Consider the following 72,089-nt stretch of genomic DNA (forward strand, 5'->3'; position numbering starts at 1 on the left):
GGAGTAAGGTAGTTCCGTATGAGTGGGACCAGTGGACTCAATAGGCTGACTGAATGAGGTGAAAATGTCATCAACCTTCTTTTCAAAGTGGTTGACAAAGTTGTCGGCGGAGTGGGAGTGGGTGGAGGATTAAGGAGGGAGAAGGTGGAGGAAAATAATTTCCTAGGGTGAGAGACAGAAGCTTGACATTTAGAGTGATAGAAAGTGGCTTAAGCAGCAGATGCAGAGAAAAGGTAGAGAGGAGGTAGTGAAAGGATGATAGGTCCCCTGGAAGTTTATATTTTCAAAAAAGTTCTCGGCTACCCGCAGCCCTGTTGTGTAAATTTGCAATGAGTCCGTCAGCCACGGAGCAGGAGGGGAGGCCCGACCGGGACGAAAGGGGACCATGTGAGTCATAGGATGAGGAAAGGGAGGAGAGTAGGGTCAAATAAGCAGAATCAGGAGACCGGAGGGAGAAGAATTTAGCAGAAGGGAAAGATGATAGGATAGAAGAGGAGAGAGTAGTGGGAGCGAGAAGATTAAGTTTGCGATGGCACATGACTATCTGGGTAGGGCATGAGTGGATAGGGTTGGAGGAAAGGGAGACAGAAAAGGAAACAAAGTAGTGATCAGAGACCTGGAGGGGGGATGCTATTAGAATAGTAGGCGAACAGCCTCTAGTAAAGATGAGGTCAATGTATTGCCTTCCTTGTGAGTGGGAGGGGATTGAGAAAAGGTGAGGTCAAAAGAGCCAAGGAGGGGAAAGAGAGAGTTGGAAAGTAATTAACTGAAGGCAGACGTCAAGAGGTTGAAGTTACCTAGTATGAAGAGCGGTGAGCCATCGTCAGGAAATAAGCTTATTAAGGTGTCAAGCTCATTGAGGAACTCTCCAAGGGGGCATGGTGGGCAATAGATGACGACAATGTTAAGCTTGAGTGGACATCTGACAGAATGGAATTCAAATGAGCAGATGGACAGGTGAGAGAGGTAGAAAAGAGAGAATCTCCAGTTAGGAGAAATGAGTAGCCCTGTGTCACAACCGCAACGACCAGATGCTCTTGGACTATGAGAGAAAACATAGTCAGATGAAGAGAGAAGCTTGAGTAGAAGTTCTCTGGGGTGATCAATGTATCCATCAGGGCTAAAAAGTCAAGGGCAGCATGGGCTGAGATGAACTTACCGTTCTTGACCGAGGATCTGCAATTCCAAACACTGCCAGAGACCCGGCATTCCACATGGGTTGAACACCATGGGTACACTAAAATGGAAGGGTTGTAGCAAAGAAGTGGAGAGTGTCTGTAAAGCCTTCAAGGAGAGGAGTGAACAGGTATACATGGTGAAGCCCCAAAATTGCCCTCGCTAGAAGCCTGTGTTTCAGACACAAGGAAGTGGATGGCTGCAAACTTTCTACTTTTGAACTCAGACAAAACGGAGGTGCTTGTTCTAGGTCCCAAGAAACAAAGAGATCTTCTTTTGAATCTGACAATTAATCTTGATGGTTGTACAGTCGTCTCAAATAAAACTGTGAAGGAGCTCGGCATTACTCTGGACCCTGATCTCTCTTTTGACAAACATATCAAGACTGTTTCAAGGACAGTTTTTTTCCATCTACGTAACATTGCAAAAATCAGAAACTTTATGTCCAAAAATGATGCAGAAAAATTAATCCATGCTTTTGTTACTTCTAGGTTAGTCTACTGCAATGCTCTACTTTCCGGCTACCCGGATAAGCACTAAATACACTTCAGTTAGTGCTAAATACGGCTGCTAGAATCCTGACTAGAACCCAAAAATGTGATCATATTACTCCAGTGCTAGCCTCCCTACACTGGCTTCCTGTTAAGGCATGGGCTGATTTCAAGGTTTTACTGCTAACCTACAAAACATTACATGGGCTTGCTCCTACCTATCTTTCCGATTTGGTCCTGCCGTACATACCTACACGTACGCTACAGTCACAAGACTCAGGCCTCCTAATTGTCCCTAGAATTTCTAAGCAAACAGCTGGAGGCAGGGCTTTCTCCTATAGAGCTCCATTTTTATGGAATGGTCTGCCTACCCATGTGAAAGACGCATACTCGGTCTCAACCTTTAAGTATTTACTGAAGACTCATCTCTTCAGTAGGTCATATGATTGAGTGTAGTCTGGCCCAGGAGTGTGAAGGTGAACGGAAAGGCTCTGGAGCAATGAACCGCCCTTGCTGTCTCTGCCTGGCCGGTTCCCCTCTCTCCACTGGGATTCTCTGCCTCTAACCCTATTACAGGGGCAGAGTCACTGGCTTAATGACTCAGGGGTGTGAATACCTATGTAAATGGGATCTGTATTTAATTTTGAATACATTCTATAAATACCTTTTTCACTTTGTCATCATGGGATATTGTGTGTAGATTGGTGAGAAAAAAATTGAATTTAATATTTGGAATTCAGGCTGTAACACAAAATTTGGAATAGGTCAAGAGGTATGAATACTTTGAAGGCACAGTGAGTAAACAACAGTATATAAACAGAATATGAGGTGACCAGCGTTCATGGGACAGTAGTCTCAAGGTGTGGGGCTGATGGCCAGGCGATAGAAGCTGTTTCTCAGTCTCTCGGGCCCGGCTCTGATGCTTCATAGCTAGAGGAGTCCAGGAGTGATAAGTACAGTATAATTTCTGTCTATATCTGTTGTTGTCTGGTACTGTCTTTTTGCTAGAGTCAATACTTTGTAGAAGCACCTTTGGCGGTGATTACAGCTGTGAGTCTTTCTGGGTAAGTCTAAGTGCTTTCCATGCCTGAATTGTGCGACATTTCCCCATTATTCTTTTTAAATTCTTCAAGTTCTGTCAAATTGGTTGTTGATCATTGCTTGAAAACCATTTTCAGGTCTTGCCATAGATTTTCAAGTAGATTTACGTCAAAACTATAACTCGGCCACTCAGGAACATTCACTGTATTATTGGTAAGCAACTCCAGTATAGATTTGGCCTTGTGTTTTAGGTTATTGTCCTGCTGAAAGGTGAATGACTCTCCCAGTGTCTTATGGAATGCAGATTGAACCAGGTTTTCATCTATGATTTTGCCTGTGCTTAGCTCCATTCTGTTTATTTTTTATCCTGAAAAACTCCCCAGTCCTTAAAACCTCTTAAGGATTGGCCCCTTTTTTCAATTTTCACCTAAAATGACATACCCAAATCTAACTGCCTGTAGCTCAGGCCCTGAAGCAAGGACATGCATATTCTTGGTATCATTTGAAAGGAAACACTCAGCAGTGTGTGGAAATGTGAAAGGAATGTAGGAGAATATAACACATTAGATCTGGTAAAAGACAATACAAAGAAAAAAACAACGCTTTTTTTGTATTTGTTTTTTGTACCATCTTTGAAATGCAAGAGAAAGGCCATGATGTATTATTCCAACCCATTTGAGATTTCGATTCTGTCCACTAGATGGCAGCAGTGTATGTGCAAAATTTGACTGATCCAACTAACCATTGTATTTCTGTTGAAAATGTTGTATCAAGACTGCCGAAATGTGCCTAATTTGTTTATTAATAACTTTTCATGTTCAAAACTGTGCACTCTCTTCAAACAATAGAATGCCATTCTTTCAATGTAATAGCTACTGTAAATTGGACAGTGCAGTTAGATTAACAAGAATTTAAGCTTTCTGCCAATATCCGATAGGGAAATGATCTTGTTACTTACAGCACATTGCATTAGCCTAGTTAACGATTACAAGCATACCCATAACATGATGCAGCCACCACTATGCTTTAAAATATGGAGATTGGTACTCAGTAATGTGTTGTATTGGATTTTCCCCAAACATACAGTATCACTTTGTATTCAGGAAAAAAATGGAATTGTTGTGTCACATTTTTAACATTATTACTTTAGTGCCTTGTTGCAAACATGTTTAGGAATATGTTTTATTCTGTACAGGTTTCCTTCTTTTCAGTCTCTTTATTCGGTTTGTATTGTAGACTAACTACAATGTTGTTGATCTATCCTCAGTTTTTTCCCATCACAGCAATTAAACCAAGTAGTCATTTAAAAAACGTGTTAAACACTGTGGCACACACAGTGAGTCCATGCAACTTATTACATGACTTAAGCACATTTTTACTCCTGAACTTATTTAGGCTTGCCATAACAAAGGGGTTGAATTCTTATTGACACAATCCATTTCAGCTTTACATTTTTTAGCTTTGAACATTTCAGCTTTTAAAGGGTTAAATAAAGATGGCGCATCAGTTGAACCGTGACTAGAATAGGTGAAAGGAGCCTGCTGCTAGAAAGTTGCCTTGTGATAGTTTTCAACCATATTCTATTGTTTCATTTGAGCATTTATACTTTTGGATTTACCTTTTTGATTTCAAGCTATTCATCAACTTTACCTTACATTTTTTGTTTTGTTTTGTTTTTGCCATTAATATCAATTACAATCTGTCTACCAGAATACGTAGCTGGCAATCATGTTTGCTTTACCATTCATCGTCAAATGGAACTATGTGACCACTCTGGACATTTTTGTGAGTAATAAATGTGATTTTTGTTGTGACAAGAAACATTATCTCTCTTGAAATGCATTGGAACCGTCTTAGTAAACATGTCTGAAAGGAAGTGCCTGAATGTTGGGACATTATTTGAAGCCACTACAGGTATTAAAAGCTTTGAATTGTTACCTTATTTATTATTTTACGCCTGATGCCGTTTTACAGTTGAAATCACAGATGGATCTTTGTGGTTTGTTCTGATTATGCCGTGGCGGAGATCTTTGTGGGCTATACTCAGCCTTGTCTCAGGATGGTAAGTTGGTGGTTGAAGATATCCCTCTAGTGGTGTGGGGGCTGTGCTTTGGCAAAGTGGGTGGGGTTATATCCTTCCTGTTTGGCCCTGTCCGGGGGTGACCTCGGATGGGGCCACAGTGTCTCCTGACCCCTCCTGTCTCAGCCTCCAGTATTTATGCTGCAGTAGTTTATGTGTTGGGGGCTGGGGTCAGTTTGTTATATCTGGAGTACTTCTCCTGTCCTATTCGGTGTCCTGTGTGAATCTAAGTGTGCGTTCTCTAATTCTCTCCTTCTCTCTTTCTTTCTCTCTCTCGGAGGACCTGAGCCCTAGGACCTGAGCTCCAGGACTACCTGACATGATGACTCCTTGCTGTCCCCAGTCCACCTGGCCATGCTGCTGTTCCAGTTTCAACTGACCTGAGCCCTAGGACCATGCCCCAGGACTACCTGACATGATGACTCCTTGCTGTCCCCAGTCCACCTGGCCATGCTGCTGCTCCAGTTTCAACTTCCACCTGACTGTGCTGCTGCTCCAGTTTCAACTGTTCTGCCTTATTATTATTCGACCATGCTGGTCATTTATGAACATTTGAACATCTTGGCCATGTTCTGTTATAATCTCCACCCGGCACAGCCAGAAGAGGACTGGCCACCCCACATAGCCTGGTTCCTCTCTAGGTTTCTTCCTAGGTTTTGGCCTTTCTAGGGAGTTTTTCCTAGCCACCGTGCTTCTACACCTGCATTGCTTGCTGTTTGGGGTTTTAGGCTGGGTTTCTGTACAGCACTTTGAGATATCAGCTGATGTACGAAGGGCTATATAAATAAATTTGATTTGATTTGATTTGATTTGATTATAATGATGTAAAATAAAATGCCATATTTAAGCAATAAGCCCCGAGGAGGTGTGGTATATGGCCAAAATACCATGGCTAATGGCTGTTCTTACGCACGGTGCAACGCGGAGTGTCTGGATACAGCCCTTAATTGTGGTATATTGGCCATATAACACAAACTCCCGAAGTGCCTTATTGCTATTATAAACTGTTTACAAATGTAATTAGAATATTACAAATAAATGTTGTCATACCCGTGGTATATGTTCTCATATACTACGGCTTTCAGCCCATCAGCATTCAGAGCTCGAATGACCCAGTTTAGAGTGTTAAAGTCTTGAATCCTGTCATATACACTACATTCCAACATCACACTCTAAAGCCTAGTTCACACTACAGACCTTAATGCTCAGTTTTGTTTTTCACATCCGTTTTGGAATACTGACTGTCCAAACAGCAAGTTACAAGTGACCAAATTGGATTTGTGTGTGTTCAGACAGCAGTCATTTGCTGACATGGCTAGTTTTCATAGTAACAGGTGTGTTCACAGTGGTGTAGGCTGATTGATGGTGCTCGTGCTTCCAATCACACAGAAGTTATGTAGCAAGCTAAGGTGGCAACAAGATGGCAGACGTTTTATGTGCCCCCAACCGATTGTGTTTTTTGTATGTTTTTCTGCGTTTAACTTATTTTTGAAAACATATTTTGTACATATTGTTGCCGATACCGTCACTTATGACCGAAAATAACTTCTAGACATCAGGACTGCGATTACTCACCACAGACTAGCAGAATCATTTTTCTTCTTTCACGACTTTGACGAGCCTGAGGCGAAGGATATACGTCTCCCTCGGGAACAGGCCCCGACCCCCGTGATCTGCGTGAAGAGGAGGCGGAGAAACAGGGGCCAAAGAGCGGGCTGCCTTCTGTGAATTCTAAGGCGATCGAATAACCCCCCACTTCCTTTAATTCTGCTAGCAAACGTGCAATCTTTGGACAATAAAATCGACGAGTTACACAGAAGTTGAAACTACCAACGGGACATTAAAAACTGTAACATCTTATGCTTCACGGAGTTGTGGCTGAAAGACGACAATATCAACATACAGCTGGCTGGTTAAACAATGTACCTGCAGGATAGAACAGCAGCGTCTGGTAAGACAAGGAGTGGCAGACTATGTATTTTTGTAAAAAAACAGCTGGTGCACTATATCTAAGGAAGTCTCGAGCTATTGCTCGCCTGAGGTAATATCATGATAAGCTGTGGACCACACTACCTACCGAGAGAGTTCTCATCTGTATTCTTCATAGCTGTTTACATACCACCTCAGTCAGAGGTTGGCAGTAAGATTGCATTGAATGTGTTATATTCTGCCATAAGCAAACAAGAAAACGCTCACCAAGAGGCGGCGCTCCTTGTAGCCGGGGACTTTAAAGCAGGGAAACTTAAAAATGTCTTGCCAAATTTCCATCAGGATGTTAAATGTGCAACCAGAGGAAAAAGAACTCTGGACCACCTATACTCAACACACAGAGATGCATACAAAGCTCTCCCTTGTCAGCCATTTGGCAAATCTGACCATAATTCTATCCTCCTGATTCCTGCTTAAAAGCAAAAATTAAAGCAGGTAGGACCAGTGACTAGATCAATAAAAAAGTGGTCAGATGAAGCAGATGCTAAGTTACAGGACTGTTTTTGCTAGCACAGACTGGAATAAGTTCCGGGATTCCTCCGATGGCATTGAGGAGTACACCACATCAGTCATTGGCCTCATCAATGAGTGCATCGATGATGTCATCCCCATAGTGACCATACGTACAGTACATACTCCAACCAGAAGCCATGGGTTACAGGCAGCATCTGCACTGAGCTAAAGGCTAGAGCTGCAGCTTTTAAGGGGCGGGACTCTAACCCGGAAGCTTATAAGAAATCCTGCTATGCCGTCCGACGAACCATCAAACAGGCAAAGCGTCAATACGAAGATTGAGTTGACCTACACCGGCTCTGACGCTCGTTGGATGTGGCAGGGCTTGCAAACCATTACAGACTACAAAGGGAAGCACAGCCGAGAGCTGCCCAGTGACACAAGCCTACCAGATGAGCTAAACTACTTCTATGCTCGATTCGAGGTAAATAACACTGAAACATGCATTAGAGCACCAGCTGTACCGGTAGATTGTGATCACGCTCTCCACAGCCGATGTGAGTAAGACCTTTAGACAAGTTAGCATTCACAAGGCCGCAGGGCCAGACGGATTACCAGGACGTCTACTGCAAGCATGACTGACCAACTAGCAAGTGTCTTCACTGACATTTTCAACCTCTCCCTGTCCGAGTCTAATACCAACATGTTTTAAGCAGACCACCATAGTGCCTGTGCCGAAGAACACGAAGGTAACCTGCCTAAATGACTGCCGACCCGTAGCACTCACGTCTGTAGCCATGAAGTGCTTTGAAAGGCTGGTCATGGCTCACATCAACACCATCATCCCAGAAACCCTAGACCCACTCCAATTTGCATAATGCCACAACAAATCCACAGATGATGCAATCTCTATTGCACTCCACACTGCCCTTTCCCACCTGGACTAAAGGAACACCTATGTGAGAATGCTATTCATTGACTACAGCTCAGTGTTCAACACCATAGTGCCCTCAAAGTTCATCAATAAGCTAAGGACCCTGGGACTAAACACCTCCCTTTGCAACTGGATCATGGACTTCCTGACAGGCCGCACCTAGGTGGTAAAGATAGGTAACAACCCATCCACCACGCTGATCCTCAACACAGGGGCCCCTCAGGGGTGCGTGCTCAGCCGCCACCTGTACTCCCTGTTCACTCATGACTGCACGGCCAGGCACGACTCCACAATCGAGAGCATCCTGGCTGCATCACTGCCTGGTATGGCAAATGCTCGTCCTCCGACCGCAAGGCACTACAGACTGTAATGCGAACGGCCCAGTACTTCACTGGGGCCAAGCTTCCTGCCATCCAGGACCTCTATACCAGGCGGTGTCAGAGGAAGGCCCTAAAACACCCTAGTCATAGAGTGTTCTCTCTGCTACCGCACGGCAAGCGGTACCAGAGAGCCAAGTCTGGGTCCAAGGGGCTTCTAAACCGCTTCTACCCCCAAGAAATGAACATCAATTCAAATGACTACCCAGACTATTTGCGTTGCTCCCCCCTCCTCCACACCACTGCCACTCTCTGTCATCTATGCATAGTCACTTTAATAACTCTACCTACATGTACATACTACCTCAACTAACTGGTGCCCCCACACATTGACTCTGTACCGGCACCCCCCCCAGTGTATGTTATTTTTTTATGTTGCTCTTTAATTACTTGCTACTAATCTCTAATTCTTATCTGTATTTTTTTTAAACTGCGCTGTTGGTTAGGGGCTCGTAAGTAAGCATTTCACTAAGGTCTACTACACCTGTTGTATTCGGCGCATGTGACTAATAAAATTTGATTTGATTTGTCTGCCATGGACGTTTCCCAGTTGCTTTGAATGTTCAAAATCACATTGCAAGAACACTTTTAAGGCCTCAAGGGATAAGATGATCCAACTTTCAAAACAAGACCTTTTTGACAAGCCAATGCATTCAACTAGCTAGCTAGGTTGTTTCACTAATTTGACACATTTGTTTAACAAGCCAATTAGAAATAACATTTTCTTGTCAAACTGTTAACAGAATAGCTAGCAAGCAACAAGATAACAAGTAACAGTCTAAAATTCCCTTGAGGGTAGATTTGTCCATTCAGGCACAAGTCACATGGCTAGGAATCAGATTTGTAGCTGACTTCAAACCACATACGAAGGTGGTTTAAAATGTAGCTTGAAATATCCGATTCCATGTAGTTTTTGGTTGTTCAGACGGCAGGAAAAAGAACAGATTCAAATCAGAAATGCAAAAAAATAGGATTTGACTCTTCAAACTGCCAGTGTGAACACAGCTTAACACAGTGTTTCCCAACTCCAGTCTTCGAGTACCGCCAACAGTTCAATTTGTTGCCCTGGACACCTGATTCAACTTGTCAACTAATCATCATGCGCTAAATGAGCTGAATCAGGTGAATACAACAATAATGTGGACTGTTGGGGGTACTCAAGGACTGGAGTCTGGAAACAGTATGTTAGAATGTTATGTTGGAATGCAGTGTACAGTTGAAGTCGGAAGTTTATATACACTTATGTTAGTCATTAATACTAGTTTTTCAACCATTTCACAAATTCCTTGTTAACAAACTATAGTTTTGGCAAGTCAGTTAGGACATCTACTTTGTGCATGACACAAGTAATTTTTCCAACAATTGTTTACAGACAGATTATTTCACTTATATTTCACTGTTTCAAAATTCCAGTGGGTCAGAAGTTTACATACACTAAGTTGACTGTGCCTTTAAACAGCTTGGTAAATTCCAGAAAATGATGTCATGACTTTAGAAGCTTCTGATAGGCTAATTGACATCATTTGAGTCAATTGAAGGTGTACATGTGGATGTATTTCAAGGCCTACCTTCAAACGCAGTGCCTCATTGCTTGACATCATGGGAAAATCAAAAGAAATCAGCCAAGACGCAAGTGGGTCAGAAGTTTACATTCACTCAATTGGTATTTGGTAGCATTGCCTATGAAATTGTTTAACTTGGATCAAACGAGCTGGTGTAACTGAGTCAGGTTTGTAGGCCTCCTTGCAAGCACACACTTTTTCAGTTCTGCCCACAAATGTTCTATAGGATTGAGGTCAGGGCTTTGTGATGGCCACTCCAATACCTTGACTTTGTTGTCCTTAAGCCATTATACCACAACTTTGGAAGTTTGCTTGGGGTTATTGTTCATTTGGAAGACCCATTTGCGACCAAGCTTTAACTTCCTGACTGATGTCTTGATGTTGCTTCAATCTATCCACATAATTTTCTCCTCCTGATGCCATCTATTTTGTGAAGTGCAAAGCACCCCCACAACATGATGCTGACACTCCAGTGCTTCACAGTCGGGATGGTGTTCTTCGGCTTGCAAGCCTCCCCCTGTTTCCTCCGAACATAATGATTGTTATTATGGCCAAACAGTTCTGTTTTTGTTTCATCAAACCAGAGGACATTTCTCCAAAAAGTACGATCTTTGTCCCCATGTGCATTTGCAAACTGTAGTCTGGCTTTTTTTATGGCGGTTTTAGAGCAGTGTTTTCCTTGCTGAGCGGCCTTTAAGCTTATGTTGATCTAGGACTTGTTTTCCTGTGGATATAGATACGTTTGTACCTGTTTCTTCCAGCATCTTCACAAGGTCCTTTGCTGTTGTTCTGGGATTGATTTGCCATTTTCACACCAAAGTACGTTCATCTCTAGGAGACCGAACGCATCTCCTTACTGAGCGGTATGACAGCTGCGTGGTCCCATGGTGTTTATACTTGTGTATTATTGTTTGTACAGGTGAACGTGGAACCTTTAGGTATTTGGAAATTGCTCCCAAGGATGAAACAGACTTGAAACAATTTTTTCTGAGGTCTTTGCTGATTTCTCATGATGTCAAGCAAAGAGGCACTGGGTTTGAAGGTAAGCCTTGAAATGCATCCACAGGTACACCACCAATTAACTCAAATGATGTCAATTAGCCTATCAGAAGCTTCTAAAGCCATGACATTTTCTGGAATTTTCGAAGTTGTTTAAAGGCACAGTCAACTTAGTGTATGTAAACTTCTGACCCACTGGCATTGTGATACAGTGAAATAATCTGTCTGTAAAGCAATTGTTGGAAAAATGACTTGTGTCATGCACAAAGCATATGTCCTAACCGACTTGCCAAAACTATAGTTTGTTAACAAGAAATTTGTGGATTGGTTGAAAAACGAGTTTTAATGACTCCAACCTAAGTGTATGTAAACTTCCGACTTCAACTGTATATTTTATATTCATCAATATAACGTATATGACTTGACGCCACTACTTCACGGCCTTTATAGATGGTGTCTAGTTACACTGTTAATGTAAAATATGTATTGGTTAGTGGCTGCTGAGGGTTGTCGAGGGCATCAGCAATGGCCCAATTGCTAAAAGGCTGGATTTTTTCCTAATAATAAATTGCATAGATTCTATAAAATGTGTCAACCAGCCACTTAACTAATGTCTATGAAATTATTAGGGAACATATTTCATTAAATAACTTGTAAGGTTAGAGAGCATAACTTTCATCTTGATGGTCAGGGATTGAATAGATTAAAATCACCAATCTTCCTTTTAGAGATCATTTGACCTGTTTCTCACAGCAAGAAAATAATCCTGCAACAGAAAATGTCAATTATTGTGTGGATTATAATTAATTGATATTTTTGTTGGAGTTGATGCATTTTTAGTAAGGCCAAATCTTTTTAAACCTTGAATACACTACAAGTTTGCATTTACTCCTGTGCAGAAAACTTCCTTCAACAATAAGGTATTCAAATTAATATCCTTCATCTGTATGTCTTTGTGTTAACTTGCTCAACAAATGACAGAGCACACCTTTCATTTTAGCATGCTGAGCACCACTATACAACAGACTATTACAGGTGGCAAATAAATCAATATGCTACCAGATTTGGATTTCTTGGACTTGTATTATTTCCAGTATGACCAATTTCCGCAAAACAAATATGTAGTTATGTTATTTGTAACATTAACTAAAACCCATCCAATAGAATGTTCCATTGTTGTTTGATACAGTCATTTTCAATGAGCATGTGAACATTCCAACTTGTCTCAACATTCCTTTATCAGCCTGTAAACATTATATTGCATAGACTTCCATATAAGATATTTCGCTAAAGGTGTGAAAAACAGCCTCACCAAATATAAATTTGGTCAGGGGCTTTTGGGGAACAATTTAATTCCATTAAATCAACCCCAAAGTGGACCAATTTATCCACTGGCCAATGGCCTGCAAAGTGCTGGTATTCAGTCAACCAATATTCTCGTTGGTGGGCTTGCTTGAGTCAGGATCAGTTCGCCACTGGAAACCAAAGTAGACTCGCTTCTGGTGGTCTTCTGAACTGCATTGGCAATGTGTCTCCCTGGAAAGGAAATTGTATGTGGTCAGATGCAGAGAGGGACGAGACTTAAAATGTAGGGAAGGGTAGAGGGGAAGGAAACCATTTTCTCTAATGGAATGCAGCCTAACCGAGAAAACGTAACTCACTCGTTCTGAGGCATCTTGGTACACAGTACCAATTTTCCTGGTATGGCTGGCACAAATCTGTATTACAATGGATGAACATCTGCAAGAGATATTACATTAAAATGTTTTTTTAAGGAGGTAATACTTATGTATTTAGATTATTATTACCCAAGAACAATGTATAATAGTTTTATATTTATACAAACTATATTGCTAGAAAGTACCAATTGTGACCAAGAAGCAAGCCAAAATAATTTTGTTAAATCATTGAGTAATTACCAGAAAGTAGCAGTAATTTCACAAATACCAAATGTAATAGGACAGCTAAAAAAAGCGGAACTGAAAAATGTTTGCATAAATTACTTTTTCTATTTTGTGCATTTTAATTGAATGCATTTTTAATAAACCGTGTTAGCATGGTAATCAAGAACATCAATGGAGTTGTTCCAACTATCTTATTCAGCAGAATTAAAACAGTCATACCCACAGAATCAACCATTTACACTTGTGGAAATTGCCCTAAGAAATATTAGAAGAATATGCATAACAATGGTAGCAATTGAAGTGGATCACTTATGGGGATTAGGGGGAAATGATCCAACAAAGTTGAGGACACAACAGTTCACCTGACACAAGACAAGCCTCAATCCAAACATTACACTGTTGATCTCATTTGCATTTTACATTAACTGTACTTTTCGCAGCATATGTTGATAACGAAATCTGGAAATACTCTGTATACATTCAATAACAGACCAATTTTTTCCAAGAAAATTCTTAAGTGCAACATAAGACAAAAAAATGGAAGCGTTTTAGTGAGGGGTCTAACTGGTACCAGTCATTTCAATGCACTTTTATGAAGGAAAGAGCTTTTAACTATTTGGAGCTTTTTTTGCTCTCCAAGTGCTGCCATTGAGGAACTGAAGCAAGCACAGTTGTAGTTCTGTTTGGAAAACCGCCCTGCATCCCAACCATAAAACAACTACTCTGTTGTTTATGCAATTAAAAAATGGTCCATTATAAATCTCATTCAGGGTCGGGAGTACATAATTTAAAAGCTTATTCTGTTGTCAAAATAACTAGCTAAGTAATAAAATATGATTTTACAGTGTTAGTTTTTCACAAAAAACTTAAAAGAAACAAAGTCATTTGGGGGAGGGGGGGGGGCGGAAATGTTTTTGACATTTTAAAACGTATTACCTGCAATTCTACACAGTTTGACATTATTATGCCTCTGTTGTGGGTTATAGGGAGAGATCATTTGAAAACACGGCTTAAGTGGAAGGATAAATGGAAGTCCCCCCCCAAACATGTTTTCTTTAGGAAAACCGCTAGATTCCTGCATTTCAACACATTTTGCAATGGGGCGGAGAGAAAATGTTGAGTTTATAATGCTATTCTAGACTTTGTCATGAGTCTGAGAGAAAATGATGCAGTTTAAAGCTAATTTCCTACAATTCTACACATTTTGCCATGGGGCAGAGAGAAGAAATGTGCTGTTTTATAGCTCCTCTCATGCAGGGTATTCTTCCAAATTTTGCCATTAGGATGAGAGGAAGGGGCTCGACTTTAAGTTGGACCCAAACGTCCCTAAATGTAAATAGAAATGAGCGGATGAATCAACCTGTTCATGTCCCCCTTTCCCACGTGGCAATTTTGCTGATGGATTAAAGCAGGATTTATTATAATGCTCAATATCTCATCTTTCAGAACACATCGAGTAATTTTGATTTACAGCATCCCCCCCACATAAACAACACAAAATGTGCAAAAGAAGCCCAATTAGTGGGGGGAATGGGGGCATCATCTTCTGCGTGTGGTGGTCACATTTAGAGTGTCTGGTGAATCCCATATCGAATAATGTATTCACCCCAAAAATGTTAAACAAATCCAAATATAATTAAGATTCTTCAAAGTAGACACCCTTTGCCTTGACACCTTTGCACACACTTGGCATTCTCTCATCCAGCTTCATGAGGTATGTGTGGAATACATTTCAATTAACAGGTGTGCCTTGTTAAAAGTTCAAATTCAAGAGTTCAAATGTTAGATTTTTGGTTTCAACTGCAGTGTCTTGAGACACAGAGTAGGTGAACGGATGATCTCCGCATGTGGGGTTCCCACCATGAAGCATGGAGGAGGAGGTGTGATGGTGTGGGGGTGCTTTGCTGGTGACACTGTCCGTGATTTATTTAGAATTTAAGGCACACTTAACCAGCATGATTACCACAGCATTCTGCAGTGATAAGCCATCCTATCTGGTTTGAGCTTAGTCAGACTACCATTTGTTTTTCAACACAACTCCAGGCTGTGTAAGGGAAATTTGACCAAGAAGGAGAGTGATGGAGTGCTGCATCAGATGACCTGGCCTCCACAATCACCCAACCTCAACCCAATTGAGATGGTTTGGGATTAGTTGGACCGCGGAGTGAAGGAAAAGCAGCCAACAGGTGCTCAACATATGTGGGAACTCATTCAAGACTGTTGGAAAAGCATTCCAGGTGAAGCTGGTTAAGAGAATGCCAAGAGTGTGCAAAGCTGTCATCAAGGCAAAGGGTGGCTACTTTGAAGAATCTAAACACTTTTTTGGTTACTACATGATTCCATATGTGTTATTCCATAGTTTTGATGTCTTCACTATTCTACAATGTAGAAAATAGTAAAGAATTAAGAAAAACCCTTGAATGAGTAGGTGTGTCAACTTTTGACTGGTACTATATATGTATTTCTATGGTCATACCCTCTCCCTCAGGGGAGACATAGATGTCGAATCCACAAAGGTGAACATCTTGAGGACGAAGCGCCTGTAGTGGGTTGGGAAGGACAGACCAGAGGAGGCTTCCACAGGGATGGGCATGGTCAGGTAACGGTCATCCTTGTACGGACATCTAAAGATACAAACGAAGAAAGAGAGACAGACACAGAGAGAGCGAGCGAGAGAGACATACAGTAGACGGACAGACAACGCCATGGTCATTCAAGTGTCTGTCTGCGTTGAAGTGAAGTTCTCCTAGAGCTGCTGAACATTTTCCTCATCTTTACAAGAAATGGTATAAAAGAAATTGGACGTACAGTTAAAATATTTTTACAACTTCTACTTATTCAGATATTTACCCAGAAATGATAAGGTTCCACTGGGGTAGGCTGAGAGGGTCGGGGTTTGTGGTGGCCCAGCAGCGACCCAGGGTCAGCACAACGTTGGGATCTGTCCTCTCCAGGATGCGAACCTCAGCGTACACGGGATCCCTGAGGAACTTGGTGACAGGGTAGTCTGCCTCCGTGTAGTAAGAGGTGTAGGCCGCCTCCTCTGTTTTAAAAGAGGAAAGATTAATTCATTCGCCCATTTATTAATCCAACAAACTAATCAATGAATATAGTGCCACTTGCCTTCCTTACATCCCTTGGTGAGGCATATTCCATTGGCCAGTCTGAGCTCAACTCTGAGGGGTCCAGGAGCTGGAAGAAGAATTGGGGGAGGCACCTGCTTCACCTCAATCACAAGAGCCTCAATCACAGTGCCCTTATATCTGCACTGGAATATTAGACTGGGAAGAAAGGGAGTGTGGTCAGACATCTTGACATCTCAACTTCAAATCTGGCCATATAAGGAAACTAGCTCTCACAGTCTCACGTCAGAAATAGACATTAATCCATGTTTCTCAAACATCACATTTCAAAGTTGTTGCAAACATCACATTTTGAAGTGTTTAATGTAAAGTTTAGGCATTAACATCGAAATCTCTCTCATCGTGATCTCTAACATTAAGGAAGTTGCGAGGTTATGCTCACCTGAGTTAGAATACCTCATGATAAGCATGAGACCATACTATTTAATAAGAGAGTTTTCATCTGTATTTTTCGTTGCTGTCTATTTACCACAACAAACCGATGCTGGCACTAAGACGGCACTCAACGAGCTGTATAAGGCCATAAGTAAACAAGAAAATGCTAATCCAGAGGCGGTGCTCTTAGTGGCCGGTGATTGTAGTCCTTTCCTGCAGTCAAGTGATCTAGTGGCCTCATGGGTGGAATGTTATAAATATTTTTCATAATTTCATATTGGATAAACATTTCAAAAACATGCAAAAAATCTGGTGTTTCTATGTCAAACAGTTTTATTATATTTCAGTCTTCTGTGATGTATAGAAAGTGTAATATTGGGATGCAAACTTAATTGAATACATTTCAACTCTACATTTGACATGGTACAGGTGTCTTCTTTTTTAAAGCCCATAACCATGTGTGTGAGAGGTATACTTTAGTTTTAAAAACAATTTGTTTAAAACTACCAAGGAACGCTCTGTGTGACCCTGTCACGACTTCTACCGAAGGTAACTCCCTTTTCCTTTTCTGGTTGTTTTGTCTGTGTTCCTTTTCACACCTGGTTTCATTTGCGTGTATATAGGGCACCTGTGCCTGCTTTAGTTCGTGCGGGATTAAGTTTGTGTGTATTTGCGCTCGATTATCTTTGATGTTTATTGTTTTCACTATTACGCACGTGTTGTTAAGTTTCGGAACTGAGTTTGTTCCTCCATGCGTTTTGCACCAGTTTCTATATTGTTTTCACTATTTAGGCACATGTATGTAAGTGTCAGAACTGTGGTTGTTCCTCCTTGAGTTGGCACGAGTTTCTGATCCTTCGAGAGCTAGTTTTGGATTTTTGTCTGTGCCATTTTTGTATTGGTGGACCATATATATATATATGGTCCACCAATACAAAAATGGCACAGACAAAAATCCAAAACTAGCTATATATATATATATATATAACACGCTTCTCAGAAATCCCTGCTCTCCTGGCCTGACTCCTACACCTCTCACTGAGACGCACCTTATCACAGAATCCCGCACACCTTATGGAGTCAGCAGGAGCAGACACACTCCCAGGGTCCGTGGAGGAGCGAGTGGCTAGGGACCGCCATGGATCAGGTGATGGCGAAGATGGAGAGATGGGAGAGAGGTGGCCTTCCCACACCTTTATCAGCCACACCCCAACCAGTACCACTACCCTCTCCTTCATTGCCTGGGCACAGTGGGATTCGACTCGCCCTCCCGGCGGCCGGGTGCCAGGGGTTCTTACACCAGATGGACCTATACCTGGCGACCGTTCGTCCGGCTCCTTCGGGACGTGAGAGCGTAAACGCCCTCGTCTCCTGCCTCTCAGGTAAAGCCCTGGAGTGGGCCAACGCGGTATGGAACGATCCTGACTCTGCGAGGGACCACTACCCGGGCCATGTTCGATCACCCACCTGAGGGTCGAGCGGCGGGTGAACGGCTGTTCCATCTGAGGTAGGAGAAGAGGAGTGCTCAGGATTTGCTCTAGAGTTCGGGACCTTGGCCGCTGGCGCGGGATGGAACGACAGGGCCTTGATCGATCACTATAGGTGTGGTTTGCATGAGGACGTCCGTAGGGAGCTGGCCTGTAGAGACACCACCCTCTCCTTGGACCAGTTGATCGACATGTCCATTCGGTTGGACAACTTGCTGGCGACCCGCGAACGTCCAGATCGGGCTCTGTCAGTTCCATCCCCCAGCTCCACCACTCCAACACCCATGGAGCTAGGAGGTGCTGCAGCGAGGGCGACCAGAGGAAGGGGCCTTTCCTGTGCCAGCTGTGGTCGCAGAGGGCACACTGCTGACCGGTGCTGGGGGGGTCTTGCAGGAAGTCGAGACGCCAGGCCGAGCACTGCTCGGACACCTCAGGTGAGTCGGCACCAGGCTCACCCAGAGCCCCCGTTGGTCACATGTATGTATGGATTGTTTTTCCTGAATTTTCCCCTCTTTCCCGGCATAAGGCGCTAGTAGATTCAGGCACAGCGGGGAATTTTATTGACCGCGGTTTAGCGCACAGGTTGGGGGTCCCCCTTGTTCAGCTTGACAAACCCTTCCCAGTGCATGCCTTAGATAGCCGACCATTAGGGTCAGGTCTAGTCAGGGAGGCCACGGCTCCACTGGGTATGGTCACGCAGGAGGGTCATGAGGAGAGAATTAGTCTCTTCCACATTGATTCTCCTGCGTTTCCGGCGGTGTTGGGGATCCCCTGAATGGCCCGTCACAACCCCAGGATTTCGCAGCAACAGAGGGCTCTACAGGGGTGGTTGGAGGAGTGCTCAGGCATGTGTGTAGGAGTGTCCATCGGTGCTACAACAGTGGAGAGTCCAGACCAAGTCTCCACCGTGCTCATTCCCTCAGAATATGCCGATTTGGCTATCGCCTTCTGTAAAAAGAAGGCGACCCAATTACCACCTCATCGACGAGGGGATTGTGCGATAAATCTCCTGGTAGGCGCTGCACTTCCCAGGAGTCATGTGTATCCCCTGTCACAGGAGGAAACGGTGGCTATGGAGACATACATATCTGAATCTCTGGGGCAGGGGTACATTCGGCCCTCCATCTCACCTGCCTCCTCGAGTTTCTTTTTTGTGAAGAAGGAGAAGGGAGGTCTGCGTCCATGCATTGTCTATAGAGGTCTAAATTCCATCACGTTGGGGTATAGTTACCTGCTACCTCTCATTGCCACGGTGATTGAGTCATTTCACGGAGCACGGTTTTTCACAAAACTGGATCTCAGGAGTGCATATAACTTGGTGCGTATCCAGAAAGAAGATGAGTGGAAGATAGCGTTTAGTACCACATCCGGCCGTTATGAGTACCTCGTCATGCCGTACGGGTTGAAGAATGCTCCAGCAGTCTTCCAATCTTTTGTAGACGAGATTCTCAGGGGCCTGAACGGGCAGGGTGTGGTGGTTTACATCGATGATATTCTGGTCTATTCCGCTACACGTGCCACGCATGTGTCTCTGGTGCGCAAGGTACTTGGGCGACTGTTGGAGCATGACCTGTACGTCAAGGCTGAGAAATGCTTGTTCTTCCAACAGGCCGTCTCCTTCCTTGGGTATCCAATTTCCACATCGGGGTTGGTGATGGAGTGTGACCGCATTACAGCGGTGCGTAATTGGCTGACTCCAACCACAGTAAAGGAGGTGCAGCGGTTCTTAGGGTTTGCCAATTACCTACCGGAGGTTTATCCGGGGTTTTTGGCAGGTGGCTGCTCCCATTACGTCACTGCTGAAGGGGGGTCCGGTGCATCTGGGATGGTCGGCTGAGGCGGACAGGGCTTTTGGTCGCCTGAAGGCTCTTTTTACCACGGCTCCCGTGCTGGTGCATCCGGACCCCTCTTTCGCATTCATAGTGGAGGTGGACGCATCCGAGGCTGGGGTTGGAGCCGTGCCCTCCCAGCGCTCGGGTACGCCACCGAAGCTCCGACCCTGTGCTTTCTTTTCTCAGAAGCTCAGCATGGCGGAGCGAAACTATGACATGGGGGATCGGGAGCTGCTGGCTGTTGTCAGAGCCCTGAAGGTGTGAAGACATTGGCTTGAGGGGGCCCAACACCCTTTTCTCATCTGGATTGACCACCGTAATCTAGAGTACATTCGGGCAGCGAGGAGACTGAACCCTCGTCAGGCAAGGTGGGCCATGTTTTTCACCCGATTTAGGTTTACCATCTCCTGTAGACCAGGCTCCCAGAACACTAAGGCAGACGCACTGTCCCGACTATATGATATGGAGGAGCGGGCCATCGATCCTGCGCCCATCCTCCCGGCTTCTTGTCTGGTGGCACCTGTGAGGTGGTAGGTGGACGCAGACATTGAGCGAGCATCACGTGTTGAGCCTACTCCACCACAGTGTCCAGCGGGACGGGTGTACGTTCCGCTGGAGGTTAGAGACAGGCTAATTTGGTGGGCTCACACATCCCCCTCTGGTCACCCGGGGATCGGTAGGACGGTGCGATGTCTTAGTGGGAAGTACTGGTGGTCCACTTTAGCCAAGGACGTGAGGGTTTATGTGTCCTCCTGCTCGGTGTGCGCTCAGTGCAAGGCTCCTAGGCACCTGCCTAGAGGGAAGTTACAACCCCTTCCCGTTCCACAGCGGCCTTGGTCACACCTGTCAGTTGACTTCTTGACCGATCTGCCACCATCACAGGGCAACACCACGATCCTGGTCGTTCTAAGTCCTGTCGTCTTCTCCCTTTGCCCGGTCTCCCTACAGACGGTAGAGGCCCTGTTTACTCACGTCTTCCGGAACTACGGGGTGCCTGAGGATATTGTTTCTGATCGGGGTCCCCAGTTCACGTCCAGGGTGTGGAAGGCGTTCATGGACCGTTTGGGGGTCTCGGTCAGCCTTGCCTCATGTTTTCGCCCCGAGAGTAATGGGCAGGTGGAAAGAGTGAACCAGGATGTGGGTAGGTTTCTGCGGTCGTATTGCCAGGACCAGCCAGGGGAGTGGGCGAAGTACATCCCCTGGGCAGAGATGGCCCAGAACTCACTCCTCTACGAACCTGTTGCCCTTCCAATGTGTGTTGGGCTATCAGCCGGTCCTGGTACCATGGCATCAGAGCCAGACCGAGGCTCCTGTGGTGGACGATTGGGTGAGACGCTCAAGGGAAACCTGGGAGGCCGCCCACGGGTACCTTAAACGGGCCGAAAGGCGGCAGAAGGCCAGTGCCGACCGCCACCGCAGCGAGGACCGGGTCTGGCTCTCGACCTGAAACCTGCCCCTCCGCCTGCCATGCCGGAAGCTGGGTCCGCGGTTTGTGGGGCCATTCAAAGTCCTGAGGAGAATAAACGAGGTGTGTTATAGGTTACAGCTCCCCCTTATTACCGTATTAACCCCTCATTTCATGTGTCTCTCCACAGGCCGGTAGTGGCTGGTCCACTTCAAGAAGATGAGGTGCGGGAGGTCCCTCCGCCACCCCCTGGACATCGGGGGGGCGCCAGCGTATGCAGTTCGGGCCATACTGGACTCGAGGCGTCAGGTGGGGGGTCTTCAGTACCTCGTGGACTGGGAGGGGTACAGTCCGGAGGAGAGATGCTGGGTGCCGGTGTAGGACATACTGGATCCACCTATGCTAAGGGAGTTTCACCGCCTCCATCCGGATCGCCCTGCGCCTCGTCCTCCGGGTCGCCCTCGAAGCCGGCGTCGTCGCGCTGCGGGAGCCAAGCGTCAGGGGGATGGGAGGGGGGGTGGTACTGTCACAACTTCTACCGAAGGTAACTCCTCTCCCTGTTCGGGCGGTGCTCGGCGTTGCCGGTTTACTAGCCGCCACCGATCCCTTTTTCCTTTTCTGGTTGTTTTGTCTGTGTTCCTTTTCACACCTGGTTCCATTTGCATTTATTTCTGTGTGTATATAGGGCACCTGTTGCCTACCTTAGTTCGTGCGGGATTAAGCTTGTGTGTATTTGCACTCGATTATCTTTGATGAGTTTTGTTCCTCCATGCATTTTGCATGAGTTTCTGTATTGTTTTCACTATTTAGGCACGTGTATGTAAGTGTCGGAACTGTGGTTGTTCCTCCGTGTGTTGGCACAAGTTTCTGATCCTTTGAGAGCTAGTTTTGGATTTTTGTCTGTGCCATTTTTGTATTGGTTCTCTCTCTCTCTCTCTCTCTCTCTCTCTCTCTCTCTCTCTCTCTCTCTCTCTCTCTCTCTCTCTCTCTCTCTCTCTCTCTCTCTCTCTCTCTCTCTCTCTCTCTCTCTCTCTCTCTCTCTCTCTCTCTCTCTCTCTCTCTCTCTCTCTCTCTCTCTCTCTCTCTCTCTCTCTCTCTCTCTCTCTCTCTCTCTCTCTCAGAAATCCCTGCTCTCTCTCAGAAATCCCTGCTCTCCTGTGCCTGACTCCTACACCTCTCACCGAGACGCACCTTATCACAAACCCTGATTTAGCCCACTGCAGTAAAAGGTTAATAAAGGAAAACTTAAATTTGTTTTACCTAATTTATACCAGCATGTCACCTGTGCAACTAGAGGGATAAATCAGCTTCACTCCACACACTGAGATGCATACAAAGCTCTCCCCCGCCCTCCATTTAGCAAATTGGACCATATCGATATCCTCCTGATTCCTGCTTACAAGCAAAAACTCAAACATGAAGTACAAGGTAGCCTACGGCTGGGTGGTAGACCGTACACCGGTATTTATGCACGGACCAGTTTGGATTTGTACTTTACCTTCTATAACAGTATTTTAATGTTTGGTTTGTTAAATGTGATACGCCATGTCTACCATCCATTTTAGACAGACAGAGACACTCACTCACTCACCAACCTTGAATCAGGGGTAGACGTAACATAGTAAACAAATATCCGGGACACTCAAATTAGTATATGTTTTGTGTTTGGTATTAGTTTCTGGATGTCCATCATCCATTTCGTAAGATATGCTCTGAATTATAATTTGTATGATTTGCTACAAATTCCAAGATGGCGCCGACAGACATGGCAGCTCTGCTTCTAGTTCCAAAGCAACTTTGCAGTATTTCGTTTTTGTGTGTGTTATTCCTTACATTATCAGCCGAACGTTTTTTTGTGTTATTACATATAGCTGGAAGTAACTTTTTGATTTCAGAGCAGCCAGGAATACGATTTTCCCGAATTGGATCCTTTGTTCATACCCCCCAAGGCAATTGAATTTATCCCAGAGGCTGCTCCAAGACGCCGCCAGCGGAGAAGAGCTATTCGGAGTGGACTTCTAGTCCGACTCAGGAGGCGTGAACACCATCCACCGCTTACGAGTATATTACTCGCTAATGTTCAGTCTCTGGACAGTAAAGCTCAAGGCGAGGATCTCCTTCCAGAGAGACATCAGGGACTGTAACATACTCTGTTTCACATAATCATTGCTCTATTGGCATATACAGTGGGGCAAAAAAGTATTGTTTTGTTGTGCAAATTCTCTGACTGAAAAAGATGAGAGAGGCCTGTAATTTTCATCATAGGTACACTTCAACTACGACAGACAAAATGAGAAAGAAACAACAGAAAATCACTGTAGGATATTTAATGAATTTATTTGCAAATTATGGTGGAAAATAAGTATTTGGTCAATAACAAAAGTTTCTCAAAACTTTGTTATATACCCTTTGTTGGCAATGACAGAGGTCAAACGTTTTCTGTAAGTCTTCACAAGGTTTTCACACACTTGCTGGTATTTTGGCCCATTCCTCCATGCAGATCTCCTCTAGAGCAGTGATATTTTGGGGCTGTTGCTGGGCAACACGGACTTTCAACTCCCTCCAAAGATTTTCTATGGGGTTGAGATCTGGAGACTGGCTAGGCCACTCCAGGACCTTGAAATGCTTCTTACGAAGCCACTCCTTCGTTGCCCGGGCGGTGTGTTTGGGATCATTGTCATGCTGAAAGACCCAGCCACGTTTCATCTTCAATGCCCTTGCTGATGGAAGGAGGTTTTCACTCAAAATCTCACGATACATGGCCCCATTCATTCTTTCCTTTACACGGATCAGTCGTCCTGGTCCCTTTGCAGAAAAACAGCCCCAAAGCATAATGTTTCCACCCCCATGCTTCACAGTAGGTATGGTGTTCTTTGGATGCAACTCAGCATTCTTTGTCCTCCAAACACGGCGAGTTAAGTTTTTACCAAAAAGTTATATTTTGGTTTCATCTGACCATATGACATTCTCCCAATCTTCTTCTGGATCATCCAAATGCTCTCTAGCAAACTTCAGGCGGGCCTGGACATGTACTGGCTTAAGCAGGGGGACACGTCTGGCACTGCAGGATTTGAGTCCCTGGCAGCGTAGTGTGTTACTGATGGTAGGCTTTGTTACTTTAGTCCCAGCTCTCTGCAGGTCATTCACTCGGTCCCCCGTTTGGTTCTGGGATTTTTGCTCACCGTTCTTGTGATCATTTTGTCCCCACGGGGTGAGATCTTGTGTGGAGCCCCAGATCGAGGGAGATTATCAGTGGTCTTGTATGTCTTCCATTTCCTAATAATTGCTCCCACAGTTGATTTCTTCAAACCAAGCTGCTTACCTATTGCAGATTCAGTCTTCCCAACGCCATTTTACCTACTGTTTTAGCTACTGTTTTAGCTAGCTCTCCCAATTCAACACCTGTGATTACTGTATGCTTCGCTGTATGTCTCTCTCAAATGTCAACATGCCTTGTATACTGTTGTTCAGGTTAGTTATCATTGTTTTAGTTTACAATGGAGCCCCTAGTTCCACCCTTCATACCCCTGATACCTCCTTTGTCCCACCTCCCACACATGCGGTGACCTCACCCATTACAACCAGCATGACCAGTGATACAACCTCTCTCATCATCACCCAGTGCGTGGGCTTACCTCCGCTGTACCCGCACCCGACCATACCCCTGTCTGCGCATTATGCCCTGAATATATTCTACCATGCCCAGAAATCTGCTCCTTTTATTCTCTGTCCCCAACGCTCTAGGCGACCAGTTTTGATAGCCTTTAGCCGCACCCTCATTCTACTCCTCCTCTGTTCCGCGGGTGATGTGGAGGTAAACCCAGGCCCTGCATGTCCCCAGGCACCCTCATTTGTTGACTTCTGTGATCGAAAAAGCCTTGGTTTCATGCATGTCAACATCAGAAGCCTCCTCCCTAAGTTTGTTTTACTCACTGCTTTAGCACACTCTGCTAACCCTGATGTCCTTGCCGTGTCTGAATCCTGGCTCAGGAAGGCCACCAAAAATTCTGAGATTTCCATACCCAACTATAACATTTTCCATCAAGATAGAACTGCCAAAGGGGGAGGAGTGGCAGTCTACTGCAGAGAGAGCCTGCAAAGTTCTGTCATACTGTCCAGGTCTATACCCAAACAGTTCAAACTACTAATTTAAAAAATACTCTCTCCAGAAATAAGTCTCTCACTGTTGCCGCCTGCTACCGACCTCCCTCAGCTCCCAGCTGTGCCCTGGACACCATTTGTGAATTGATCGCCCCCCATCTAGCTTCAGAGTTTTTTCTGTTAGGTGACCTAAACTGGGATATGCTTAACACCCCGGCAGTCCTACAATCTAAGCTAGATGCCCTCAATCTCACACAAATCATCAAGGAACCCACCAGGTACAACCCTAAATCTGTAAACAAGGGCACCCTCATAGACGTCATCCTGACCAACTGGCCCTCCAAATACACCTCCGCTGTCTTCAACTAGGATCTCAGCGATCACTGCCTCATTGCCTGTATCCGCTTCGGAGCCACAGTCAAATGACCACCCCTCATCACTGTCAAACGCTCCCTAAAACACTTCTGTGAGCAGGCCTTTCTAATCGACCTGGCCCGGGTATCCTGGAAGGACATTGACCTCATCCCGTCTGTTGAGGATGCCTGGTCATTCTTTAAAAGTAACTTCCTCACCATTTTAGATAAGCATGCTCCGTTCAAAAAATGCAGAACTAAGAATAGATATAGCCCTTGGTTCACTCCAGACCTGACTGCCCTCGACCAGCGAAAAAAAACCTTGTGGCGGACTGCAATAGCATCGAATAGTCCCCGCGATATGCAACTGTTCAGGGAAGTCAGGAACCAATACACGCAGTCAGTCAGGAAAGCTAAGGCCAGCTTCTTCAGGCAGAAATTTGCATCCTGTAGCTCCAACTCCAAAACGTTCTGGGACACTGTGAAGTCCATGGAGAACAAGAGCACCTCCTCCCAGCTGCCCACTGCACTGAGGGTAGGTAACACGGTCACCAATGATAAATCCATGATTATCGAAAACTTCAACAAGCTTTTCTCAACTGATGGCTATGCCTCTCGCCTGGCTACTCCAACCTCGGCCAACATCTCCGCCCCCCCCGCAGCTACTCGCCCAAGCCTCTCCAGGTTCTCCTTTACCCAAATCCAGAAAGCAGATGTTCTGAAAGAGCTGCAAAACCTGGACCCGTACAAATCTGCTGGGCTTGACAATCTGGCCGCTCTATTTCTGAAACTATCCGCCGCCATTGTCGCAACCCCTATTACCAGCCTGTTCAACCTCTCTTTCATATCGTCTGAGATCCCCAAGGATTGGAAAGCTGCCGCAGTCATCCCCCTCTTCAAAGGGGGAGACACCCTGGACCCAAACTGTTACAGACCTATATCCATCCTGCCCTGCCTATCTAAGGTCTTCGAAAGCCAAGTCAACAAACAGGTCACTGACCATCTCGAATCCCACCGTACCTTCTCCGCTGTGCAATCTGGTTTCCGAGCCGGTCACGGGTGCACCTCAGCCACGCTCAAGGTACTAAACAATATCATAACCGGCATCGATAAAAGACAGTACTGTGCAGCCATCTTCATCGACCTTGCCAAGGCTTTCGACTCTGTCAATCACCATATTCTTATCGGCAGACTCAGTAGCCTCGGTTTTTCGGATGACTGCCTTGCCTGGTTCACCAATTACTCTGCCAACAGAGTTCAGTGTGTCAAATCGGAGGGCATGCTGTCCGGTCCTCTGGCAGTCTCTATGGGGGTTCAATCCTCGGGCCGACTCTTTTCTCTGTATATATCAATGATGTTGCTCTTGCTGCGGGCGATTCCCTGATCCACCTCTACGCAGACGACACCATTCTATATACTTCCGGCCCGTCCTTGGACACTGTGCTATCTAACCTCCAAACGAGCTTCAATGCCATACAACACTCCTTCCGTGGCCTCCAACTGCTCTTAAACGCTAGTAAAACCAAATGCATGCTTTTCAACCGTTCGCTGCCTGTACCCGCATGCCTGACCAGCATCACCACCCTGGATGATTCTGACCTTGAATATGTGGACCTCTATAAGTACCTAGGTGTCTGGCTAGACTGTAAACTCTCCTTCCAGACTCATATCAAACATCTCCAATCGAAAATCAAATCAAGAGTCGGCTTTCTATTCCGCAACAAAGCCTCCTTCACTCACGCCGCCAAACTTACCCTAGTAAAACTGACTATCTACAAAATTGCTTCCAACACTCTACTCAGCAAACTGGATGCAGTTTATCACAGTGCCATCCGTTTTGTCACTAAAGCACCTTATACCACCCAACACTGCGACTTGTATGCTCTAGTCGGCTAGCCCTCGCTGCTTATTTGCCGCCAGACCCACTGGCTCCAGGTCATCAACAAGTCCATGCTAGGTAAAGCTCCGCCTTATCTCAGTTCACTGGTCATGATGGCAACACCCATCCGTAGCACGCTCTCCAGCAGGTGTATCTCACTGATCATTCCTAAAGCCAACACCTCATTTGGCCGCCTTTCGTTCCAGTTCTCTGCTGCCTGTGACTGGAACGAATTGCAAAAATCGCTGAAGTTGGAGACTTTTATCTCCCTCACCAACTTCAAACATCTGCTATCTGAGCAGCTAACCGATCACTGCAGCTGTACATAGTCTATCGGTAAATAGCCCACCCATTTTTACCTACCTCATCCCCATACTGTTTTTATTTCTTTACTTTTCTGCTCTTTTGCACACCAATATCTCTACCTGTACATGACCATCTGATCATTTATCACTCCAGTGTTAATCTGCAAAATTGTAATTATTCGCCTACCTCCTCATGCCTTTTGCACACAATGTATATAGACTCCCCTTTTTTTATACTGTGTTATTGACTTGTTAATTGTTTACTCCATGTGTAACTCTGTGTTGTCTGTTCACACTGCTATGCTTGATCTTGGCCAGGTCGCAGTTGCAAATGAGAACTTGTTCTCAACTAGCCTACCTGGTTAAATAAAGGTGAAAAAAAAAAAAAAAAAAAAAAAAAGTGCAGTTCTACAATTTTGTTTCTGGTGTCCTTTGACAGCTCTTTGGTCTTGGCCATAGTGGAGTTTGGAGTGTGACTGTTTGAGGTTGTGGACAGGTGTCTTTTTTATACTGATAACAAGTTCAAACAGGTGCCATTAATACAGGTAACGAGTGGGGACAGAGGAGCCTCTTAAAGAAGAAATTACAGGTCTGTGAGAGCCAGAAATCATGCTTGTTTGTTGGTGACCAAATACTTATTTCCCACCATAATTTGCAAATAAATTCATTAAAATCCCGTCCAGGGAAAACCAACCACATCTCGGATACAGACATCTTGCTCCCAGACAAGCTAAACACTTTCATCAGCCACTTTGAGGATAACACAGTGCCACTGCCCCTGCCCGCTCCCAGGGACAGTGGGCTCTTGTTCTACGTGGTCGATATGAGTCAGACATTTAAGCGTATTAACCCCCGCAAGGCTGCCGGCCCAGACGGCATCCCGAGGCGCATCCTCAGAGCATGCGCAAACCAGCTGGCTGGAATCTTTTATGGGCATATTCAATCTCTCCCTATCCCAGTCTGCTGTCCCCACTTGCAACAAGATGTCCACCATTGTTCCTGTACCCAAGAAAGCAAAGGTAACTGAACTAAATTGCTATCGCCCTGTAGCACACACTTCTGTCATCATGCAGTGCCTTGAGAGGCGAGTTAAGGATCATATCACCTCTACTTTACCTGACACCCTAGACCCACTGCAATTTGCTTACCACCGCAATAGATCCACAGACGATGCAATCATTACTGCACTGCACACTGCCCTATCCCATCCGGGACAATTGGAATACCTACGTCAGAATGGTGTTCATTGACTATAGCTCAGCCTTCAACACCATAGTAACCTCCAAGCTCATATTAAGCTCAGTGCCCTAGATCTGAACCCTGCCCTGTGCAACTCGGTCCTGGACTTCCTGACAGGCCGCCACCAGGTGGTGAAGGTAGGAAACAACACCTCCACTTTGCTGATCTTCAACACAAGGGTGCGTGCCTATTATTGTGGGAAGCTACTATAGACCACCAAGTGTTAACAGTCATTATCTGGATAATATGTGTGAAATGCTCTCTTGGTGATTTCAATATTGACTAGCTATCATCAAGCTGGCCACTCAGGACAAACGTCAAACTGTAAGCAGTGCCTGCAACCTGGATCAGGTTGTCAGTCAACCTACCAGGGTAGTTACAAACAGCACAGGAATTAAATCATCAACATGTGATGATCACATCTTTAATAATGCTGCAGATATTTGTTTTAAAGCAGTATCCAAATCCATAGGATGTAATGATCACAATATAATAGCCATATCCAGGAAAACCAAAGTTCCAAAGGCTGGGCCTAATATAGTGTGCAAGATGTCATACAATAACTTTTGTAGTGATTCATATGTTGATGATGTAAAGAATATTTGCTGGTGTGTAATGAGGAGCAATCTGACACTGCACTTGACACATTTATGAAACTACTTATTTCAGTTACTAATAAGCACACAACCATTAAGAAAATGACTAAAACTGTTAATTTGAATTTTTAAATGTGAATTTAAAAATTGTATGGTTGAGAGGGATGAGGCAAAAGGTATGGTGTGGCAGCCACACAATTAAGTGTGGCAGCCCAACTAATTGGCAAACATACTGCAAATTAAGAAATCATGGAACTAAACTAAATATAAAAGAAACTACAATATGAAACAAATATCAATTATATTAAGAATGATAGCAAAAATCTTTGGGGCACCTTAACTTCTCAGCTCCTTCATTCATTGAATCAGATGGCTCATTCATCACAAAGCCCACTGATGTTGCCAACTACTTTAATGACTTTCATTGGCAAGATAAGCAAACTTAAGGATGACATGCCAGCAACACACGCTGACACTACACATCCAAGTACTGTATATCGGACCATATTATGAAAGACAATTTAATTCCGTAAAGTCCGTGTGGAAGAGGTGAAAAAATTGTTGTCTATCAACAACGACAAGCCACTGGGGTCTGACAGTCTGGATGGAAAATGACTGAGGATAATAGCAGATGATATTGCCACTCCTATTTGCCACATCTTCAATTTAAGCCTACTAGAGAGTGTGTGCCCTCGGGCCTGGAGGGAAGCTAAAGTCATTCCGCTACCCAAGAATAGTAAAGCCCCTTTTACTGTCTCAAATAGCCGACCAATCAGCCTGTTACCAACCCTTGGTAAACTTCTGGAAAAAATTATGTTTGACCAAGTACAATGCTATTTCACAGTAAACAAACTGACAACAGAATTTCAGCATGCTTATAGGGAAGGACACTCAACAAGCACAGCACTTACACAAATGACTGATGATTGGCTGAGAGAAATTGATTGATTAAATGATTGTGGGAGCTGTCTTATTAGACAGCTTTTGACTTTAGCGATCATAGTCTGCTGCTGGAAAAACTTGTGTTATGGCTTTACACCCCCTGCTATAATGTGGACCCCCTGCTATAACAGAACACAGAGGGTGTTCTTTAATGGAAGCCTCTCAGATATAATCCAGTTAGAATCAGGAATTCCCCAGGGTAGCTGTTTAGGCCCCATGCACTAACTTTGAGTAAAGTCAGAGTATCTATTTATGTGGATGACTCAACACTATACACGTCAGCTACTACAGCGACTGAAATGACTGCAACACTCAACAAAGAGCTGCAGTTAGTTTCAGAGTGGGTGGCAATGAATAAGTTAGCCCTAAATATTTCTAAAGCCAGAAGCATTGTATTTGGAACAAAACACTCACTAAATCCTAAACCTCAACTAAATATTGTAAAAATAATGTGTAAATTGAGCAAGTTGAGATGACTAAACTGCTTGGAGTAACCCTAGATTGTAAACTGTCATGGTCAAAACATATTTATGCAGTAGTAGCTAAGATGGGGAGAAGTCTGTCTATAATAAAGCGATGCTCCGCCTTATTAACAACACTATCAACAAGGTAGGTCCTACAGGCCCTAGTTTTGTTGCACCTTGACTACTGTCCAGTCTGCCCAACACATCACCGGGGGCACACTGCCTGCCCTCCAAGACACCAAAGCACCCGACGTCACAGGAACGCCAAAATTATCATCAAGGGCATCAACCACCCGAGTCACAGCCTGTTCACTCCACTATCACCCAGAAGGCGAGGTTAGTACAGGTGCATCAAAGCTGGGACCGAGAGACTGAAAACAGCTTTATCTCAAGGCCATCAGACTGTTAAATAGCCATCACTAGCCGGCTACCATCCGGTTACTTAACCCTGCACCTTAGAGGCAGCTGCCCTATACACATAGACATGGAATCACTGGCCACTTTAATAATGGAACACTAGTCATTTTAATAATGTTTACATACTGCGTTACTCATCTCATATGTATATACTGTATTAAATTCTACTGTATTTTAGTCAATGCCACTCCGACATTGCTCATCCTAATATTTATATATTTTTTAATTCCATTCTTTTACTTTTAGATGTGTATTGTTGTGAATTGTTAGATACCACTACACTGTTGGAGCTAAGAGCATTTTGCCACACCCGCAATAGCATCTGTATGTGACCAATAAAATTTGATTTAATTTCATGTTTTTGCTATCTAGGTGGCTAAAACTACCATTAGCTAGGTGGCCAACATTCACTAGGCTAGTGGTTAGGTGTTGGGGTTAAGAAGGTTAAGGGTTAGGTTAAAGAGTTCAGGTAATGGTTAGGAAAAGAGTTAGCTAACATATTAAGTAGTTGCAAAGTAGCTAAAAAGTAGTAAGTAGTTGCTAATTTGCTAAAATGCTAAATTTGGCCACTGATTATATTCGAACACACAACCTTTTGGTTGCTAGACGTTACTGGTATCTTCCCACCCATCCACTCCGACCATTTGACTTTATTATTGATATTTATTATTGTACTGCAATGTTGAGGGAGCTAGCACACCTGCTGTAATCTGTGTACATGACAAATACAATTGTATTTTATTTTGACTAAAAATCCCATTACACATTTAAGATAAATGGTGTTAACTCCAGTGTCTTGTCAAAATTCCCAACGTGGCCCAATATACAGAAGAAAACATGACAGTTTTTAGCTTATTTTAGACTTCCCTAGGATATTGTTGTTATTATTATCATTATTATTTTAAGTCACCTACTTAAATTGGCTATTCCTGGTGATGGTGCCGAGGGGTCCCATCTCCACTATATATGAGGAGGACATCCTGTTCTCATAGAAAATAGTACCAGGTTCCTCCTGCAATAAACACAACTCTTATACAGCTCATCTTCAAGAGGCAAAATCATCATAGGTTAGACCAAGCGCTTTTGCCACAATGCGGCAACATCTTTAAACCTGAATAAACAATCCATGATATGATCATTATTGCAACTAATATGGATGATGTGATCCAATTCTTTGAAGGAGAGAGGAACTACCTCCCTGTACTTAGACTGAAGCCAAATACAGCTGATACGTACCGTCACCACAGTTCCACATTCAGTGACTTTGAATTGGTAGATGGCAAAAGCAGAAGTGATGCCGACAGGGGTGCAGTGGGCTTCGTTCCCCCCAAGCAGGCTGATAGAATCTAGCTCCAGGTTGGGCAGAGTGGCATCCCTGGCAACCACCACCACAAACTGTCCATCCCTGGTACACTGGACAGTCACTAGTTACAGAGCATAGGAAGAATATTAAGTTAATGATAAAAACCATTAAGCTCACTGAAAAGACTAAGAATTTCCATGACTATTTGCGACATTTCAGATGTGATTTTATAATGCATCAAAATTGTGACTAACTTAACCATGTTAATGGCTCTTTAGTATCACATGCACTTATGTCAATATATAACAAGACTGCAGAACTGCAAGTGTACAAGCATAACCTTTATTACAGCTTTGGTGCAATTTTCACAAGTATGTGGTACATTTTCAAAACTCTAACAACATTTTGAATTGACTGGGTACAACAAACAAATTCAAAAATGCACTTGTTCACTGCACCAAATCATCAATTTGGATACATATCTGCTTTTAAAAATGCAATATCCACTTTACTTGTAATTTGTTAATACAGTTAACTATCACTTAATCAAACTGCTCAAACCTGATAACTACTCCACCAAAATTATGTAGTGCCGAGTAAATGTATATAGTTTGATAACTGCTGAACACTGTAAATGTATATATTTTTTCCAAATATATGTATACATTTATGTTGGAAGGTAAAACCAAATCATATACAGATGTAGAATCTTATTTTGAGGAAGTTTGCTTACAACAGGAAAATAATCCTGCAGCAATAGGAAATGTGAACTATTATGTGGATTTTTATTCATGGACATTTCTTGTAGGGGTTGATACATATCTCTTCAGGGCTAATCACGTCTGACATTTTAAAGAGTAAATTACAAACTTTCGTAGCCTTTTTAAATCTTGAATACACTACTAGTTTGCATTTCCTGCAATGAAGGAAAATACCTGCAACAACAGAATGTTCAAATTAAGATTCCGTATGGGAGTGGCTGTAAATATTATGTCATCATTCTCCATCAGCCAGTGTGCTTCAATAGGAGAGAGCGGAAGAGTCACTTTTATGTGCTACCATTTGTAATTATAGTGTCGGGTACATATATAACAATACATTCGACTCATTATCTGAATTTCATTGACACACTAAGCTGATGAATTGCAGTACGGTATCAGTTGAGATATTTGGTCACTGCTCCTCCAAAGTGTTCTTGTGGGAAAGGCTCAGAAAGTGTACTCCGAGTTCAGATTATGTACACTGTTAAAGCCGCTATCCTTCAGGCTTACGAGTTGGTCCCAGAGGCACAGAGACAACAGTTCTGTAAATGACAAAAGAATCACAAAGCCATGTTGAATTCGCAAGGCAACAAGCATGTATTTTTGATCAGTGGTGTGGTTCTCAAGAGGCCAAGGACCATGAGGATTTAAAGACTCATACTTCTAGAACAGTTCAAGAATTGCCTTCACAAAATGGTTGCAACCTACATTTAGGAGCACAAGGATCTCGCTCTTGAGAAAGCTGTAGTTCTTGCAGATGAGTTTGTTTTGACACATAACGTTACCTTAACAAATAGTTATCCCTACGCAAAAAGCAATCCAGAGAAGTCACTTCCTACTGTGAGGTTAGAGCATTTTTCTACAGTTCCCAAAGATAAATCCAGTTTTCTGCAGATCTTTTCATATCTGCCAGTTTGTGTCTGTGTCCCAAGTTGAAACAGAAAAATTAAGTTTCTTCTTGTGGGAGCACTCCAGCCCATTAAGTCTCTGGTTGCGATTGGTGTATCTCCTAAACAAGATTTAGGATCAGATGTGTATGAATCCTGTGTTTCAGACAGGTTTGTGTCTCTGCAGAGTGGCAATGCTTTTAAGCAGCTGGTGAAGATACCAGTAGACACTGAGGCGGCCCAATCCATCATTTTGGAGGGTGTTTTGCCTTTGTCTGACACTTCAGCAACTGGTTACAGAGTTTTTGGACAAGGCGTGGAAATGGGTTGCATGGAAGTTCCTTTGTATAATGTGGAACTCGAGTCTGATCTTATTTCTGATTCCATTGTCATCGGAGTGAGGCCTAGCCTAACGGTGAAGGGAGTCTCATTCATTTTGGGAAACAATTTGGCTGGAGGGAAGGTTGTGCCAAATCTTGTGGTTTGTAAGGAACCCTGAGTAGAGGAATCTGATGGGTTATCAGAGGAAGACATTTGGGGAGGATGTCTTCAATCCCACCATGGTCGATCTGTCCAAGATGTTTATGGGTGATCCTGATTTCGCTAAACATCCTGAGTTGACCTATCCATTAAACTCTAAAGGTGAGTTAGTTTGTAGGACCTCTGAAGGAAGAGAGGGTCCCTACAGTTGACACATTGATGTCTAGGAAGCAGCTGATTTCGGAACAGAGTAAAGATGTTTCTTTGGGCATTTGAGGAAGTTTGTGTGGGTTTCTTTGACAGAGATGGTGTTCTAATGAGGCAATGACATTCTTGCTCCACTTCTGGGCAAGACGATTGGACCAGTGTATCTCAAATTGTTGTTCCAGGTACGCTTTGACAATAGATACTGAGGTTGGCTCACAATTGTAGAATGGCAGGCCATCTTGTGGTCGACAAGACGTATGTCTATCTTAGGTAACTTCTTCAGGCCTGGTCTGAAACCGGATGTTGTGTCTTACTGTAAATCCTGTTATGTTTGGCAGTGGATGGGTAAACCAAACAACGTTGTACCGATTGCACTTTTGCAGACGATTCCTGTTTTTGATAAACCTGTCAGCAGGGTTCTGGTGGACTGTGTTGGTCCTTTGCCCAAAGCCAAGAGTAGTAACGAGTTTCTGTTAACCATAATGTGTGCTGCCACTCGTTTCCCTGAGGCTATTCCACTGAAGAAAATCATGGCTCCCAGTATTGTTAAGGCCCTTGTGAAATAATTTTCACCGTATGGACTTGTGCAATTTGAATTTCATGTGAAACTTGTCTCAAGGTGCTCTTGAGAGATTATCAGACTTTGAAGTCTATGTTGAGAGCCTACTGCTTTGAGTTTGGAAAAGAATGGGATGAGGTGGTCCCTCTTGTGCTCTTTGCAGCGTGGGAGGTTGTTCAGGAATCTCTTGGTTTTAGTCCAAATAAACTCATGTTTGGACATCATGTCGAAGGTCCCTTGAATTTGCTGAGAGACAGGTTGTTGCAGGGCGACACATTAAAAACAAAAATAATCTGTTGGCGCACGTAAGCGCTTTTCGATAGAGATTGCACCCCGCCTGTGAGTTTGCCAGTGAGAATCTTGAGAGGGCGCAAACTAAAATGAAATGCCTGAAACCACACTTTCGATGTGGGTGACCAAGTCCTGGCTTTGTTGCCCATTCTGGTGTCACTGCTGCAGGCTTCCTTTTCAGGACCTTACCCCATAGTAAAAAAAAATGGTGATCTGCATTACATCATTGCCACACTGGAGCACAGGAAAATAAACAGGCTGTGTCATGTCAACATGTTGAAACCATACTTCACCCACTACAATTGGCGGCGAAGTCAGTGGAAACCGTTAGTGATGTTCTGCCTATGGCCACTGCTGTCACTGTTGACTATAGTCTTCCAAGGGTATGAGGAAAGCCCAATACACACTGTGCCGGTTGGACGGTTGAGTAATTCAGAGATTCTGTAAAACCCTTGTCTTTGTGGCACACTTGTCTCCAGAGGAAAAAGGCAACATTGGTTGCACTGCTTTTAGAATATCAGAGTTTATTCTCAGATGTTTCAACCCAGACAATTTACAAGAGCATGACATTGACATTGGGGACTCTCCCCCAATATAACAAATTCTACTAAGGCAAATCACGAAAAGAAAGTAACTACGGATATTGCAAGAGTTTCACCTGGAAATTAAACATGTCCGTGGTAAGGACAACTTGGTTGCTGATTGTCTCAGGGGGGGTGCAGTCAATACGTTTTGCATTTAGTCAGGTGTTGCCCTGCTGCTCACAATTTATTTTGACTGTACGTTCTGGATATTAGTTTTGTTTTGGTTGGACTCGATCCAATGGGATGAGTGTTATAGAAGCATATAAGTTTTTCAAAAACGTGTGAGTTTTAGGCAACTATAGAAATCATTTTTAAAAAGGGAAAAAATAATAATAAAAATATATATATATTTTTTTAAAGGTTGATGTTTTGTCTTCTATTTAATTGCTGACAGACAGTAGACGCCATGTTTATATTGGAGAAGGCGACACATTTAAGTTGATTATGTTGTGAGATGGAAGTTGTTTTCTGTTGGTGGTGAGCAACCTTAGGATAGGATATATAGGTTATATTTGTTGTCTTAAGAGGCAAGGTGTTACAGGCTTTGGTTTTTACATTTATGTTTTGAGTTTGGACTTCAGCACATATAGCTTGATAGCACGTAGGGCACACTGGTTGGCATCACCTCGTTAGACAATGCTGGGGTTAGTTTCCTTGTTCCTTGCCAATATTTGGCTCATTGGTGAAATTTGCATTATGACAATATATTTCATTAAATAATTCGAAAACCTTTATTAATGAAATTGCAGACAGAAGTTGACAACAGGAACATAACGCATGTTTCCGAGTAAGTTCTGCAAAATATAAAAAGGTCCCAAGTTATTTTATTAAACCTAAAGTCCAATCCTTGTGATGTTACTGCATACATCATTACCTTCTACTCATCAGACCAAGGCCATGCATACACTGCAATATAAACTTGCAAGAGAGATACAATAGTTCCAGTGTTTTCTAAGGCCTAGGCAATAAATGTCGACTCCCCAAGTTGATTTATTGTGGAATGTCTGACTAGTCTCTTATCTCATACACTACAGAGTTCTGTCTCAGTCACACATTTCTCAGACCATTTCTTCATGAGACAGAGAGACTCGAAAACAACTGTGGAAAAATATTAAACCTCTATAATGAATATATATTGTTAATCTGTATACAGACCCTATACATGTAAGGAGGGTGGGGTCTTATAACCCCTCCCCTTCTATTAATACAACATAGGCATAATCAATTATTATAATACATCAAACATTTGATACAGCCCATGTCATGACCCTTAGGTGAACCCCTGACAGCAGTATGTGTTACACCTGTGCTGGTTGCCGTCTCGTTAGTGGGAAGGTATTTCAGCTATGCTGGCCCAGGTCGCCTGTTGCCTTGATTGATGTGGAGAGTTAACACATTTATTTGGCGCTCCTTATTTTGAGTTCTAGGAAAAGATCCCTTTGTCTGATTTCCCTCATTTAGTTTTTCTCCCTGTCTTTAAGATTGGTGTGAGTTTTATTTTGTTTAGTGGGAGCTCATGATGGGTATCTTTTAGTTTCCAGTTGTTGTTGCTAATCAACTTCCAGTGAACACCCCATGAGTGTCTTTCAGAATCCCTACTAAAACCCCATCTGTTGTTGTTTTGGTTGTTGGTCAGTGACCCTGTTAGTCCTGTTTGAGCGACACTTTGGTTTTCTTGCTGGGGAATGTACGTTTTGAGAAGGAGATGAAAGGATGCAACGAATCAAGGAATGAAATTGAGATTCTCCCAAAGACAGAGGACGCAAGTATTTGACAGCTATTAATATTTTGACAGTGCCTGGCTGACTGAGGTACCATGATAACCATGGCCTGTCCAGAAACAACCCCTACTGGCCAGAGTCTAGACATTTGTGGAGATCTAAAAGGGATTGATGGGTCGTGACATGAGAGCTCCACCTTACCCTCTGATATGCTTGGTGGAATTTTGGCACTATTGCTTACGCTGTCCAATTCTCTCAGATCTTCACAAGTGTCTAGAGGTAGGGCTAGGGGTTATTTCTGGACACGACCCCACAACCCCTTGGGTGTGTGGTGGACCTACAGCTTGACGCTTGAGGTATTGGTTGGATATTTAATTTCATTGCTATACACAGATTTGCACAGGTGTAAGCTGGACAACCACGGCACCCTATCAAGCTGATCAGACAGGTCTGGGTAGCTGGAAACCTGTTATAAACTGTGAAAGGATATATTTACATGTCTTCATACCCATGCTTCATTCCAGCTAGTTAGATGTGCAACCCCTGATTATCTATAGCTAAGTCATATCTCTAGTCTAGCAATAGATACTGTTGTTTTGGATGTATAGCATCATTTAATAAGATTACCAATGGTTAGCTAGGATATACATGATATGTCCAAAAGGATGTGGGCACCTGCTCATTGAACATCTCATTCCAAAATCATGGGCGTTAAAATGGAGTTGGTCCTATTTACAGCCTCCACTCTCCTGGAAAGGCTTTCCACTAGATGTTGGAACATTGCTGCGGGGACTCATTGCACGAGGTATTAGTGAGGTTGGGCACTGATGTTGGGCGATTAGGCCTGGCTCGCAGTAGCCATTCCAATTAATCTCAAAGGTGTTCAACGGGTTTCTAGGCAATCAAGTTCTTACAGAAATCTCGCAAGCCATTTCTGTATGGACCTTGCTTTGTGCACTGGGGCATTGTCATGCTGAAACAGGAAAGGGCCTTCCCCAAACTTTTGCCACAAAGTTGGAATTACAGAATTGTCTAGAATGTCACTGTATGCTGTAGCGTTACGATTTCCCATCACTGGAACTAAGGGTCCAAGCCCGAACTATGAAAACAGCACCAGACATTATTCCTCATCCACCAAACTTTACAGTTGGCACTGTATTGTGGCAGGTAGTGTTCTCCTGGCATCTGTCAAAACCCAGATTCGTCCATCAGACTGAAAAGTGGTGAAGTGTAATTAATCACTCCAGAGAATGTGTTTCACCTGCTCCAGAGTCCAATGGCGATGAGCTTTACACCACTTCAGCCGATGCTTGGTGTTGTGCATGGTGATCTTAGGCTTGTGAGTGCCTGCTCGGCCATAGAAACCCATTTTATTTAGCTCCCGACAAACAGTTATTGTGCTGATTTTCCTTCCAGAGGCAGTTTGGAACTCTGTAGTGAGTATTGCAACTGAGGACAGATGATTTTTTACATGAATCTGCATTTGGCGGTCCCATTCTGTGAGCTTATGTGGCCTACCACTTTACGGCTGAGCCGTTGTTGCTCCTAGACGTTTCCACTTTAAAATCACAGCACCTACAATTTTTAATCAAATGTATTTATAAAGCCCTTTTTACATCAGCAGATGTCAAAGTGCTATAAAGAAACCCAGCCTAAAACCAAAAACAGCAAGCAATGCAGATGTAAAAGCATGATAGATAGGAAAAACTCCCTAGAAAGGCCAGAACCTAGGAAGAAACCAGGCTCTGAGGGTTGGCCAGTCCTCTTCTGGCTGTGCCGGGTGGAGATCATAAGAGTACATGGCCATTGAAGGCCAGATTATTCTTCAAGATGATCACAGTGGTTGTAAAGGGTAAGCATGGTCAGTACCTCAGGAGTAAATGTCAGTTGGCTTTTCATAGCCGAGCATTCAGCGGTCGAGACAGCAGGTGCGGTAGAGAGCGAGTCGAAAACAGCAGGTAGGGGACAAGGTAGCACATCTAGTGAACAGGTCAGGGTTTCCTAGCCGCAGGCAGAACAGTTGAAACTGGAGCAGCAGCACGACCAGGTGGACTGGGGGCAGTCAGGAGTCATCATGCCAGATAGTCCTGAGGCATCATCCTAGGGCTCAGGTCCTCCAGGAGGAGAGGGAGAGAGAGAGAGAATTAGAGGGAGCATACTTAAATTCACACAGGACACCACCAGCGGTGGGTTGGGGGACACTGGTCCCTGGACAGGGCCAACCAGGCAGGATATAACACGACCCACTTTGCCAAAGCACAGCCCCCACACCACTAGAGGTATAGCAACAGACCATCAACGTACTATCCTGAGACAAGCTTGAGTATAGCCAAAGAAGATCTCCTCCAATGCACGAGCCCGAGGGGGCGCAAAACCAGACAGAAAGATCACATCTGACTCAAGTTGACGCACGCCTCCTAGAAACGACATGGAAGAGCACCAGTAAGCCAGTGACTCAGCCCTCATAATAGGGTCAGAGGCAGAGAATCCCAGTGGATTGGGGAGCCGGCCAGGCAGAGACAACAAATGGCAGTTCGTTGCTCCAGTGCCTTGACGTTCACTCCTTCTGAGTTATTTATTTTTGAAATAACTGTACAACCATGATTCATTTTCAGATCCAACAGCAGATCTTTGTTTCTTGAACTAGCATCCATTTTGTCAGAGTTTAAAAGTAACAAAATATGCAGGCATCCACTTCCTTATGTCTGAAACACAGGCTTCCTTGGAAGGCAATTTTGGGGCTTCACCATGTTTCATTGAAATGTACAGCTGTGTATCGTCCGCATAGCAGTCAAAGTTAACATTATGTTTATGAATGGAATCACCAAGAGGTAAAATATATAGTGAAAACAATAGTGGTCCTAAAACGCAACCTTGAGAAACACTGACATTTACAGTTGATTTGTCAGAAGACAAACCATCCACAGAGACAAAATGACATCTTTCCGACAGATAAGATATAAACCAGGCCAGAACTTGTCGGTGTAGACCAATTTGGGTTTCCAATCTCTCCAAAAGAATGTGGTGATCAATGGTATCAAAACCAGCACTAAGGTTTAGGAGCACAAGTACAGATGCAGAGCCATTTAAAAAGGTAATTTTCCTTCTTCGCAAGCGCAGTCTCAGTGCTATGATGGGGTTTAAAACCAGACTAAAGCATTTCCTATACATTATGTATTCAGGGAGGCAGTGAGTTGCTGCTTAACAGCCTTTTCAAAATGAGAGGAATGGGAGAGTCGATACAGGCCGATAGTTTTTGCATTTTCGGGTCATGGTTTGGCTTTATTACTGCCACTTCTTATGTTCAACATATGAGGACCAAGCACAGGAAGAAGCTCTTTCAGTATGTTTAGTTGGAATAGGGGTCCAGTATGCAGCTTGACGGTTTAGAGGCCGTGACGATTTTCATGAATGTGTCCAAATGTTTTTTGTTTTTAGGGGTGCGACTGTATCTAGGGTAGAGGTCGGCCGATTATGGTTTTTCAACTCCGATACCGATTATTGGAGGACCAATAATGACAACTACAACAATACTGAATTAACACTAATTTTAACTTAATATAATACATCAATAAAATCAATTTAGCCTCAAGTAAATAATGAAACATGTTCAATTTGGTTTAAATAATGCAAAAACAGTGTTGGAGAAGAAAGTAAAAGTGCAATATGTGCTATGTAAGAAAACTAACGTTTCAGTTCCTTGCTCAGAACATGAGAACATATGAAAGCTGGTGGTTCCTTTTAACATGAGTCTTCAATATTCCCAGTTAAGAAGTTTTAGGTTCTAGTTATTATAGGAATTATAGGACTATTTCCCTCTATACCATTTGTATTTCATTAACCTTTGACTATTGGATGGTCTTATAGGCACTTTAGTATTGCCAGTGTCCCTCTCCTCGCTCCTCCCTGGGCTCAAACCAGCAACACAACGACAACAGCCACCATCGACGCAGCGTTACCCATGCAGAGCAAGGGGAACAACTACTTGAAGGCTAAGAGCGAGTGGCGTTTGAAACGCTGTTAGCGCACGCTAACTACCTAGCCATTTCACTTCGGTTACACCAGTCTCATCTCGGGAGTTGATAGGCTTGAAATCATAAAAAGCCCAATGCTTGATGCACAATGAAGAGCGGCTGGCAAAATGCACGAAAGTGCTGTTTGAATGAATGTTTACGCACATGCTTCTGCCTACCACCGCTCAGTCAGATACTTAGATACTTGTATGCTTCTATACTCAGTCAGATTATATGCAACGCAGGACACGCTAGATAATATCTAGTAATATCATCAACCATGTGTAGTTAACTAGTGATTATGATTGATTGTTTTTTATAAGATAAGTTTAATGCTAGCTAGCAACTTACCTTGGCTTACTGCATTCGCGTAACAGGCAGTCTCCTTGTGGAGTGCAATGAGAGAGAGGCAGGTCGTTATTGAATTGGACTAGTTAACTGTAAGGTTGCAAGATTGGATCCCCCGAGCTGACAAGGTGAAAATCTGTCATTCTGCCCCTGAATGAGGCAGTTAACCCACCGTTCCTAGGCAGTCATTGAAAATAAGAATGTGTTCTTAACTGACTTGCCTAGTTAAATAACATTTACATTTAAAAAAAAGTTTTTTTAATAAAAAAAATAAATGGGGCTGACTACACTGACTGTGCTAGTGGCAGTCCACTAAGCTGGCAGGCTGGCTAACAGCCTGCTGCCTGGCCTGAACCAGTGGTGGAAAAAGTATCCAACGGTCATACTTGAGTAAAAGTAGATACCGAAAGTCACCCAGTAAAATACTACTTGAGTAAAAGTCTAAAAGAAATACAGATACGTATCAAAACTAAATGTTTTGCGTTCAAACCAACATAAATAATCAAATGAAACAGAGCCTAACGTGATCAGAAATCTCAACTTAGCAAGCAAGTTGCAGCAAGGAAGAATTGAGTGTGTGTGCATTCACGCGAAAGGGGGGGGGGATTCTGTCAGGGGGGAGCTTTTCGGCACATGTTTCTCGCTGATTCACACGCTGAATCAATGTTGCGCTTGGTGACCTGGCGGTTTCATCCTAACATCGTTGGTCCCGACGTGGTTAACAATATCCCTATACTCACCAGTTTTAGCCTTCGCCAGTACCATCTTCAGATTAGCCTTAATGTCGGTAGACCTGCCCCTTGGTAAACAGTGTATGATCGCTGGATGATTATTTAAAAATCTAATACTATGGGTAATGGACTCACTAATGACTAGGGTTTTCAATTTGTCAGAGCTAATGGTAAGAGGTTTCAGCGGCTCAGACCCCGTAACCGGTGGAGGCAAGACCTGTGTTGGCTGGACACATGGAATTGAACGCTTTTTTTCTGATAACCAGTTCATTCCATCCGCTGTGTGGAGCCCAGTGTCACAATATGACTATATTTCTCAGCTGCTTGCCGCCGTTTAAGTATTCACAAAAAGAACAGGCCTTATTTTAGGGCATTTTTCATCCTGCCAGCTCCTATTCATTCTATTGAGCTCCGTGGCAACAACTCGCCTTCCGAAAGTTATATTCCCAGCGTATTGTTTTACGTCACAATGCCTGCTTTGCTCACTTTGTTTATAGTTAACATGTAAACAAAATTACTCATGGAACACGTCCCATTGATTCCAATAAGGGAAACATAGGCATGTCTGTCTATTTTGCCAAATATCTCACAATGTGTATATTTACTTTTTTTTCATGAGAATCTCCTCTTTCCAATTATGTAAGTCTGGGCAGCGAGCTCGTTGGTCATCGATCACTCGACCAGAAATAGTCGGAAGTTTTCATTTTTCCCAACTTTCTCATTACGCAGACATAAGCACAGTTGACACCATCGAGGTGCGGGTGTTGACTTTCTACACATCTTGTTTTTTTCCAGTTTCGTCCGACGAACCGATTGTAGTGATAAAATAAAAAGGGATAATTTCTTTGTGCATTTTAGATGAAATTCAATTCTAAGCATCGCTCCAGTCAAAACAGGCTCTGCGAACATCGATTCCATTCTTTACTATGGGCTCGCGCTAGTGTTCCAGTTTAGCCAACGTTCTTTTGCTGTTTTTCAGCCTTGGGTGAATTTTGACTCATTCTATAGTCCAGCCTAAAAGAGAAGGCTCCGCCTCTGACTCCGACTCATTGCTTAATGGGGAGAAAAGGTTAAAAGTTTGTCAGTTGAATGAGCGACACCGGTTGAGCATGCAATAGCATTTCATTTCAGAAGTCTTGAGAAAATTGTCCGGCTGCGGGGACTGTAGGTGGGATTTATACTACTATCTGTACTTACTGGTGGCACAGATGCTGTTTCATCCTTTCCAACGCTTAAATTGCACTTGCCTAATGATTGCATCTGAAGCTGTGCTTGCAACACGGCTACCTCACCATAAGACGATACTGCTCCTGTATATTATGAGTACCTAGCTTAGGGTTTTATGTCTTTGTGCCAAGTCATAATTGCCTCCCTGAATTTTTTATTTGATTTGAATTCTCTGTCAGCAGGAAAGTGTTGTCCAATTTGATCTAATTTGCAAAAACATTTTCATATTCCAGCTGAATTGGTAGAATGCTGGTGCGCTTATTTTAGCGCCTCCATGGCTTTATTAAATTCCGCTATCTCTATATTACAGGGAGAAACGGGTCCGTTTGTCGCCATATCAATAATTATTATTCCCTAACACTCCCGACAGTGTTCATGGTATTTTAGATTTCTTCACTCCCATCTATAATACACACCTTCTATTAACTATTTTCTAAGATAGCACTACACACTTCCCAGGATAATAATTAATTGGTCACAACACTTAATACCTTGTTTTAGAACTGATACCATAGCATCTGCAAATCTTTTACTGGAGAATACGGATGACTTAATGGCTTTGTGCCGTACCTCCTCCAAAATCCCTATTATTGATAACACACATCACCAAAATTATTCACACTTGCCTTCCTATTTCCACATAATCTGCCATGGTTCATCACCCCAACAGGGCACACAACTAACCTTCCATTCACACACTCACTTTTATGGCTACTAGAACTAGGCTCTCACTCCGTTATAGTTTATGCAGGGAGTTTATGCAGGGTATTTACCCCCTAGGACTTAAACTTCGCAGGTTAACAACCTGCGCAGGCTTACCTTCCGGGACTCACACTTTATTAATAGTAATTACAGGTATTAACCCACTGGGAGTTACTATTGACTTTACAGTACTAGCAGGAACCAACCTACTAGGGATTTACCCCCTAGGACTTACCCTACAGGTTGCATGACTTTACCCCCTAGGACTTACCCTACAGCCTGTATGAGTTTACCTTCCGGGCCTTACCATTTACTATAAAGCTACGACCGGTCGTTACACAATGGGCCAATAGAATTCAACTTTGGTTCTCCAGGTCCGTATCCCATAATAAGTTCAGCCAACGAATCTCATCTCCCCAATATGTCAAAATGAGTGGAGACAGACATAGGAACTAGCCTACCTTGTTTGTTGCCAGCTCTGCTCCACTGATCTGGACTCTTTTTGGTTTGACTACAAATCGTGGTGAACTCCTGGCAAGCTCACCATCTGTTAGGTTCTTATTTTTCAAAGTAAATAACCCACGGACACGAGAGAAGCTTTAACCAATTTGAATTCTTCCTAAAGTTTCTGTACAACTGTAATCAGACAACTCAACATTTGTCCCATACAGATATTTATATCCCACTTAAGACACTCCCTCTCTCCAATCCGTACAGTTTATGCCCAACAGGAAGAAGGTAACCAGATACTTCAACATAAACCCTGATTACTCCCTTAAGGGAACCCTTAACTTTCTCCTTTGATTCTATGCTTCTTCTCTATCATATATTTAATTTCTCAATGTTCAAAATGTCGAACCCAACAGTATGATATCAAATGTTCAAAGAGGGACTGATGGGTTCAGATTTCTAAACTTTGAATATTAATCATTAGTTACGCTAGAGATATGAGGGGTGCCGTAGTCGAGGGTCTACACCAGGAGTTCATGGTTCTGTAGAAGGAAGGGTTATTGTGGGTGCAATTAAGCTTGGAATGTGCTGAGTGCAGGGAAAATGATTGCATGTGGCAGTACTTATAAGGGGAGAGAGCAGTGGATAAGGGGGGTGAGGTCCAGTCACGTTAAGGAACGAGGAACCGTTTATTGCCCATATAATTTAGTTTCCTGCCTAGCAGTAAGGATACAATGTTTAGCGAAAAGGAGACTCCACCCAAAGTGGGGTACATATACAGTGCCTTGCGAAAGTATTCGGCCCCCTTGAACTTTGCGACCTTTTGCCACATTTCAGGCTTCAAACATAAAGATATAAAACTGTATTTTTTTGTGAAGAATCAACAACAAGTGGGACACAATCATGAAGTGGAATGACATTTATTGGATATTTCAAACTTTTTTAACAAATCAAAAACTGAAAAATTGGGCGTGCAAAATTATTCAGCCCCCTTAAGTTAATACTTTGTAGCGCCACCTTTTGCTGTGATTACAGCTGTAAGTCGCTTGGGGTATGTCTCTATCAGTTTTGCACATCGAGAGACTGACATTTTTTCCCATTCCTCCTTGCAAAACAGCTCGAGTTCAGTGAGGTTGGATGGAGAGCATTTGTGAACAGCAGTTTTCAGTTCTTTCCACAGATTCTCGATTGGATTCAGGTCTGGACTTTGACTTGGCTATTCTAACACCTGGATATGTTTATTTTTGAACCATTCCATTGTAGATTTTGCTTTATGTTTTGGATCATTGTCTTGTTGGAAGACAAATCTCCGTCCCAGTCTCAGGTCTTTTGCAGACTCCATCAGGTTTTCTTCCAGAATGGTCCTGTATTTGGCTCCATCCATCTTCCCATCAATTTTAACCATCTTCCCTGTCCCTGCTGAAGAAAAGCAGGCCCAAACCATGATGCTGCCACCACCATGTTTGACAGTGGGGATGGTGTGTTCAGGTTCTTGAGCTGTGTTGCTTTTACGCCAAACATAACATTTTGCATTGTTGCCAAAAAGTAAAATTTGGTTTCATCTGACCAGAGCACCTTCTTCCACATGTTTGGTGTGTCTCCCAGGTGGCTTGTGGCAAACTTTAAACAACACTTTTTATGGATATCTTTAAGAAATGGCTTTCTTCTTGCCACTCTTCCATAAAGGCCAGATTTGTGCAATATACGACTGATTGTTGTCCTATGGACAGAAAAAGTTTGGAATATCCAATAAATGTTGTTCCACTTCATGATTGTGTCCCACTTGTTGTTGATTCTTCCCTAAAAAATACAGTTTTATATCTTTATGTTTGAAGCCTGAAATGTGGCAAAAGGTCGCAAAGTTCAAGGGGGCCGAATACTTTCGCAAGGCACTGTACCACCACTATTGTGAACAAGTTTTGGTCAATTCAGCTGTTCAATCCTTTGGGAAGAATAAACTTGGTTTAAGCTTTCATAGTATCTGTTGAGTTCTTTCTCTGATAATTAGAACCTAACAGTAGGCACATGATTACTGCAGTAGGATCAGCAGAGGCATTCAGAGCAGTTAGAGAGACAAATTGTTACTTATATTGTTTCTACCAACACCCCTGGTGTAGGGTACATTTGCTGAAGCATTATGACAACTCTGCGTCACAATGGTAGTGATTAGCTGAGCTGGGCTTGGGTAATTGGTAAGTCATTGTCTCAACGCAGTCTTATAATGCTGTGACAGGATCCAGGAATCCCAAAAATTTGTGGATCCCATCCTTATAAAATGTGTTTTGTTTTCAAAAGGTATCGAAATTGTAAACAAAAGTTACCTCCATTGAGCTGCAATAATCACATAGCCAGTTGTGAAGAGAAAGAATTCTGCTAAAGCGTTCAATGCCACGATTCAGAGGGCACACAGCCAGATATGATGGGTCTTTTGTTAGTGTCAAGCAGAGAGTCAATCAGCTCTTTAAAATCCAGTTTCAACTGTTCAGAGTTGCCCTTCATAATGTCATTAAAACCACATGGACTATGATAGAATTGATTTCCATGTCCTGGCCTAGTACATTCGGGAGCAGCTTAGTAATGTCATTTACGCTCGCTCCTGGATAGGACATTGTTTTTGCATCAGGAACGGTCACAATTATTATCATGGAGCTGCCCAAAATCACGGCTGGCGAGAAGAACGTGGAAATCCACCCACCCCCACACTTCACAGGATTCAGGCCTTCGACAGATGGAAAAGCCCTGCTCGATCCAACTTTGAAAATGTAGTAGTAGGCACTGCAGCCGCAGACACATGCACCCCCAGCGATGAAGGTGCAGGAAGATCAGGCTCCAGGACGGCGAAAGTATTCATTTGTATCCCCTCCAGGCCTCTCGTTGGGAGTGTTGACGGCTTTGCGGGGAGGTCGCTGTCTTCGGCTTCCACTGCTCGTAACATGCGACCATCGTTGACTGCCTTTTTCCTCATGCTGTGCTCCTTCGACTACGCTATCAGATGGGAGAGCTCTGGGCAACACCGGCCAGTCGGATAATGACAAACTACAAAGTGGAGATACATCCAACAAGCGCAAATGCCGTCCAGTCACCGGTGTCGAAAATGAAAACATTCCTTACTGCGTTTTCCCCAGTTTCTTACGTAGGCTGGCGACCTGCATGATCAAGGAAGCCATCTCAAGCCAAGCCTATAATCCTTGGCAATTGCATTGGGACTCCAAGTTATCCGGTTTGTCCCGAAACAAAGCATAATAGATACAGCGCTGGAACCGTTAATTTATTTCTCCAGACAAAGAGGGCTCCATTGCAAAAGTCATCTGGTACTAACTTCGTTAGCTTGATGGCTAGCAGCTTAGCGTCTCTGTCAAGCAGGCTTCAACCTTTCTGTTAAGTGCGATTCCGGGACAAGAAATAGCGATCCTAGCTGTTAAAGCTAACCGAGTTGAGGAATCCACGCAAAAACAAGTTCTGTATTCGTATGTAATGAATAGTGGTTCATTTAATACAAAATTACAAACCGAGTGTTTTACAGTTAAACCTGATCCATCAAATGGTGAGAGAGGGAGAGAAAGGTGGGAAGTGGAAGACAGAGAGATGGAGAGAGAAACACAGCAGTGCAAATATACTTAGACTTGAGTATTTCAATAACTCTTCTCTTCCAACTTGTTTGACTACCTACGGGGGAAGGATATCCAGCTACACAGGAGGGTGTTTTTTACCAAGGAGAAGAAGGAGGCCGTGCTGACCAAGATGCATGCTGGCCATTTTGGAGTGAAGCGCATGAATGTCAAAATCAACTTACGCTTATTTCTGCCTCATGCACAAATTCATGTTGTTACTCCTATGAACAGAGAAACTGAAATAGTCTGTCGATACGCTTTCCTACTTATTCATTACTGCTGCTGTGCTAGTTGTAGCACTGAGTGGAAATAGGAAGAACGTGCCTTTTAAGGCTTATTAAAATGTGCTGACAGTGCTGAGTAAGAACTTAAACATTAACTCATAAAAACAGTAGCTCTGCCTGGTTGAACTCATAACAATTGAATCACGGCCTGGTATGAAAACTCTCTGCATCATCTGACCGTAGGGCGCGACAGAGGGTTGTGTGTATGGTCCAGTACATCAATGGGGCCAAACTTCCTGCCATCCAGGACCTATATACTAGGCGGTGTCAGAGGAAGGCCCCAAAAATTGTCAAAGAATCCAGTCACCCAAGTCATAGACTGTTCTCTCTGCTACTGCACGGCAAGCGGTACCGAAGTCTAGGACCAAAAGACTCCTTAAGAGATCTACCGGCAAGCCATAAGACTGCTGAACAATTATCAAATGGCCACAAGGCTTTATCGTTGGGGTTTTTACAGAAATGTTTGCCGATCGTCAGGTAAGGCCTTGTAGATCGACTGGTTGGTGACCACTGCTCTAGAAAGTTGAGTGAAGTTCAATCTCGTACTTCTCTCGGTGGGCGCTCAGCTTAGAGTTTACATTAGTGGCAACTAACATATTAGCCAAAATCGATGTATTATCTTTTTGGGAATACGTCACAACGTGTTCTAAACTGCTCTGGTGACAAACACACTTTTAGCCTGGTCTCCATTCATCCACATGGCTGCTGGCTGCTCTTTGCTACCAGTATAGCCCAACCGGCTAGCAGATGGTGTTATTATTCCTTTTACATCATTTGTCATCTGCATCCAAATGGAATGTGCCCAGCTGGCTATAAACTTTGAAATCACACTGTTACAACTTAGAGTTCTAGATTAAAATGAGCATGGTCCAACACCTACCTGCTTTCCCATAAAAGCACATACGCCCATCGAAACAGCAGTTTATGGCCTCACATTTGGCACCAGTGATGTCAGGAAGTCCACATTGCACTTTGTCATTGCCCTCAACATCACAGGTCTGCTTTGGGCCTTGGTGTATCGGGCCAGTGGGTAACTTAGGCGCCTGAGGTGGTTGGGCAGGCTTCTGAGGAAGGAGTTGGGTAGGCGTCTGAGGACGGGGTTGGGCGGGCCACTGAGGAAAAGGTTGGGTGGGCCTCTGAGGAAGGGGCTGGGCAGGCCACTGAGGAAAGGGTTGGGTGGGCCTCTGAGGAAGGGGCTGGGCGGGCCACTGAGGAAGAGTTTGAGTGGGCCACTGAGGAAGGGGTTGGGTTGACCAGTGAGGAAGGGGTTGGGCGGGCCTCTGAGGAAGGGGATGGTCTGGCCACTGAGGAAGGGTTTGGGTGGGCCTCTGAGGAAGGGGTTGGGCTGGCCACTGAGGAGAGGGTTGGGCAGGCCTCTGAGGAAGGGGTTGGGCAGGCCTCTGAGGAAGGGGTTGGTCGGTCCACTGAGGAAGGGGTTGGTCGGGCCTCTGAGGAAGGTGTTGGGAAGGCCTCTGAGTAAGGGGTTGTGCTGGCCTCTCGGGGAGTGGTTGGGCAGGCCTCTGGGGAAGGGTTTGGGCAGGCCTCTGAGGAAGAGGTTGGGTAGGCCTCTGAGGAAGGGTTTGGGCAGGCCACTGAGGAAGGGGTTGGGCAGGCATCTGAGTAAGGGGTTGGGCAGGCCATGGAGGAAGGGGTTGGGTAGGCCAATGAGGAAGGGGTTGGGTAGGCCGCTGAGGAAGGGGTTGGGTAGGCTGCTGAGGAAGGGGTTGGGCAGGCCGCTGAGGGAGGGGTTGGGTAGGCCGCTGAGGAAGGGGTTGGGTAGTCCGCTGAGGAAGGGGATGGGCAGGCCAAGGAGGAAGGGGTTGGGTAGTTCGCTGAGGAAGGGGTTGGGCAGGCCACTGAGGAAGGGGTTGGGTAGGCCACTGAGGAAGGGGTTGGGTAGGCCGCTGAGGAAGGGGTTGGGTAGTTCGCTGAGGAAGGGGTTGGACAGGCCATGGAGGAAGGGGTTGGGTAGGCCGCTGAGGAAGAGGTTGGGTAGGCCTCTGAGGAATGGGTTGGGTAGGCCTCTGAGGAAGGGGTTGGGAAGGCCACTGAGGAAGGGGTTGGGTAGTCCGCTGAGGAAGGGGTTGGGTAGTCCACTGAGGAAGAGGTTGGGCAGGCCACAGAGGAAGGGGTTGGGCAGGCTTCTGAGGAAGGGGTTGGGTAGGCCACGGAAGAATGGGTTGGGCAGGCCACAGAGGAAGGGGTTGGGTAGGCCTCTGAGGAAGGCGTTGGGTAGGCCACGGAAGAATGGGTTGGGCAGGCCACAGAGGAAGGGGTTGGGTAGGCCTCTGAGGAAGGCGTTGGGTAGGCCTCTGAGGAAGGGGTTGGGCAGGCCACTGAGGAAGGGGTTGGGTAGTCCGCTGAGGAAGGGGTTGGGTAGGCCACAGAGGAAGGGGTTGGGTAGGCCTCTGAGGAAGGGGTTGGGTAGGCCTCTGAGGAAGGGGTTGGGCAGGCCACTGAGGAAGGGGTTGGGTAGTCCGCTGAGGAAGGGGTTGGGTAGGCCTCTGAGGAAGGGGTTGGGTAGACCTCTGAGGAAGGGGTTGGGCAGGCCACTGAGGAAGGGGTTGGGTAGTCCGCTGAGGAAGGGGTTGGGTAGGCTTCTGAAGAAGGGGTTGGACAGGCGTCTGAGGAAGGAGTTGAGCAGGCTCCTGAGGAAGCAGTTGGGAAGGCCACGTCGGTAGAGAATTCTGTCCTCTCACGTATTGAGCGTCACATAGACCGATAAGCATGGCCACTGCCATGAGGCAAACTGGACTCCACTTCATCGCGATGGCTTCACGACAAGAAGTGATCCTCAATATTCACTGGATGCTCTGAGGAGGATGAAGGAGTTGTGGCTGCTTTTATAATGGATGGAGAGTTATTTACTTATTGGAAACCTGCCCCCTCCTTATTTGACTGTTCCTTTTATGAGGAGTCAAGGTTTTAGCCAATCGAATTCCCTGGCTAATGGTCCTATAGTAGCACAGTATTCAAAACAGTTGTGTAACATTTGCTAACATCCAACATTTTGGTCATGGCCTTGAGAAAGGTCTTCGTGACCGACACATATCATGTCATTGGAGGTTTTGCCGTTCTGTCAGTATCTTAGTGTGTGGTAGTTCATCCAACAACAAAAATAATGGTCAGATACAATTCAAAAGTGTAAGGTGCAAGGATAGAATCCTGCATGTCCCCTTTTTTACTCTAGAACTGTGGCTAATGGCCCTTCAGTAGCAACTTATTCAAAATAGTTGTGTAACTGCTTTATGTTTTGGTAATGACCATTTCATGTAATCCAAAAAGTGATGGTTCCCATTTAAATGCAGTACCTTCAGAAAGTATTCATACTCCTATATATATGTTTTTCTCACTCCTCTACAGATACTACCCCATAATGACAGTGAAAACATGTTTTTTATTTCCCAGTGTCTGGTGGAAAGTAGTCTGTACCAGGTTTTCTTCTAGGATTTTGGCTGTGCTTAGCTCCATTCTGTTTCTTTTTTATCCTGAAAACCTCAGCTGTTCTTCACGATTACAAGCATACCCATAATATGATGCGGCCACCACCATGCTTGAAAATATGGAGAGTGCTACTCAGTAATGTGTTATATTGGATTTTCCCCAAACATGACAATTTCTATTCAGGACAAAAAGTGAAATGCTTTGCCAAATGTTTTGCAGTGTTACACTGAACAAAAATATGAATGCAACATGGAAAGTGTTGGTCCCATGTTTCATGAGCTGAAATAAACCAGAAATGAAATAAAACCATAAACCAGAAATCTCAGAAATGTTCCTTACACACAAAAAGTAATATTTCTGTTAGTGAGTATTTCTCCTTTGCCAAGCTAATCCATCCACCTGAGAGGTGTGGCATATCTAGAAGCTGATTAAACAGCATGATCATTACACAGGTACATCAGCGTGCTTGTCGTCCACACCAGGGTCTTTTCATGACTGCAGTTGACAAATGCTCACCTTAGATGGCCACTGGCACGCTTGAGAAGTGTTCTCTTTACAGATAAATCCCAGTTTCAACTGTACCGGGCAGGTATTGTGTACCGGGTATGGCATTGTGTGGGTTTGCTGGGTTATGGTATGGGCAGGCAAAATTTTAGATTCTTCAAAGTAGACACCCTTTGCCTTGATGCTACAGACAACGAACACAATTGCATTTTATTGATGGCAATTTGAATGCACAGAGATACTGTGACAACACCCAGAGGCTCATTGTCGTGCCGTTCCTCCTCCGCCATCAACTCATATTTCAGCATGATAATTCCCAGCCCCATGTCGCAAGGAACTGTACACAATTCCTGGAATCTGAAAATGAAAAAATCTTCCATGGTCTGCATACTCACTAGACTTGTCACCCTTTGAGCATGTTAGTAATGTTCTGGATCAAGGTGTACGACAGCATGTTCCAGTTCCCGCCAATATCCAGCAACTTTGCACAGCCATTAAAGAGGAGTGGGAAAACATTCCACAGGGAAAAAAATCAACAGCCTGATCAACTCTATGCGAAGGAGGTGTGTCGTGCTGCATGATGTAAGTGGTGGTCATACCAGATACCGACTAGTTTTCTGATTCACACCCTTAACTTTTTTTAAGGTATCTGTGACTAACAGATGCATATCTGTATTCCCAGTCATGTGAAATCCATAGATTAGGGCCAAATTTATTTATTTCAGTTGACAGATTTTCAAAAATGAACTGTAACTCAGTAAAATCTTTGAAATTGATGCATGTAATGTTTTATATTTTTGTTCAGTGTACTTTAGTGCCTTGTTGCAAACAGGACGCATGTTTTGGAATATTTGTATTCTTTACAGGCTTCCTTCTTTTCAATCTCTCAATTGGGTTAGCATTTTGATGTAACTACAATGTTGTTGATTCATCCTCAGTGTTTTCCTATCACAGCCATTAAAGTCTTTAACTGTTTTAACGTCACCATTGGCCTCATGGTTAAATCCCTGAGAGGTTTCCTTCTTCTCTGGCAACTGAGTTAGGAAGGATGCCTGTATCTTTGTAGTGAGTGGGTGTGTTTATACACCATCCAAAGTGTAATTAATAACTTCACCATGCTCAAAGGGATATCCAATGTCTGCTTAAAAAAATATATACAATATATCTACTAATAGGTGCCCCTCTGAGTCATTGGAAAACCTCCTGGTTTATATGGTTGAATCTGTGTTTGATATTCAATGCTCGAGTGAGGGACCTTACAGATACAGTGCCTTCAGAAAGTATTCAGAGTTCTTGACTTTTTCCACATTTTGATGTGACAGCTTTATTCTAAAATAGATTATATATATTTGTTTTAAATCATCAGCAATCTACACGCAATACCCCATAATGACCAAGCAAAAACAGGATTTTAGAAATGTTCGCAAATAATTTAAAAAACAAAAAACAAACATTACTAACAGAAATACCTTATCTACATACAGTACCAGTCAAAAGTTTGGACACACATACTCATTCAAGGGTTTTTCTTTATTTGTACTATTTTCTACACTGTAGAATAATAGTGAAGACATCAAAACTATGAAATAACACATATGGAATCATGTAGTAGCCAATAAATTGTCAAACAAATCTAAATATATGTTCAAAGTAGACACCCTTTGCCTTGATGACAGCTTTGCAAACTCTTTGCATTCTCTCAACCAGCTGATTGAATCGAGAATAGAAGTAATTTAGCTTGTCTGGTAGGCTCGTGTCACTGGGCAGCTCGCAGGTGTGCTTCCCTTGTAGTCTGTAATAGTTTGCAAGCCCTGCCACAACCGACAAGCATCGGAGCCGGTGTAGTACCATTCAATCTTAGTCCTGTATTGACGCTTTGCCTGTTTGATGGTTTGTCTGTGGGCCTAGTGGGATGTCTTATGAGCTCCCGGGTTAGAGTCCTGCTCCTTGAAAGTAGCAGCTCTACCCTTTAGCTCTTTGCAGGTGTTGCCTGTAATCCATGGTTTCTGGTTGGGGTATGTACGTACAGTCATTGTGGGGACGACGTCATCGATGCACATATTGATCAATCAATCAATCAAATGTATTTATATAGCCCTTCTTACATCAGCTGATGTCACAAAGTGCTGTACAGAAACCCAGCCTAAAACCCCAAACAGTAAGCAATGCAGTTGTAGAAGTACGGTGGCTAGGAAAAACTCCATAGAAAGGCCGGAACCTAGGAAGAAACCTAGAGAGGAACCAGGCTATGAGGGGTGGCCAGTTCTCTTCTGGCTGTGCCGAGTGGAGATTATAACAGAACATGGCCAAGATGATCAAATGTTTATCGATCACCAGCAGGGGCAAATAATAATAATCACAGTGGTTGTAGAGGGTGCAACAGGTCAGGACCTCAGGAGTAAATGCCAGTTGGCTTTTGTCATTTGGCCTCACAGCTGATCATCAGTATCTCTACCGCTCCTGCGGTCTCTAGAGAGTTGAAAACAGCAGGTCCAGTGAACAGGTCAGGGTTCCATAACCACAGGCAGAACAGTTGAAACTGGAGCAGCAGCACAGCCAGGTGGACTGGGGTAAGCAAGGAGTCATCGGGCCAAGTAGTCCTGAAGCATGGTCCTAGGGCTCAGGTCCTCCTAGAGAGAGAAAGAAAGAAGGAAATAGAGAAAAAGAGAGAGAGAATTAGAGAGCGCATACTTGAATTCACACAGGACACCGGATAAGACAGAAGAAATACTACAGGATATAACAAACTGACCCTAGCCCCCCGACACAAACTATTGCAGCATAAATATTGATGAAGCCAGTGACTGATGTGGTGTACTCCTCAATTCCATCGGAAGAAGCCCGGAACATATTCCAGTCTGTGCCAGCAAAACAGTCCTGTAGCTTAGCATCTGCTTCATCTGACCCCTTCTTTATTGACCAAGTCACTGGTGCTTCCGGCTTTAGTTTTTGCTTGTAAGCAGAAATCAGGACAATATAATTATGGTCAGATTTGCCAAATTGGAGGGTAAGGGAGAGCTTTGTACCGTCTCTGTGTGTGGAGTAAAGGTGGTCTAGAGTTTTTTTCCTATGGTTGCACATTTAACATGCTGGTAGAAATGAGGTAAAACAGATTTGTTTCCTTGCATTAAAGTCCCCGGCCACTAGGAGCGCCGCCTCAGGATGCGCGTTTTCCTGTTTGCTCATGGCCTTCTACAGCTCATTGAGTGAGGTTTTATTGCCAGCATCGGTTTGTGGTGGTAAATAGACAGCTACAAAAAATATGGATGAAAACTCTCTTGGTATATAGTGTGGTCTACAGCTTATCATGAGATACTCAGGCGAGCAGATTTCGTGCACCAGCTGTTGTTTACAAACATACACAGACCACCACCCCTTGTCTTACGCTGCTGATTCAGCTTAAACCCCGCCAGCTGTATATTATTCATGTCATCGTTCAGCCACGACTCGGTGAAACATAAGATATTACATTTTGTTTTATGATCGTAGCTTGTCTATTTTGTTATCCAATGATTGTACGTTGGCTAATAGGACTGATGGTCAAGGCAGATTACCCACTCATCGTCGAATCCTTACAAGGCACCCCGACCTACATCCCCGATATCTCTGTCTCTTTCTCTTATCAATGATGGGGATGTGGGCCTTGTCGGGTGTCTGAAGTAAATCCTTCACGTTTGACTCGTTAAAGAAAAAATCTTCTTCCAGTACGAGGTGAGTAATCGCTGTCCTGATATCTAGAAGCTATTTTCGGTCATACGAGACAGTGACAGAAACATTATGTACAAAATAAGTTTCAAATAACGCTAAAAAACACACACAATAGCACAATTGGTAAGGAGACCGTAAAACGGCAGCCATATCCTCTGGAGACATTGGAAGGAAAGGGTTATTGTGTGTAGGCCAATGACAAAAATATCTAAATTTAATTCCTTTTAAAATAAGGCTGTAACTCAACAAAATGTGGAAAAAGTGAAGGGGCATGAATACTTTCTGAAGGCACTGTACTGGATATAAATATCTGTTCAGCCTCTCGAGTGGCGCAGTGGTCTAAGGCACTGCATCGCATTACTAGCTGTGCCACTAGAGATTCTGGGTCCAGGCTCTGTCTCAGCCGGCTGTGACCGGCAGACCCAAGGGACAGCGCACAATTGGCGCAGTGTCGTCAGGGTTAGGGGAGGGTTTGGCCGACAGGGGGATGTCCTTGTCCCATCGCGCAATAGCGACTCCTGTGGCGGGCCGTACGCAGTGCACTATGAAATAACATATATGGAATAATTTAGTAATCAAAAAAGTGTTCAACATATCAAAATATATTTTATATTTGAGATTCTTCAAATAGCCACCCTTTGCCTTGATGATAGCTTTGCACACTCTTGGCATTCTCTCAACCAGCTTCAGCTGGAATACTTTTCTAAGAGCTTTGAAGGAGTTCCCACATATGCTGAGCATTTGTTGGCTAATGTTCCTTCACTCGGCGGTCCGATTCATCCCAAACATCTCAATTTGGTTCAGGTCGAGGGATAGTGGAGGCCAGGTCATCTGATGCAGCACTCCATCATTATTATTCTTGGTAGAATAGCCCTTACACAGCCTGGAGGTGTGTAAGTCCCACTAAGTGCAAACCAGATGGGATGGCATATCGCTGTGGTAGCTATGCTGGTTAAGTGCGCCTTGAACTCTAAATAAATCACAGACAGTGTCACTAGCAAAGCACCACCATACTATCGCACCTTCTCCTCCATGCTTCACAGAGGGAACCACACATGTAGAGATCATCCGTTCACCTACTCTGTGTCTCACAAAGACATGGCGGTTGGAACCAAAAATCTAAAATTTGGAACAATCAGACCAAAGGATATATTTCAACCGGTCTAATGTCCATTGCTCGTGTTTCTTGGCCAAAACAAGTCTGTTATTATTATTGGTGTCCTTTAGCAGTGGTTTCTTTGCAGCAATTCATGAAGACCTGATTCATTCAGTCTCATCTGAACAGTTGTCTGTTACTTGAACTCTGTGAAACATTTATTTGGGCTGCAATGGTGGTTGGTAACTGTAGTGAACTTATCCTCTGCATCAGAGGTAAATCTGGGTCTTCCTTTCCTGTGTTGGTCCTGATGACAGCCAGTTTCATCATAGCACTTGACGGTTTATGCGACTGCACTTGAAGAAACTTTCAACGTTTTTGAACCTTTTTGGATTGAATGACATTTCCCTTTGCTTATTTGAGCTGTTCTTGCCATAATATGGACTTGGTCTTTTACCAAATAGGGCTATCTCATGTATACCAACCCCAATTACACCATCCAAAGTGTAATTCATAATTTCACCATGCTAAAAGGGATATTCAATGTCTGCCTTTTTTGTTTTTATCAACCAAGGCATTGGAAAACCTCCCTGGTCTTTGTGATTGAATCTGTTTGAACTTCACAGCTCGACTGAGGGACCTTACAGATAAGTATGTGTGGGGTACAGAGATATGGTAGTCATTCAAAAATAATGTTCAACACTATTGTTGCACACAGTCCATGCAATTTATTATGTCACTTGTTAAGTAAATGTGTACACCTGAACTTATTTAGGCTCACTATAACAAAGGGGGTTGAATACTCAAGACATTTCCGATGTTCATTTGTATGTCATTTGTAAAAATTTCAAAAAAACATAATTCCTATTTGACACTATAGGGTGTTGTTTGTAGGCCAGTAGCAAAACATCTCAATTTAATCCATTTTATATTCCGGCTGTAACACAACAAATTTAGGAAAAAGTGAAGGGGTGTGAATACTTTCTGAAGGCCCTGTACCTGTTCACAAGGTGTACTTGCAAGAATAACATTTATTCTAAAAGGTCTTTGTGACCGACACATGTCATGTCATTGGACGTTTTTCCAGTTCTGTCAGTATCTTAGTGTGTGGCAGTTCATCCACCTAAACATGATAGTCAGATTCAATTCAAAAGCATTAACGCAAGGTGGAAGGCTTGAATCCTGTATTGTCCCTTTAGACTTTTTATATATATTTTTTTCTCCGCAATCAGAATACCTACCCTCACAAATATTACATGTCAAATAATAACACAGGAAATGTTGTTATAATTTTCTTACCTTTTTACAGTATTACATAATTTGCAACAGCAACATCTACACCACCATTACATGTGAGGAGAATAACATTATTTAACCCCACATGTGATCTTGCAATTTCACATGCGAAACTACAATGTATTGTATTCATTTTATATTGTATTGTACTTATGTACTGTAGTGTTTCTGTATGCGACTCAGTTAGTAAGAGCATGGCATTAGCAACACCAGAGTTGTGGGTTCAATTCCCACTGGGGTCACATATGAAAATGTGTGGACTCACTGTTGAATAAAAGCGGCTGCTATTTAAATGGAATATATTACGGTATTACAGTACTGTCTTGGCCAATGCAATTTTAGTAAAGCAGTGTGAATCCCACAGCTAAGGCCTAGATCAGATCGGGTGTTAACTAGTGACAACTGCCACTTGCATAGCTGGTGCTTTGGCGGTGTCTGAGGTGTACCTGCATTAGAGCTTCAAATCAGAGCGGCTGCTCATGTGGTCATTGTCACGAAGCCACACCCAACCCACTTGTGTTAGAAGTTCATAACAAGAAATTGTAGTCTATATAGAAATAATGACATTCAAATTGAAAATCATAAAAGGTGTCAAATCCACAAGCTACTCCTAGCATTATACCTAAAGCGGACTTGCTATTTGCTGTATGACGGAGTCATATTATGAGAAATCCCATGCAGCCTTGTATACAAGTTCGAACACTGGAATGTGAGATGTAATCTACACCTCGATTAGGCTGATAGAAACCCTCATTATTTACTTTAACCTCCTAGTCGATTGATGCACCGGTGTCATCCCCATCAACATTTGTCAGGTTACACTATAGATATCAGTTGGATGTGTCTCAATCCACCACATCCGCCAATGTCGTACTTCCGCATCTGCAGTGAAAGGTGGCAGAGCTAGAGTGGTGTTTGTCAGACCATGAGACATCATCCCGAAAATCGGTCTTCTCACGAAAACGTCTGTAGCACCTGAGCGGTTTGGCCAACAAACTATGGAAAGATGAGACTCTCACGAACACGATGGTGGTCTCCGTTTTGCTCTATGACTTTTTCCCACCAGTGTCATGGGATTCGTCTAAAGGTAACTGGTACCAGTTTTTTTAAAGTAATGGAAGTATGGAGGTAATTTTATGCATACCCAAAACAAGGGGTTAAATATGTGTAAAAAAAATACAATTATATACACTACCGTTCAAAAGTTTGGGGTCACTTGGAAATGTACTTGTTTTTGAAAGAAAAGCATTTTTTTTGGTCCATTAAAATAACATCAAATTCATCAGAATACAGTGCAGACTCTGTTAATTTTGTAAGTGACTATTGTAGCTGGAAACGGCAGATTTTTTTATGGAATATCTACACAGGAGTACAGAGGCCCATTATCAGCAACCATCACTCCTGCGTTCCAATGGCACATTTTGTTAGCTAATCAAAGTTTATCATTTTAAAAGGCTAATTGATCATTAGAAAACCCTTATACAATTATGTTAGCACAGCTGAAAACGGTTGTCCTGATTAAAGAAGTAAAAAAATTGGCCTTTAGACTAGTTGAGTATCTGTAGCATCAGCATTTGTGGGTTCGATTACAGGCTCAAAATGGCCAGAAACAAAGAACTTCCTTCTGAAACTCGTCAGTCTCTACTTGTTCTGAGAAATTAAGGCTATTCCATGTGAGAAATGGCCAAGAAACGGTTATTTTGATGGACAAAAAAATAGCTTTTCTTTCAAAAACACGGACATTTCTAAATGACCCCAAACTTTTGAATGGTAGTGTATATACAGTACCAGTCAGAGGTTTGGACACACCTACTCATTCAAGGGTTTTTCTTTATTTTTGCTATTTTCTACATTGTAGAATAATAGTGAAGATATCAAAACGATGAAATAACACATATTGGAACATGTAGTAACTAAAAAGTGTTTAAAAAATCTAAATATATTTTATATTTGAGATTCTTCAGCTTTGCACACTCTTGGCATTCTCTCAATCAGCTTCATGAGGTAGTCACCTAGAATGCATTTCAATTAACAGGGGTGCCTTGTTAAAAGTTCATTTGTGGAATTTCTTTCCTTCTTCATGAGTTTGAGCCAACCAGTTGTGTTGTGACAAGTCCATATTATGACAAGAACAGCTCAAATAAGCAAAGAGAAATGACAGTCCATCATTAATTTAAGACATGAAGGTCAGTCAATCCGGAACATTTCCAGAACTTTGAATGTTTCTTCAAGTGCAGTCACAAAAACAATCAAGTGCTATGATGGAACTAGCTCTCATGAGGACTGCCACAGGAAAGGAAGACCCAGAGTTACCTCTGCTGTAGAGGATAAGTTCATTAGCGTTACCAGCTTCACAGATTTCAAGTAACAGACACATCTCACCATCAACTTTCAGAGGATACTGTGTGAATCAGGCCTTCATGGTTGAATTGCTGCAAGAAACCACTACTAAAGGACATTAATAAGAAGAAGAGACTTGCTTGTGCCAAGAAACATAATCAATGGACATTAGACTGGTGGAAATCTGTCCTTTGGTCTGATGAGTACAAATTTTGCGATTTTTGGTTCCAACCGCCGTCTTTGGGAGACGCAGAGTAGCTGAACGAATGAGCTCTGCATATGTGGTTCCCACCGTGAAGCATGGAGGAGGAGGTGTGATTGGTGTGGGGGTGCTTTGTTGGTGACACTGTCAGTGATTTATTTAGAATTCAACACACACTTAACCAGCATGGCTACCACAGCATTCTGCAACGATACGCCATCCCACCTGGTTTGCGCTTATTGAGACTATCATTTGTTTTTCAACCTCCAGGCTGTGTAAGGGCTATTTGACCAAGAAGAAGAGTGATGGAGTGCTGCATCAGATTACCTGGCATCCGCAATCACCTGACCTCAACCCAATTGAGATGGTTTGGGATGAGTTGGACCGCAGAGTGAAGGGAATGCAGCCAACAAGTTCATCATATGTGGGAACTCCTTCAAGATGGTTGGAAAAGCATTCCAGGTGACTACCTCATGAAGATGGTTGCGAGAATTCCAAGAGTGTCCAAAGCTGTTATCAAACCTGTGACCTCTGCATGCCATCTTGAACATGCAAGCATTCTGCGATTACATACGAAGACATTTGCAGTGCCTTCAGAAAGTACTTACACCCTTTGACATTTTCATTTTGTTGTGTTACAGGCTACAGCCTGAATGTAAAATGTATTATTTAAGATTTTTTTGTCACTGTACACACTATATCCCATAATGTCAAAGAAATTAATAAAAAATTAAAAGCTGAAATGTCATTATTCAATAAGTATTCAACCTCTTTGTTATGGCAACAACAGGGTTTAACATGATTTTGAATGACTACCTAAGCTCTGTACCCCACACAATTATCTGTAAGGTTCCTCAGTCGAGCAGTGAAAAAAAAACAGACATTGAATATTCCTTTTAGCATGGTGAAATTATGAATTACACTTTAGATGGTGTATCAATACACCCACTCACTACAAACATACAGGTGTCCTTCCTAACTCAGCAGCCGGAGAGGAAGGAAACATCTTAGGGATTTCACCATGAGGCAATTGGTGACTTTAAAACAGTTACAGAGTTTAATGGTTGTGATAAGAGAAAACTGAGGATGGATCTAAATAACTAACTATTGTGTAGTTACACCACAATACTAGCCTAATAGAAAGAGTGAAAATAAGGAATCCTATAAAGAATACAAATATTCCAAAACATGCATCCTGTTTGCAGCAAGTCAATAAAGCAATACTCCAAAAGAAATTGGCAAAGCAAGTAGCTTTTTGTCCTGAATACAAAGTATTATGTTTGGGGCAAATCCAATACAACACGTTACTGAGTACCACTCTGCATGTTTTCAAGCATAGTGTAATCATTAAGGACTGGGGTGTTTTTCAGGATACAAAATTAATGGAATGGAGCTAATCACAGGCAAAATCATAGAGGAATACCTGGTTCAGTCTGCTTTCCACTAGAGACTGGGAGATGAATTCACCTTTCAGCAAGACAATAACCTAAAACACAAGGTGTTGCTTACCAAGAAAACAGTGAATACTCCTGAGTGGCTGGGTTACAGTTTTGACTTAAATTAACATGAACATCTGTGGCAAGACGTGAAAATGGTTGTCTAGTAATGATCAACAGCCAATTTGACAGCTTGAAGAATTTTGAAAAGACTAATGGGCATATGTTGCACAATCCAGGTGTGGAAAGTTTTCAATTGGTGTCAAAGGTGTTTCTACAAAGTATTGACTCAGGGTTGTAAATACCTATGTAAATCAGATATTTCTGTATTTAATTTAGAAATACATTTGCAAAAAAATTTAAAACATGTTTTACCTTTGTCATTATGTGGTATTATGTGTAGATGGTTAAAAAAGTTTAATATTTAATCCATTTTGAATTCAGGCTGTAACACAACAACATGTAGAATAAGTCAAGGTGTATGAAATACTTTATGAAGTAACAGTATCCTCAAAATGGAGTGATGGATGTGTTACTCGGTTGAATAAGTACTGTTATATTAGTTAGCCTTAACTTTAGGCTAACTTTAGGCTAACTGTATTACAAACATAATAATGAATTGTGTTTGGTTGACATCGCAACCAAATATCAACATTTAAAGAATAGGACTAAACCAAATCAACCTTTATTTAAAGTGCATTTAAACATTGATTTGATTTTGTTTTATACATTTTAGATTTTTGGTTGAGATGGAGATATGAATCAAACATAACAATTATTAATTTGTAGACAAACTGAAATTAAAGGAAGAAGCTGCCCCTATTTCAACGTAATTTCCTGTCATAGAGAGGAAATGCACTTTTAGGTTTCACCCCCGAAGAATGGTGAAGGCTGATTATACATATTTGTGAATTGCGTGTGGGAATTTCCACATGGAGTTGATAAACATCCACAAATAGGGCACTGATAGCTGTCAGTGTAGCTAGATAGCATGCTAACCTTATCTAGCTAGCTAATGTTATCCAGTGTTACTGTATTTTGTTTTTTTACTATACCGTATTCAAAAGATTAGCCAGTTGGCTCAATGGCTGGTTCTGGAGCTGGATTTGTCATATGCATTGATTTAAAACTTTGCCACAGATAGAAACCACTGGCCTATCTTTGACTTTGCCATCTATTTTTAACTCCAAGGTTTTGGCATCTTTCATAAATTGTGTCCGCAAGTCCGTCACGCAAAAAGTTAGAAAGAATGAGATGAAGCTCCGGTAATATGGATAACTATTGAAAGATACAGTAGCTGATGTGTGTTTTTCTACATTGTAATGGACATGGTCCACCATTGGTAGGTAGGCTGCTGGCAGGCTGCTGGCAGGCTGCGGTACAGCAAAGCCATGTTAGCCAGTATGCATGGTTCTCACAGGGGAAGTGAAATGATAGAATCCAATTTTTTTTATTTTTTTATTTCACCTTTATTTAACCAGGTAGGCTAGTTGATAACAAGTTCTCATTTGCAACTTTGACCTGGCCAAGATAAAGCAAACCAGTTCGACACATACAACAACACACTGACTAAACAAACATACAATCACTAATACAGTAGAAATGTTGCATGTGCAAATGAGGTAGGATAAGGGAGGTAAGGCAATACATAGGTCATGTTGGCAAAGTAATTACAATATAGCAATTAAACACTGGAATAGTAGGATGTGCAGAAGATGAATGTGCAAGTTGAGATACTGGGGTGCAAAGGAGCAAGATAAATAAATAAATACAGTATGGGGATGAGGTAGATTGGATGGGCTATTTACAGCTGAGCTATGTACAGGTGCAGTGTTCTGTGAGCTGCTCTGACAGCTGGTGCTTAAAGCTAGTGAGGGAGATATGAGTCTCCAGCTTCAGAGACTTTTGCAGTTCGTTCCCGTCATTGGCAGCAGAGAACTGGAAGGAGAGGCGGCCAAAGGAAAAATTTGCTTTAGGGGTGACCAGTGAGATATACCTGCTGGAGTGCATGCTACGGGTGGGTGCTGCTATGGTGACCAGTGAGCTGAGATAAGGCGGGGCTTTACCTAGCAAAGACTTAAAGATGACTTGGAGCCAGTGGGTTTGGCGATGAGTATGAAGCGAGGGCCAGCCAACGAGAGCGTACAGGTCGCAGTGGTGGGTAGTATTTGGTGACAAAACGGATGGCACTGTGATAGACTGCATCCAATTTGTTGAGTAGAGTGTTGGAGGCTATTTTGTAAATGACATCGCCGAAGTCGAGGATCGGTAGGATGGTCAGGTTTACGAGGGTATGTTTGGCAGCATGAGTGAAGGTTGCTTTGTTGCGAAATAGGAAACCGATTCTAGATTTAATTTTGGATTGGAGGTGTTTAATGTGAGTCTGGTAGGAGAGTTTACAGTCTAACCAGACACCTAGGTATTTGTAGTTGTCCACACATTCTAAGTCAGAACCGTCCAGAGTAGTGATGCTAGACGGGCGGGCAGGTTTGGGCAGCGATCGGTTGAAGAGCATGCATTTAGTTTTACTTGGATTTAAGAGCAGTTGGAGGCCACGGAAGGAGAGTTGTATGGCATTGAAGCTTGCCTGGAGGGTTGTTAACACAGTGTCCAAAGAAGGGCCAGAAGTATACAGAATGGTGTCGTCTGCGTAGAGGTGGATCAAAGAATCACCAGCAGCGAGAGCGACATCATTGATGTATACAGAGAAGAGAGTCGGCCTGAGAATTGAACCCTGTGGTTCCCCCATAGAGAGGTCCGGACAACAGGCCCTCCGATTTGACACACTGAACTCTATCGGAGAAGTAGTTGGTGAACTAAATGAGGCAATCATTTGAGAAACTAAGGCTGTTGAGTCTGCCAAAAAGAATGTTGTGATTGACGGAGTCGAAAGCCTTAGCCAGGTCGATGAATACGGCTGCACAGTAATGTCTCTTATCGATGGCGGTTATTATATTGTTTAGGACATTGAGTGTGTGCAACAACACATCATCAGTAGGGTAAAACTATGGAAACCAGATTGCATAGCGGAGAAGGTACGGTGAGATTCGAAATGGTCGGTAATCTGTTTGTTAACCACTTCACCTTCACCCAAATCCAGATAGCTTATGTTCTGAAAGAGCTGCAAAATCTGGACCCCTACAAATCAGCTGGGCTAGACAATCTGGAACCTCTCTTTGTAAAATTATCTGCCGAAATTATTGTAACCCCTATTACTAGCCTGTTCAACCTCTCTTTCGTATCATCTGAGATTGCCCAAGATTGGAAAGCTGCCGCGGTCATCCCCCTCTTCAAAGGGGGAGACACTCTAGACCCAAACTGCTACAGACGTAGATCTATTCTACCCTGCCTTTCTAAGGTCTTTGAAAGCCAAGTTAACTCTTGGAACTACCCATCCCGGATCCAGGAGAATTGTCATCAACTACACTAATTAGCATAGCGCAACGGCCAAATAATCTTACTAGAAAATAGTCATATTCATGAAATCACTAGTGAAATATAATGAAACACATCTTAGCCTTTTGTTAATCACCCTGTCGTCTCAGATTTTGAAATGATGCTTTACAGCCAAAGCAAGACAAGTGTTTGTGTAAGTTTATCGATAGCCTAGCATAGCATTATGTCCAGCTAGCAGCGGGAAGCTTGGTCACGAAAATCAGAAAAGCAATCAAATTAACCATTTACCTGATGATTTACCTGATGATCTCCGGTTGTTTTCACTGACGAGACTCCCAGTTAGACAGCAAATGTTCCTTTTGTTCCATAAAGATAATTTTTAGACCCAAAATACCTCAGTTTGTTTGTCACGTTATGTTGAGAAATCCACCGGAAATAGCGGTCACGACAACGGCGAAAAAAATTCCAAATTATATCCATAATATCGACCAAGAAACATGGCAAACGTTTTTTATAATCAGTCCTCAAGGTGTTTTTCAAGTATCTATTCGATAATATATCAACCGGGACAATTGGCTTTTCAGTAGGACCGAGAGGAAAAATGGCTACCTCTGTCTTTTACGCAAGAATCACTCTGAGAGCCCTCAGCTGGCCACTTACGCAATGTGGTCCTTTACGCTCATTCTTCAACATAAAGGCGTGAAACTACGTCTAAAGGCTGTAGACACCTTAGGGAATACGTAGAAAAAGGAATCTGGTTGATATCCCTTTCAATGGCCAATAGGGATGCATAGGAACACAACGGTTTCAAAATATGAGTCACTTCCTGATTGGATTTTTCCTAGGCTTTCGCCTGCAATATCAGTTCTGTTATACTCACAGACAATATTCTTACAGTTTTGAAACTTTAGAGTGTTTTCTATCCTAAGCTGTCAATTATATGCATATTCTAGCATCTGGTCCTGAGAAATAGGCTGTTTACTTTGGGAATGTTACTTTTCCAAAAATAAAAACAGTGCCCCCTAGCTTCAAGCATGTCCCAGATTAGGTCACCTAGTAGCACAAGCTCAGAAGATAGATGGGGTCAATCAATTCACATATGATGTCCAGGGCACTTGTTTCTGGAAAGAGACTTGTTTCTGGAAAGGGGAATTTTGAGAAGTAGAATCTCAAATTGTTTTGGTGCAGACTGTGATAGTAAGACAGAACTTTGCAGGCTATCTCTGCAGAAGATTGCAACACCGCCCCTTTGGCAGTTCTATCTTGTCGGAAAATGTTATAGTTAGGGATGGAAATTTCAGGGTTTTTGGTGGTTTCCTAAGCCAGGATTAAGACATGGCTAAGACATCCGGGTTGGCAGAATATGCTAAACCAGTGAATAAAGCAAACTTAGGGAGTAGGCTTCTAATGTTAACATGCATGTAACCAAGGCTTTTACGGTTACAGAAGTCAACAAATGAGAGCACCTGGGGAGAAGGAGTAGAGCTGGGCACTGCAGGTCCTGGATTAACCTCTACATCACCAGAGGAACAGAGGAGAAGTAGGATAAGGGTACGGCTAAAGGCTATAAGAAAAAAGCTTGGGTAGTCTGCCTGAGAATTGAGGGTAGTTTGCACCCTCTATTTGTATTTGCTCCATGGCTCAGATGGTTAAATGGAGACAAGGCTGTTTGGCTTATCTCAGTCACGAAGAGGAATACATTTTCATCGGTTTCTAATCAATAAACAATGCCATTCTGGTGGTTGGTAACATTCAAATAAAACCCAAACCTGAAAATGAAACGTAGGCTGAAAAAAAATGAAAATTGGGTATGATGATGACATTTTTTAAACACATTTTTTATTTAACAAGGCATAATCCTGTGGTTTAAATTTAACCCTCAAAACAACAGTTTAAAGTTGATTACTTTTTGCAAATCCAATGTATTTTCCACATAGACTCCATGTCTCAATATGTTGACAAATTACATTGAAATAACGTTGATTCAACCAGTTTGTGCCCAATGGGCAGCCTCCTGTGTTGATCTTGTGTGTGTTCGACTGTGGCCTTGACAGAGGTCTTACTGACCGACACGCAGCATGTCAATAAATGTCAATTTTGCAAGTATACACAGTGTGAGAGGTCATTCACCCAGGCAGTCTGCTTCGCGTTCACTTAATCTACCCCCATGTGAAAGTAACATGACTTCAGGTGTGGAAAAATCTATTTTTCCATTCAATAAATACATCATCTCAAATTATTGCAACCAGAAGTTTCTCTTTAAGAATGAATGAAAGGTTAGTGCATTTCTTTAATCTAATCATAATATGGACTTGTATATGTTCATATATAATATATCATAATTACACTATATGTTATTTTTGCAAAACGCTATATACTGTATCCACCTTACAAATAAGAGAACTCTTAAACAGAAAAATATGTCGAAAGACGATCAAATGTGACACATAAGTAACATTTTAATAAAAAAATACATTTGTGGCATCTATATATCAAGCAAATGTAGCAAACACACATATAAAGGTACCCAAAAGCATTTATTTCTGATGAAAAAGCGTTTTTTTTAACAACAAAATTCTTGAAACTTTGATAATATAACATAACATTTTTGGTATTAAGAAGTTGCTTTGAATAGTCTGCTATTAAAGGACCATCAGCCACAGCATTTGATTGGCTAAAACCTTGACTCCTGAGAGCTAATAGGGAATGTTCAAATGAGGAGGGGGCGGGTTTCCAATAAGTAAACAACGCTCAATCCGTTATAAAACTGGCCACATCTCCTTCATACTCTTCACAGCATCCAGTGAACATTGCTGATCAATTCTTATTGTGAAGCCATGGCGATGAAGTGGAGTGTAGTTTGTCTCGTGGCAGTGGCCATGCTTGGCTGTCTGTGTGTTGCTCAGAATTGGCCACCCTTCAGTAAACCAGTGCAGCAACCCTTCAGACCCATTCGTCAGCCACCTCAGCAGCCTCAGCAGCCTCAGCAACCACCGTATCAGAAACCCAGGCCCCCACCAAAAGACCAAACCCAGGCCAAGCAGAAGTTTGACACACCATTGGATTGGACCTATCCTCTGGACCCAAAGCCAGAGCCCAAGATTATTGGAGGCTCAGAGACGAGAACCCCTGTGGCTGCCAATTCAGTGAGGGCTGAGTGCAGGGAGAACATGGTCCACGTGGAAGCGAAGCATGACCTGCTGGGGATCGGCCAGTTGATCCAGCTAGAAGACCTCACTTTGGGAGACTGCCCTATGTCAGGATTCGACAATGTCAACCAGGTGATCATCTTTGAGTCTCCGCTGCAGTCATGTGGCAGCCAGCTAAGGGTATGTATTATAATGATGATAATGATAGTAATGAACTGTATTTATATTATTTGAAAAGCAAAAGGAAAAATGCTAACCCCAAATGAGTGCTAAGTGGCAAAAAAAATACAAGCCCAGGTATTTATATTATATGTAGGGCATTATTGTACATGGCAATTAGTTGTCAATTTACCTGAACAAATGGTTGGATAAAAAAAAATATCACATTCCTCACAATCTCACGTCCTTTCCACAGTAAATTGGTCTATTTTAATTAAATTTGTGAATGTATTAACATTGTTGTGATTGTTTCTCAGATGACTACCAACTCCCTCATCTACATCTTCACTCTATATTACAAACCCAAACCTCTGGCAAACACCCCCCTCATCAGGACAAATGAAGCGATGATCAATATTGAGTGCCACTATCCAAGGTGGGAGGAGCAGACCTAGGTCCAAATAGTACAGACTGATTTAGCTTGCCTGCCACAATGGAACTAATGAAACAGTTCCAAAAGTACCAATCCTGTCCACCCAGCATGTAGTATAAGATAAATCAAGCAGACTTGAAGTATTTCAGGAAATAAGCCAGGGTAGCCCCAACCCACTAGCAGTATTGGGTAAACTCAATTCAATCAAACCTGCATTCTAATATATATATATATATTACAATGCAGGTTTGATTGAATTGAGTCTCTAGTTGCATGTGAATACAGTACACCCACTACACTGCTTCACTACCATTAAAGTGATCATACTTTCACCACACCCATGGACATTTATTTGGCTTCTTAGTTTAAAACACAATTAATATTAAAAACAGGTATGGTGATTCCTATACAGACGTACAACACATGTATAAAAAACATTTGTAAAACAATGTCTCTCTCCTCCAGGAAACACAATGTGAGCAGCCTGGCCCTGATCCCAACCTGGACCCCTTTCTCCGCTGCTAAGTATGCAGAGGAACTCCTGTACTTCTCCATGAGGCTCATGACTGGTGGGTAAAGATGCAGTGTAGAGAGGGTCCACACTGAAAAGCCAATTTCCCGGACCCAGATTTGGACTTTTCCTGGACTAAAAGAACTTTCAGTGGAGATTCTCCACCGAGTTCTATTGAAACTCTTAATTGAGTGTACTTTTTAGACCAGGAGTACGCAAATGTAATGTTACAACTTCTCTTGGCAGCTGACTGGCAGTATGAGAGGGCCGGTAACATGTACGTGTTGGGTGACATGGTGAACATCGAGGCCTCTGTCATGCAGTACTTCCACGTTCCCCTGCGTATCTTTGTGGACAGCTGTGTGGCCACCCTGGAACCCAACATAAACGCCAATCCCAGATACGCCTTCATTGAGAATCATGGGTAAGTAAGGGAGAGGGTTCAGTCAACACTAGGGGTGATTTCGTGGACATAGATTAAGCCTAATCTTGGATTTAAATGCTCTTTTAAACTGGACTAATGAACATGTTATTTCTCAAACATGGTTTCGAATAGTCCCAGACTTTAACTAATCTGGAATTAACAGTCTGATTTCTAGAAAGAAAATTTGAGCTAGTCCAGGTCTAAGTGAGGGTATAAACTAAACCAAGAAAGGAGGCAGGTTTAACTTCAGAATAATGCACTGTGTCAATGGCAATATAAACTCCGCAA

The 72,089-nt window shown here is 43.1% G+C and overlaps 2 protein-coding genes across 2 annotated transcripts in view; one reads left to right on the forward strand and one right to left on the reverse strand.

Moving 5' to 3' along the window:
• Positions 1-12,522: 12,522 nt before the first annotated feature.
• LOC112218978 (zona pellucida sperm-binding protein 4-like) lies at positions 12,523-52,468 on the reverse strand. Its single transcript, XM_042301166.1, has 10 exons — positions 52,371-52,468; positions 51,176-51,317; positions 50,584-50,716; positions 32,781-32,968; positions 32,459-32,556; positions 16,130-16,287; positions 15,857-16,049; positions 15,483-15,630; positions 12,764-12,842; positions 12,523-12,638 (listed from the first exon to the last, which is right to left on the reverse strand). The coding sequence occupies exons 1-10, from the start codon at positions 52,466-52,468 to the stop codon at positions 12,523-12,525; spliced, it is 1,353 nt and encodes a 450-aa protein (XP_042157100.1).
• A 16,848-nt stretch (positions 52,469-69,316) lies between these two features.
• The window catches only part of LOC112218644 (zona pellucida sperm-binding protein 3), a 6,025-nt gene continuing 3,252 nt past the window's right edge, over positions 69,317-72,089 (forward strand). Inside the window, exons 1-5 of the mRNA XM_024379624.2 lie at positions 69,317-69,401; positions 69,923-70,454; positions 70,751-70,869; positions 71,332-71,435; positions 71,624-71,801. Of these exons, the coding sequence (XP_024235392.1) occupies positions 69,963-70,454; positions 70,751-70,869; positions 71,332-71,435; positions 71,624-71,801 (893 nt within the window). The 5' untranslated portion in view covers positions 69,317-69,401; positions 69,923-69,962. The remainder of the gene's footprint in view (positions 69,402-69,922; positions 70,455-70,750; positions 70,870-71,331; positions 71,436-71,623; positions 71,802-72,089) is intronic.

This window comes from Oncorhynchus tshawytscha, linkage group LG19 (assembly GCF_018296145.1).
Source record: "Oncorhynchus tshawytscha isolate Ot180627B linkage group LG19, Otsh_v2.0, whole genome shotgun sequence".
Taxonomy (NCBI): domain Eukaryota; kingdom Metazoa; phylum Chordata; class Actinopteri; order Salmoniformes; family Salmonidae; genus Oncorhynchus; species Oncorhynchus tshawytscha.

Excerpts from the sequence above, each read along its gene's own strand:
- LOC112218978 (XM_042301166.1), bottom strand. The coding sequence starts at position 52,468 with ATGAAGTGGAGTCCAGTTTGCCTCATGGCAGTGGCCATGCTTATCGGT. Across the intron at positions 51,318-52,370 it reads AATTCTCTACCGACGTGGCC|GCCTGCCCAACCCCTTCCTC; the intron begins TTCCCAACTGCT and ends CCTTACTCAGAT. Across the intron at positions 32,969-50,583 it reads GTGCTTTTATGGGAAAGCAG|TGACTGTCCAGTGTACCAGG; the intron begins GTAGGTGTTGGA and ends CTCTGTAACTAG.